Below are 72089 nucleotides of genomic sequence, written 5' to 3' on the forward strand. Positions count from 1 at the left end.
GATGTAGACATGACGTTGTTAGGTATTTGAAAAAAGAAAAATGTAATCATAAATGATTTAGAAGATCGAGGATTGACGTAACATAGGTGAAAACAATGGAAAATAGATAGTAAGGTGAGGGAAAAAATTGACTCAAGTTATTTGAGGAAATGTCTTATCTTTGACGTAACATAGGTGCAAATGAGTCTGATGTCTCGCAGGTCGAATACTACACAACCACCAACTTAAACTTAGGGTTTTCCTCAAACTCGGGTGTAGAACCTATCTCACAAAACCAATAATTTGAAATCCCCAATAGTATCAAGGGAACCAACAACAAATAAGTAATACAATAACAATGAGATAAAGAAAAGAAGATATAAGAAAACAAGTCTCAAAGAATGAGAGCAACAATTTTTTTGGCAAAATACGGAAAACAGGCCAAACATGAGGCATTACATATTCTCAAAAACTAAATGCAACAATATCTAAACAAAGATGGATTATGTAGGCCATGATGTTTTGGCTAGTAAAACTAATTTTGGCTGTAAATATTACACTTATACATTTGATTGGACATACAATTAATCAAAATCAAATTATTTCCATAAATTTATCCTTTATCTTTTTACTTTAGTTTTTACTTATGTATTATTAGTTTAGTAGTTCAAAAAAATATCCTCAATATTCTTTAAAAAAAGTAAAAGAACTCGTAAATTCACCCCTTAGATATAATCATTTGAAGCATACAAAAATCACAATTAATCACTATTCACTATTAGTCGAATACTATACTTTGATATATTCATTTTGTCATGATATAATCTTCCGATACACTTTTTCAAATGTGCTTGTAGCATATGATAAAATTAGTGGAGTACTCTTTTCACCCCTTATATGTTCTCATTCACCACCGTAAAAAGTCTCAAATGCCTCTAATGTTCGGAGATGCATCTCCAGATGTATATTTTTTACACACATTCCAACATAATTGTTGAGTCGTCCTTAATTTGTGAAAATTTGGATGTGTCCACATATGCATCTTCATACACATATTTTTTACACACATTTCAGCATAATTTATTGAGCAACACTTATTTTGCAAAAAATTTGGGTGTGTTCGAAGATACATATTCAGACTAATTTTTTAGGTAAATCTTAATTGTAGTATAGAGATTCAACTGAAACCGTTGCTAATTTAAACTCCATTGTTTTAGTTATTCCAACAAAGGATCTTTCTTGTTGATATAGTTGTTATAAGTTAGTTATTTTCCATAAATTTTTTATTCATTTTTCTTTACCTCGCAAGGAGATTTTAGCATTATATTCGATAGATAATATTTGTATTATTTTAGATTTTTAAAATTGTGAATGATATTAAACTATCTAATATTCAATTCAATAGATAATATTTGTATTATTTTAGATTTTTGAAATTGTGAATGATATTAAACTATCTAATATTCAATTAACTTAAAGAGTAGTTAATGAATAAATATAAATAATTATGTAGTTTATTTAAAATATTTTTTTTCAACAACTTGTTTAAAAATTAATAAATAAATAATAATTAAAAATCAAAATGATTGAACATAGTGTTAGTTACCTGAATATTTTATTTGTGTATTAAATATATTCGAAGATGTCTGGAGATGTATTTCCAGACAATTTTTTTTAACAAAATGGGATGACTCTCAGAATAACATACTCTAGTAATATGATTTATGTACGTCTAAAATGAAGGGTATTTTCAAAATTTTAAGAGTGTGGAATACATATGTAACAGTGGAAATAACAATCCTCTAAAATTAATTGATAAATTTAGATTATTATGATTTATCTTTCATTAAAAAAAGATACATGTTGTTTTAGTACTATCATTAGTAAAAGAAACAAATTAGCTCTAGACAAAAATATTAGAAAAAACAGAAACAACCCAAAAAATTGAAAATTTGAAAGAGTCAAGATCAAACATATAGTCTCATGATTTGATTAATTAGCTTTTGAAAGTAATTTATTTATGTTTCATTAGAAATGAAGGTAATGAAATTTAAATTTAGAACCTCATACTTAACACTCATACTCCTCACTATTAGATCAAATTTAGTGCCTTATTTACCAACATTATATTGGTTTGGGAGAAATTGAATTTGAATATCTTGAACAAGATTTCATATTCGAGTTTAATAGATAGAAAAAATATGATTGAGACGGGACTAAGTTATCAGTCAATTTTTTCAATAAAAATTAGTCACAAGTAAAATTGATGGATACTTCACACATGAGCATTAAAAACTGAAACGTTTTATAAGGGTGTATTAGCAGCAAAAAGGTCTCTAACACTATCCTCATGTCCTAATATTATACTCGCGTATTAGATAAATGAAACAAAAGGAATAGAGTTCTTCTAGCTTCACACAATATGTAAATATTGATCCCTGAGCTGCATAGTCATGTAGATCTTAGGAGGTGGTTAGTCAGAATATTTGTAACGAGCTGCTAAGCATATCCATTAGAGCAGGTTTTATGATGTGACCTACCTCCCGAGTCCTAGAATATGCCCACTAAGACGAGGTACTACATATTTACCTCCCTCTATTTCCCTGGACCGTGTCCCCTAAGGCGAGGTTTTATGAGATTATCTTCCTCCCTTTGCATGGGTCTTATACGTCTAATGATAATCTACATTCACGACTGGCCCTATGTGCTCCAATATTTACTATACTCATATAGTATATTTCCCTTTCGGGATCCCATTACCGGTACTCACCAAAGTCGAAGTGTTATTACACTTCTACCAATCATTATTTACTATGGAGTTCTCACTTGACTCCAAGGTTTTTCTCACTTGACTCCAGGGTTTTTCTCACTATGTGTTACAAGATGCTTCTTCAAAAGCAGATTGTACACAAATAAATAATAGATACTTAAAGAAAACTGAATATAAAATATGAGCTTTTCACAAAGAAAATTAGCTTGTGTAGTTCAGCAACAATAAAGCAAAACGCGAGCGAGAGTTCTTTAAGTCTCCAATGCATGCTTATATAGTGTAAGTATGTGATCGTTGGAGGGAAAAATGGGGAAAGCTCCTTGAGCGACTGTCCACTGTTGGATGAGAAAGGAATGATACCACGTACATTCTTTCGCCCACATAATCGGTGACATGTGTGATGAATAGTACAATCCTTGCCCACGAAATCAGGTAGTGGAAAGGTTGTTCGATTTGTACTATGTACTATTTGATCACGTTCCCATTTGATCTTATCTTCATATTCATTGGCTTCTGATAAAAGATGACTGAAGCATGAAGTGAAGAAATAGAGAGCTGGATTCAGAAACTTCAGAACCTTGAGTCAGAACCTTGACAACGTCAGTAGTCTGGCTTGAGTTCTTCAAAGTCTTCAGAATCTTCAGAAAGGAGTTTGCAGAATCTTCAGTAGTCCAGCTTCTGTAAGCTTCCCATGCTGAATCGCTAGCAACAGGGTTTGCAGAAGAATGACTAAAAGTCATTGCTTTCTCCAAACGTTTCTTGGATTCTGAATCAAATTCCATGATAATCTTACCAAGGTTATGAGAGGGCGGTGTTTGGATTTTGGGATATTTGATGGTTAAATTGATTCCGGACTCGTCAAAGTCAGGACCAAAAACGGACGAATGTGAGGGTAGAGTGATGGGGGATGATTATGATGATGTGACTTTCGGTTCAAAGTCGAACATTCCCTCAGGAGTTCCTTCGGAAACATATCCGTTAGAAATACTCCTTGCATGATATGTTCTAGGTGGTGTGACTAGTTGGTTGTGGAGCAGAAACAATTAATGGCGGTGAGGTGGGTGTATTTTATAACTGTGGAGGAGATGATGGAGGTGATATCAATGAATATTCTAAAGTCGGAACAAAAACTATAGGAGTTTCTGTGACAGGTGTCGCTATGGTTTCTGTAGTTTGTGGTATATTGATAATATGTGGTGGTGGTGGTAAAACAATAACAGGAGTTGAAATGGGTGTAGTTATTTCTAGTGTGAGTAATGAAAGTAGTTCAAACACAATAGGTTATGATGGTGGTGTTAGAGGTAAGATTCCAGATGGAACAAAAATAGAATCAGAAGAGTCAGTAGGAAACTTACCAGAAGCTCTTGAGGGTTGAACAACCCTAGACATATCTTTCAGGATCGTAGCCTTCTGGCGCTCACATAGAGGCACCTCATCTTCATCTTGAAAGATAGCAACCTTTTTCTTCTTCTGAGCTCTAGAGGATCCTTATCCTCTGAATTCCCTTTTCCTTTTACCGTGAACGTCTGGGTAAGTTTTTAGAAGATTGAAGGGATCCACCAATAGGTTGAGGCCATCCTTGAGACAGCTTTCCAGATACACCATGAGAACCCGTGGGGGATCCACTTTGGTGAATATGGGATAGTCATCTATAGGATTTCTGGTACCACAAATATCATCCTTGGATATAATGATATTTTGTCTTCTAATCTTTGAGACGAGACCCACACTCTTCAGTTCTTACCCCAAAATACTTTCCCAACATCCTTTACCAGCTCCTCTGTTAGCCCACTAACCAGAAGGTCATCCACCACTCCATTTTCCACCAGAATGTCTGAGATTAGCCTTCCATTTGGGATGAATTTACTTCTATCTTTCTTGGAGGATCCACCAGTTATGGATTCTCTTATGCAATCCCTAATGAATTTGAAGAGAAGCGATGGCAAACCCAACATAACTCCTTTCTCCAGAAGGAACATCATAATCTTCTGACGAGTATTGATGTAGTCAGAACTATTGGTACTTGGTATATGATTGATACACCCCAGAATAATCTTAAACCAAACTCTTAGATTGTTGGTTAAATCCTTTGCACTGGGACCTTTTTCATCAGCAAAGTTGGTACCCTCTTTGAAGATTATTAGAGATATGTCAACGTCCCTCTTAGCTGAGATAGTTGCACTATGAACTCTTTTCCCTTTGACATCATGCCCAATGAGGTCAACAATGGACTTTTCTGTGACGACAATCTTCCTATTCATAACATACAAAGTGATTGTTTCTCTTTCCACAGTGGCATGAACTCAGAATTGCTTGATAAGCAGATGATAGACTAGACCTGTGAGTCTCTCAAAGAACTTGTTACATCCTTGAACATTTAGGGTTTTTCTGAAGTCGAAACCATTTTCCTTCAAAATTTTGAAGTCCACGATTGTTTCACAGAGCATAGTGAGTTCATTTACTAGAGTGTGGAGAGTGGGTTTAGGAATTCCTTCTAGTACAGTGCCTTCAGGATGAAGTTGTTGTTTAGAAGACTTTGCAGATTGTTGAGCCATTAAAGATTGTTGTTCAGTCATTTGAGTGATGAGTATGAAGATAGAGATGAAGAACAATTGAGAGAGAGAGAGAGAGAGTTTTGAGGTTGAAGAACTTGAAAGTGTAGGATAAATGTGTGCGTAGTGTGAAAATGTGAGTGATGTGAGTTTAAATAGACAATTTTAGTAATGATGACGAAATGTGTGTGCAGACATGGGGGGAAGTGTAAGGGTTTAGACCTAATTCCAAGAATCGTTAAACCCAATGTGTCACACTTTAATCACACATGCTCAAAAAGTGGGACAACTGTCTCCACTAAGAATCACATGAAAGCAAACGACAAGACAACCATTAAATGCTTCAAATATTCAGAATCAGGAAGACAAATCAATAAGATTGCTTCTGATCAGAACCTTTTGTATTCTTGAAAAATTCCTTACTTCAAAAAGCTTCAAGTTTCAGATTCCGAAAGAAAACAATCTCAGAGTCTAATCTAGAGTTATGGAGACTTTACATTCTGAATAACATCTTTTCATTCTAGACAAGGTTTCATAAACTGATTTTCCAGAATGAATGTGAATCTGTCTTCAACAAGGGTTTTTGTAAAGATATCAATCCATTGATGGTATGTATCAACAAATTTTAAGTGAAAAATTCCCTTCTGAACATAGTCACGTAAAAAAATGATGTTTTATTTCAATATGCTTAGCCCTAGAATGCAAGATAGGATTCTTAGATAAACATATAGCAGAAGTATTATCACAGAGAATAGGGATGTTACTCTCAGATATATGATAATCTTTCAGTTGACTCTTCATCTAGAGTATCTGAATGCTGCATCCAGAAGCTGTAATGTATTCAGCTTCAGCTGTTGAAAGCGCAATTGTTGATTGTCTCTTGCTGGACCATGAGATTAAGTTTTCTACCAGAAATTGGAAACTTCCAGAAGTACTTTTTCGTTCAATTCTATCTCCAGCGTAGTCAGCGTCACAATAGCCTACTAAATTATACTCACTTGATTTTCTATAAAATAAACCAAGATTAGTAGTACCTTTCAGATACCTAAAGATTCTCTTAACAACAATTAAGTGAGTTTCCCTAGGATCTGATTGGAAGCGAGCACATAAGCATATAGTAAACAATATATCAGGTTTAGAAGCTGTTAGATATAGAAGAGAACCTATCATACCTATGAAAAGCTTCTGATTTACCTTATTGCTTACCTCTTCTTTTTCCAGAGTGCATGTAGGATGCATCAGAGTCTTTGCTAGCTTAGATTCTGATAAGTTGAATTTCTTCAGAAGTTCCTTTGTATATTTAATTTGATGAATAGACGTGCCTTCTGGTCTTTGATCAATTTGAATTCCCAGAAAGAACTTCAGTTCTCTCATCAGACTCATTTCAAATCCTTCGTACATAGACTTAGCAAAATCCTTGCACAAGGACGCATTAGCAGAACCAAAAATAATATCATCAACATATATTTGCACAACCAGAATGTCATTCTTGAAGGTTTTGCAAAAGAGAGTTGTGTTCACTTTTCCTCTGGTAAAATTATTTTCCAACAAAAAGTTGCTTAGTCTATCATACCAAGCTCTTAGAGCTTGCTTTAGACCATACAAAGATTTTTTCAATTTAAAAACAAAATCAGGATTTTGAGAACTTTCAAAACCAAGAGGTTGATGCATATAAACTTCTTCATAAATATAACCATTCAGGAATGCACTCTTAACATCAATTTGATAAAGTATGATGTTATGATTGACTGCAAAAGAAATTAAAAGACAAGTAGACTCTAACCTGGTAACTGGAGTAAAGGTTTTTGTATAGTCTATACCTTCTTGCTGACTATAACCTTGAGCTATCAGTCGAGCTTTGTTTCTGACAATGTCACCTTTCTCATTCAGCTTGTTTCTGAAAACTCATCTGGTTCCAATGACATGGAAGCATTTTGGTTTCTGAACAAGATCCCGAACATCGTTTATGGTGAATTAATTTAGTTCATCTTGCATGGCCAAAGTCCATTCATTATCCAGAAGAGCTTCATTAATGGAAATAGGTTCTATCAGAGACACCAAACCTATAAGGGTTTCTTTAGAGGGTCTAAATGAAGATCTAGTTTTGACTAGAGCATTCTTAACTCCCAAAGTCAGTTCTTCAGAATAAGAAGTTCTTGATCTACTCTTCTTATGATGAGTTGGATCGACAATTGCTTCTGGTTGAGTTGTTTCTTCAGATTCTTTATCCTTTCCTTCTGAGTCTTTTTCTTAAGAGACAATTTCTTTAGATTATGAAAGATTAATCTTCAGATCTGCAAATTTCTCAACTAGCTTTGACTTTTTAGGGTCAAGCTTATCATTGAATCTAACATGAATTGACTATTCAATAATTCGTGTTTCTGTATTAAAGATTATGTAGCCTTTAGAGCATTCAAAATATCCTAATAGTAAACACTTCTGTGCCTTAGAGTCAAACTTGCCAAGATTATCTTTAGTGTTTAACATAAAGCATTCACATCTAAAAGGATGAAAGTAAGAAATGTTGGACTTTCTGTTCTTCCATAATTTAGAAGGAGTCTTACCCAGAATAGGTCAGATAGAAATCCTGTTCTGAATATAACACGTTATGTTGACTGCTTCTGCCCAGAAATGCTTAGCCATATTAGTTTCTTGGATCATGGTGCAGGCCATTTCTTGTAAAGTGCTATTCTTCCTTTCTACGAATCCATTTTGGTGTGGAGTTCTAGAGTAGAAGAAATCATGGGAAATACCATTTGTATCAAAAAGATTTCCTAAGTGTTTATTTTCAAATTCTCCACCATGATCACTTCTGAATTTGACCATTTTGCAATTCATTTTTGTTTGCACTAGTGAGAAGAAGGTTGAGAATACAGAGTGAGACTAATCCTTGTGTTTCAAGAACTTTACCCATGTCCAATGACTGTAGTCATCAACAATGACTAATCCACACTTCTTTCCATTGATAGAAGTAGTTTTCACTGGTCCAAAAAAATCAATGTGTAGAAGTTCTAATGGGTCTAGAGGTAGAAACAACAGTTTTAGCATTGAAAGATGTTTTAGAAAACTTGCCTTTCTGACATGCTTCACAAAGAGCATCTGAAGAGAACTTCAGTTTGGGTAGACCTCTGACTAATTCAAGCTTATTTAGCTGAGAAATCCTTCTCACGCTAACATGACCTAAACGTATATGCCAGACCCATTGCTCTTCATTAACAGACATTAGACATTTTAAATTTTGATCTTCAAGATCAAAAAGTCTAATTTTATAAATGTTGTTTTTCCTCTTTCCATTAAAAAGGATTCTGCCATCTTTCTGACTAACAACCTTACAAGACTTTTGATTGAAGATGATATCATAACCATTGTCACTAAGTTGGCTAATGGATAATAGATTATGTATTCGACCATTAACTAAAAAACATTAGTAATAGAAGGAAGTCCACCGTTACCAATGGTTCCAGAGCCAATGATCTTTCCTTTCTGGTTTCCTCCAAAACCAACGAAGCCTTCAAGCTTAAGTTCCAAATCTTTGAACATAGACCTTCTTCCCGTCATGTGTCACGAGCATCCACTGTCCAGGTACCATGATTGGTGTTTCAACTGAGATGTTAAGGATGTCTGTAACATAAATGATTTTATCCTTAGGTACCCACTTTCTGGGTCCTCTTTTTTTAGTTTTCCCCGAGTTTCTTACAACTTTAGGTATTTTAGCAGAAAGATAATCATGAGAGATTTGTGCATGATACTCAAGTTTCAGAACATAGTTCTTATCCTTAGTATGCTACTGTGTTTGTGCAGTAATATCAGACTCAGTGCCAGCAGGCACGAAATGCACATAGAGAGGTTTTGGTTTAACCTTTTGACTTTCGTCAGGTTTTGTAGTTTATGTACAACTCAAACCTTTCCTACCATTTCTGCTAACTTTATAGATCAGGGAAGCCATTTTGCTTCTATCTATGCTTTTATCCAGAAAGTACTGGAATGCTCTGACATATCTGATGACGCATTCAGTACCAGAAGTTTCTTAAGTTATTTCCTCCTCTTGTTTTTAAATTTTTCTTTTCAAAGCAGAGTTATTACTTTCTAAAGAAAATAATTTTTCATTTAGAGAGGAAATATCATTCTCATGCTCTTCTTGAGTTTCAGAAGCAGTTACTTGGACTTGTTTAAGGTCCTTGTATTTTCTTTGAAGACTTTGGTACTTTTCCAGCATTTCAGAAAGACAACTTTCAATATTAGAACGAGATAGATTAGAGAATACCTTTTCAGAATCGGAGTCCGATTCTGATTCTGACAGAACCTTGTCTTCTGGTTCCTCGGAGCTTATGGAATCCTCAATAGTTGCCATCAGTGCAACATTATCTTTTTCCTCGTCAGAGTCTTCTTCTTCTTCAGATTCTGAGTCATCCCAGGTAGCCATCAACCCCTTCTTGACTTTGTAGAAGTTCTTATTGGGCCTTATGTCCTTCTTCAGCTTGTAACAGTCATTCTTGTAATGACTTGGCTCCTTGCATTCGAAACAGATAACTTCTTTTCCAGAAGTTTGCTTCTTTTGACCAGAAGAGGATTTGAAGAGACCAACAGTCCTTCTGACTCCTTTGAATTTCCCTTGACCACTTTGCCTGTGTTTCCAGAGTCTGTTGACTCTTCTTGAGATCAAAGATAGTTCATCATCATCTTCTGAGTCTTCATTAGATCTTCTAATTCTTCCTCAGCTTGATATTCTCTAGTCTTCTCAGGATTAGATTTTAGAGCTACATATTTACCTCTCCTCTGAGGTTCATCTTCTTCTAACTCAATCTCATGACTTCTTAAAGAAATAACGAGTTCTTCAAGACTAATGTTGTTAAGATCCTTAGCCAGCTTTAGAGCAGTTACCATAGGTATCCATTTTTTGGGAAGACATATGATAATTTTCTTGACATGATCAGCCGTAGAATACCCTTTATCCAGATCCTTAAGTCCCGCAACAAGCATCTGAAACCTTGAGAACATGGTTTCAACATTTTTATCATCTTCCATTTTGAAAGCCTCATATTTCTGGATTAAGGCCAAGACCTTTGTTTCCTTTACTTAAGAATTTCCCTCATGAATCATTCTCAGAGAGTCAAAAATGGATTTGGCAGAATCTCTGTTTGTTATCTTCTCATAATTCGCATAAGAGATAACATTGAGCAAAATGGTTTTGGCCTTATGATGATTTTTGAAGTCTTTCTTTTGTTGATCGGACATATCACTTCTTGCTAACATATTTCTTTCAGCATTTACTGGGTGAACATAGCCATCAACTACGAAATCCCATAGATCAACATCATAACCAAGAAAGAAGCTTTCTATTATGTCTTTCCACTAGTCAAAGTTTTTACCATCAAAAATAGGTGGTTTAGCACTGTAATGATCTCTATCATTATTAACGTTAGCAGCAACCATTGTTTCTCACACAACTGGATCAGTACTGAACACTGTGAGGTGTTGATAAAAACTTTTTATCACAATCAGAACCGGAGCTATGATGCCAATTGAAGGTGTGAAAAACACAAGAAAGGGGGGGGGGGGGGTGAATTGGGTTTTAAAAGAAAAAGCTTTTTCCAAAATAAAAACTCTACTAACAAGTTAAATAATGAAGAGATAAAAACATAATAATTTTATCCTGGTTTGCTTGAAACTCAAAGCTAATCTAGTCCACCCGCCAGGATGATTTTCCTTATACACAAGAACTTAATCCATTATAATCAACAGATTGCAATAAACATAAAGAATACCCTTCTTTGTCTTCTCAAGGATCCAACTAAACCTTAGTCTCCAAAAGGATTCACAAAGAAAAGCTTTCATTGTCTTCTCAAGGATAACCTCCTTAAGGAATCAAACAAATAGTTTAAATACAAGTTTATGTGTTACAAGATGCTTCTTCAAAAGCAGGTTTTACACAAATGAATAATAACTACTTAAAGAACACTGAATATAAAAGATAAGCTTTTCACAAAGAAAATTAGCTTGTGTAGTTCAGCAGCAATAAAGCAAAATGCGAGCGAGAGTTCTTCAAGTCTCCAATGCATGCTTATATAGTGTAAGAATGTGACCGTTGGAGGGCAAAATGGGGTAATCTCCTTGAGTGGGTGTCCTCTGTTGGATGAGAAAGGAATTATACCATGTACGCCCTTTCACCCACAAAATTAGTGACAAGTGTGATGAATAATACAGTCATTGCCCATGAAATTAGGTAATGGAAAGGCTGTCTGATTTGTACTATGTACTATTTGATCAAGTTCCATTTGATCTTATCTTCAGATTCATTGGTTTCTAATAAAAGATGATTGAAGCATGAAGTGAAGAAATAGAGATCTGGATTCAGAAACTTTAGAACCTTGACAGTGTCAGTAGTCTGGCTTGAGTTCTTTAGAGTCTTCAGAATCTTCAGAGTCTTCAGAAACCTCAGTCAGAACCTTGATAACTTTAATCGTCTATCTTGATATCTTTAGAATCTTCAGCTACTTAACACAACTTCAGAAGCTTGCCATTCTTCAGAAACTTGTTGGACAAAGTCACTTCCAGAAGCAAAACAATTCAGAGAATATTGCAACAACAACATAGTGTCTCCTCAGAAGCTTCTGATGTGTGGGATGAAACAGAAGCAGAAAGAACATTGCAATAACAATATTGACATCTTTCAGAACTTCTAATTGCAACCCATAAGCTAATTTGAAGCACAAAGTTCAGAAATTGATGATATTACACATCATATGATCAGAATCAAAACAGTTTGTTAAAGCTACACAATAACGAACCATTAGGGTGCCAAAATTGTTCTCACACAAATACAACATTGTTATCATCAAAACTCAAGGTATAGATGCGAAACCAAATCTTATTCTAACATGTGATCCATATGTCAAATGAAAGCAAAATAACCAAGCCAAGTCTTCACAAGGAAATCCCAAGTCAAAGGTATCAAATGAATTCCAAGGTCTCAGGTCATAAGTCCCAAAGAAAAGGTCAAGATCTCAATTCTAAGTCCATAACTCCACAAAGATGTCAAGGATAGTAACCACAAGTCCATTAATTAAGAGAGACAAGTCTCCTTTTTAGGTTTTCAGAGCAATGACATAAAGAATGGTCCAAATGGACCAAGAATCAAAATTACATAATCACAAGTAATATGGTATGAAATTCTAAACATAAAGCATAAAGTAAATGACATAAAATAAAGGTATAAAGTAAATGACATTAAAATAAAAGTTAATACAAGTGAAGAGTTAGTGAAGGATGTTAGTAAAGATGAAAAGATGTTTTTGGTCATTTTTTGGAGAACACTCAATTGTCCCCTCACAAGCATGAAAATATAAACTTATACATCCTTTATAAGAAGGGTTTTAACTTGGATAAAATCAATGAGTATGCCACTATCTCTCAAAAATGGAAAAGGACCAACATTTTCACATAATACCATGAGGAATATGAGACTTACAATCTCACTTATAAAAATGCCATTGCCTTTCGAATAAATTTAGCGTTATGTTAAGCAATCATAATTGGACTTATGTAGAAGTCACAACTATCTGAGGTCGGACAATAATAATGTTTATGTTAATACATGCTAAAGAAATGATATCTAAATCATCCTCCTAAAGTTATGCCACACAAGAAAAGAAAAAGAAAGGGGATGATCAAGCACAAAGGCTAGGAGGATGGTCCATTACTTCAATCCACATTTCACGACACTTATGAAAAACTTATGCATTAATCTAAAGTACCTCAAATGATTCATGATCACTTAGAAGGTGGATTTGAAATTATGAAAGTTCATCAAGCACCAATCCATACATCATGAACAAGATGGACACAAATCCCTCCAATTGATCAAAGGGAATGAAGAAGAAAGAGGACAATAGAGGTCACATCCAAATTGAATAACAAATTTGATCAAGTCATCATCAAAATCAATCATCAATTTGGGTGGATTAGGGTTTTCACCCCATCAACACCCAAGATCCATTGAGTTTGATGAGACTTGAAGTCAAAATCATCATGATCCAAGGCTAATAGAAATCCACAAGGTCAAATAAATTAAAAATGAAATGAAATGAAATAAAAATGCATTAAAGGTATTTTTAAATGATTTTTAAAATGGAAATAAAAATGAAAAATCCACAAAGTCCTTCAAAACACCAAATAAATGGCCAAGAAAATCATGGAAGGTTGGAAATAAAATGAGAAACATATAATAAAATTTTCAGAATTTAAAAATGCAGAAAAATATTTTTAAACCAATTAAAACAAAGGAGAAAAAAGAAAATTCATAAAAAAAATAGAAAATCAATAAAATAAAATGTGAAAAAATAAAAATCGTATGAAGAAAAATAAAAGAGAATTTTAGAAATTATTTTGGATAAAAAATGAAATTACTATGAATTTTTAAAGAAAAAGCAATTTAAAATAATAAAAGAAAAAGAATTAAAATCAGAAAAAATCAAGAGCGTTGGATCATGCCTCATTAATTAACGTGGCAGATCCAACACTCCAAATGATAAGAAACACGATGGAACACGCTGCAATCAGAACACATGATCCAATTTGAATTCAACAAATCAAAACATTTCAAAATGCCAACGTGTCTGGCCAAAACTCAGACCACCTAAGAAATACTTCGGTCCTCTTCTCCGATGAGCCCTCACCGGAGTTTTATCATTTGGTAACTTCAAGACACGATACCACCACCGTTGTGATCTTCTTCTCATCCCGAATTCAACCATATGCTTCAAATTCATTTATGTGAGTTGAGCAAAGGGAATTTCAAAGAAGTTTCAGAAACAAGCAAGCCATAAAATATTAAATTAAATGATGAACATGATCAATCAACACCAGATAAGTTAGGGGAAAGCATTAGGGAGTGAAGAACTACATTGTGGTAACTTATTTGAGTTCAAATGATGCTCAGAACTACCTTGTATAGATGGTGATCAAAAGTTGATGAAGCTCGATCTGGTTTGAGCACTTTAGAAGGCCTCAGAGCTTGGAAATTATTGTAAAACTTTTAGAGAATGTAGATGGAGCTAATAGAATTAAGAAAATAGATTGAAACAAGCTGAAACTCAAAACACGATAGTTGAATTTTCTGGAAAAACTTCAAGTTGCAGCAGGGGTTTCTTGGCTCTTCAAATCTTGCAAATGAATTCAAAAGCTTCCTATATTTATAGGCAATGTAATTGGATCCAAATATGTGTGGAATGATGTTGAATTCGTGCAAAACAAATTTAATCCATGTTTGTGAAAAATGTGAGTTGAAACTCCTCAAAACTCCGACCAATGATGTGTTTTAAGTATCAATTAACTTATGGAGGTTTGATTAAACATGTTTAGGACCAAAAAACTTGCTAATTTGGCTTGGAATTAAGTTTTTTTCATGATCACATTTTGGGTAATGGTGATTTCTCAATTTCAAGTCACCATTTTCAACCTAATGGGGCATCATACTCAAGAGACTTTTTGATTCCATTCTTTTTGCAATGTGTTAATATCATGGCTGTAAGACCCCAATTTTGACCATAAGATCCCTCATGCTATCTCATCATATGCATTGGCTTTGGGATCACACCTTGGCATCTTCCTCACCCATCATTCATTGGGTTTGCATTAAGAGAGATCACCAAGCACATTTTAATTGTATCATACTTTTCATTTCATTATTTACTAACCAAAATGCCAAAAATATGTCCATGTATAGTTTGTTGCTTTTGTAGGTAGTGTTTGTGCTCACCTATGATCCATCAAGTTCATATCTAGGGTTTGAGACCCTCAATGCAAGGAGATCAATCAAGAAATGGTTCAAATTGGTTCTAGATATCATATATGGATCCCCATGGTATTTACATATCATTTTGATCAAAAATTCATCAAGAGTTTGAAGCTTGTTTGCCTTGGAAACCCTAATTCATCTGGGTATCTTGTGTAACTTCCTCAACAAGTTTCTTCAACATGTGATCAAATATTTCAAGGGATACTTCATATTACATCATACTACACATATATGATCCTCCATGAGTCAGAAAAATCAAGAGAATGTCAAGCTATCAAGATGGTTCATGGTGGTTGACCAGAGAAAGTGAACTGGTCAAAATTGGAGTTCCTTAGACCCTATCTCCTACAATGTTTGTCATACTAAAATGATTCCAAGAGCAAAGTTAGTCAAAATGACATTCCAAACAACTTTCATGTTGAAGTCAAGAGATAGTTTTGCTTGTAAAGTCATATTTTATGATGAAAGATTATAGGTCATTTTGTTTGAACCCTAGTTAGGAGGTCAACTTCCCAAGATCATAACTTGCTCATTTTTTATGAGATGAAAGCCATTAAAATTCCATGGTTAAATTTAAGATGTCTGCTTAAACATTTATGTTTGGAGGAAGTTCAAATTCAACTTGAAAATGCATGTGCCAAGAGGAAACATTATAGGTCATTTTGGGCCATTACCATTGAACAAGTGATTTTCCTCAAATTCTAAAATATATAACTCCTTCATGCAAAGTACAAATTGGGTCAAATTTGTGACAAAATTGAATAGTATTGAAAGAACTACAACTTTGATGAAGGAAGTTTTTCCATTTGAAGTCCATAACAAAAGTTATTCAAGGTGGAAGAAGTGAACATATAACTTGGTACTTAGAAAATTTTGAAATATGTTTGATTTTCCAAACTTCCACCTCTAAATCCATCATGATCCAAGCTTCAAATGGAAAAGTGTTTAACATGAAAGTTGTTCCCCTTCATCTCATTTGGACCAAAATTCAAGGACTTGCGCATGGGTGCAATGTGTGGTACCATTTGGAAGAATTTAATGATCCAATTCAATTCAATATTGCATGGCTTAATGCAACACTTTCAGCATGACCTATGCACGATTTGGACCTTTGAAACTGATTATTTGGGCTTTGCACACGCCTATGCTAGATCATGAAGGAACTTGCTATTTTTGAACATTCAAATGGAAGTTGTAGCAGTAAATTCATGACCATCAAGCTATGGATAAGCTAGACGTCAATAAAACCAGAGTCGCCACCACGCTTTTATTGTTTCCAAGGGAAAAGGAAAAATTATGAACAAAACCCAAAGATAAGAAGTTTTCAAATCAAAACTAATAAAATGCCAGAGATTACAGGTAAGAGGGTTGGTTACACAAAGGGAAGGTGTTAGGCACCGTAAGTGTTCTAGGTACTCATAGGGAGCCCTTTTTGGTGTGCATATGTATTTTTGTACAAAAGATGTTTGCAATAAATAAAGTGGAGGGATTAGGAAATAATTCATTAATTATATATATGTTTTGTTTGACAAGACCTTCGGACTTGTGCCTACGTACCAACATAAAATGAGGGATCAAAACCTCGTAGTTCGTGGTAACAATTTCAAAATGAGTGCATTGCTTTTAACAAAGACACAAGAGGCCTAAAAATGGTTTGAATGAGTGTTATTTCTTTTTGGCTTTTGAAATTTTAAGTTAAGTATGATTAAGTTCATTTAGAAGTTTAATTAAGAGAGGAGTTTAAATATGAAATGGCATAAGGCCAAAGTTTCTAATTTTCGAAATGGTCTAAGTTTAGAAAACAAACACAAGCAAAGAAGATTTTTAAAAGGGAGGGAGAGATTTGAAACTAAAGAGATAGGGAGGAGATGGAGAGACTAATCCTAAGCCCAAAGTTAAAAGTTAAGAGTTGAAAAGATCTGACCAATGGGATGCAATCCAATAGACAAGAATGTCATATAGAAACCCAAATTTCCCTTGGACTTTAGAATCAAGCAATATCAACACACAAATAGCAAGATGAAGAGCAAGGCATCAAATAAAGATAGACACATCCAAGCTTATCAACTTCATGATCTTCTTTAAAATCTCCCATGCATCAGATGAACTCAAGGATAAGCAATAGGCACAGGTTCAAAGTAACAGCTTCAATCAGACCATGTAGTAGATGAACTCAAATAGGATCACAATACTTGCTTCAGATGAAGTTTAAATCACAAGCACTTGGTTTCATGATAGTTGGCATTGGCCAAGTCCTTTTGCATAGGGAATGTTGCCTAATTCTAAGTCCAAAGTCTCAAAGCAAATCAACAGTCCACACAAAATGTCTTTTAGGGTTTTTGTTGGTATTATGTACATTAAGGTTAAAAGACCACAAACAAAAACAAATATATACAATCACAAAATAATCACAAGATATGGCTCAAATGAGCAAAGTGAAAATGACATTAAAGTAAACAAGTTAAATGGTATGAATAATGGCAAATGAATAAAGGCTCAAAATTAAAGTGCATAAAATTAAATGACTTGAAATTAAATGTTAGTTGTTAATCGATTAGAAGTTAGTATTGCTTTTGCCTTTGTTTTGTTTAAGTCATTCTTTGGAGAACACTCAACTCACTATTCATAAGCATGAATCCTTGAACCAAGACATCTTCCAAAGGAAGGATGTTGCAACTGGTGCGAAAAACAACCGGCGAAAAAAGAAACAGAAGAGTCGCCACCATTCGTTATTTATCCCAAAGGAGGGAAAGGAAACGATCAAAGAAAACCTGAAGAAAATGAAAAGACAAGGTCTCGCAACCAAATCTAGGGTTCGGGAGTCGATTATGCGAAGGGAAGGTATTAGCACCCCTACGCATCCGTAGTACTCTACGGGATCCACTCTTGTTGTTCTAGTCTAAAGGGTGTGGGTATATCTAAGGTACTATATGCTAAAATAAGGTCGAAAGGAAATGACTCGCAAGGATGTCGCATCCACTGCCTACATGTCCCATATGAGTATGAGAATTAGAGTCTTCGTAGCTCGGCTACCTATGGGTGAAAGAGAAGTGTGCTCGCTAAGACATTGCGTCTTATGCCTACGTATCTCATCTAGAATGAGAATCAGAGAAAAACGTAGTTCAGCTAACTACGGGAACAAGGGTCTCGATTACAACTAGGGAAAGAGAAAGGGAAGGTCTCGATCGCAACGAGGGCGAGAGAAAAGAATCGCAGCAAGGGCGAAAGAAAACAAGGATTAGTTGTTAGTTGTTAGTCAAACTTGGCAAGACATCGTGTCTCGTGCCTACGTATCTCATATGAACATGAGAATCAGAGTTGCCGTAGTTCAGCTACCTAGGGGTTAAGGATTGCCATCTGAACATGGACTTACAAAAGAGGACACCAGCTGTGTCAAAGGAGAGTGGGCAATGTGTTCAACGTCCTAGCAGTAGGTGTCGCAGCTCGCTGAATCGAGTCTTAGGAAGTTACCTCTTTGCAATAGAACGGACTGACATGCCACAAGATCGGAGACGCACGGAAGGTCTAAAAGTGGGGAAGCTCTGCCCTAGAGTTGTCATCTAATATGGACCTATGTGTTAGGATTTATAGAGGGGAACATCTACCTAATGTTAGCATGCAAAGAATAAGGGAATTCTACCTATGTTATCATACAAAGGGTTCTACCTAGTGGGTGCTACCTAAACGGAACAAGAGTCGACGGATGGAGCAAGGAGAGGAGCCAAGGATAATGGTAGATGGCGATGCCTGGAGCAATCGACTTACAGGTAGATGGCGATGCCTGAAGAAATCGACTTACAAGAGAAATGGCGATGCATGGAGCAATCGACTTACAAAAGGATGGATGAAACTGTGTTGGTTATGTTACGTTTTGAAAATGATTACTCGACGTTGGATCGAGCTTTTGATCTTGTTTTGAAATGATTATCGAATGTTTGTTTTAATTCTTGTATTAACAGATGAAATAAGAATGAAAGAATAGATATTATACACTTTATGGGAGAGGGGTACACTTGTTATGAATGGGGATGGTTCATGGCAATTAAACAAGAAGAATATATGCCTCATACATCATACAAGTAGGCAACAGTTAATCAAACAATAAGTAAACAAGTGTATAATCAAATCAAAGAATCAAATAATGGAACATTAAACAATGCATCGGAGTATGAACATGTTAAACAATCAAGCAATAGTAAGCATGGATGAAAGAAACAAGTGTAACAAATAACAGATGAATCAGACAGATGAAAATATGCACACAAAGGCCATTGAGATAATTAAATCAAGAAATGAGGTAAAGATCAAATAAAATCAAGATAAAAGGCCTCTAACACATGGCATACGAGATGAACAAGGGAGGATCAAAAGATCTCTTCAATTGCCATAAGCAATCCCTAAGTCAAACATCGATCATAAAGAAGTCAACTGAAAATTCAAGTCAACTTGAAAAATATGAAATAAATAGCAAATTAATCAAGAAAATTATGAAAAATTAAGCTAAGTAAGGTAGGGTCAGGACATCATCATCCCCTAAAAAGATTTTAAAAATAATGAAAATTTGTGCATGAATTAAATGAAATAAAACAAAGGTCAAAACAAAAGTCAACCAACCAAACTAGGTAAAAATAAATCCAAAATAAATTGAAAATGGGAAATAAAATTCCAATAAAAGGTCAGGTTGACCATGAGACATTGGTCAACCTTCATTCTAAAAAATCAAAAGCTAAAAATAATTTTAAGCTATGGAAATAAAATTAAGAAAAAAAGTGTGTTGAAATGGACCATTTAGAATAAATAATTAAAATAAAATATTAATATTAAATAAATACGAAAATAAAAATTAAATAAAATTAAATAAGACATTAAGAAAAGTGAAAAATATTTTTGGGTAATTTTATGGACAAAGGAAATATTTTAAATAATTAAAATCAAAACAGAAAAATAGATGTGAATTAAACAAGAAAATAAAAATGGACATGTGTTATTGTTGATGGGCCAGGCGTGAGGGTGTGGAGAGCAAAGAGTGGAAAGCCCATGGTCCAAATACTAATAATCCAGCGTGACACATTTAATAACGTTTTAATTTAAAAATCATGTCAACATAACATCAATTGGGCAATGTCCACTTAAACATTACAAGACAAAAAACAATGGGCGGCTATGATTAGAACATGAGCGCACGATCTAGCGGTTCATAAGCGTGCCACATAATCATCTTCTTCACAAACCAAAAACCCTAGGCATGCATGCAGAAAACGTAAAAAACAATGGATTTTCTCAAACTTCCACTCAAGAATGCGAGCGCTATAGTGCACCAAATGCCACGAAATAAAAACCAAAATTCAAGTACAAAATGTGTAGATCATCATGGTGACTTGTTTTAGTAAAAATGATGGCTTAATCATGGAGAAAAGTTGACCACAAGATGTCAATATGGGCACGGCATAATGGAAAATCATAACACAAATCCATAACATCAAGAACACAAGCATAAGATTGACATTATAAACAAACATGAAACAACATGAGCACATGAACAGTAATGATAATAATGATGAGCATGGTAATGATGATGATGATGAACAATAATGATCATAGATATATCAACACATGGCCATGGAAGAGAAGCAATATGATTACCTAGTGGAGGTTAGGTCCACTGCCCTTTGGTTATGGAGAAAAATAGAAGAAGATGAGGCTGCCTTGATTGTGCTTCAAGAACCCTAACTCAAGAGCTTGTTGAGAGAGAATGGAAGCTGACTTGTGACTTTGACCTTGCTTGCCACGAAATTCTAATGCTCTCTTCTAGGTTTAGGGTTTGCAGCCTCTTAAATATGCGAATCAAATGTTTAAATGGGCTTTGAAACAAATGATGTCCATAAGCAAAGTGAGGTGTATTAGGGCATGTGAGATTGTTTCTTATTTGGAAAAGTTTAAATGAATGGACATATTGCTGCAAGGCCCAAAATGAGGTAGCAAAACGTGACTTGGTTTGTAGCATGGCTTGGCAAGCAAGAAATCCATTCCAAGGTGGTGACTTTATGGCCATGTAACTTGATGATCAAGCTACCAATTGGTGAGACAATGTAAACAGTAGAAAGGTCTCATGGAGTATGTCATTTTTCATGTTGATCACAAGTTGAAATGATGAATGGAAGGAGGTGAAAAATGGCGCTCAAGTTCAGGTCTCACCATGCAAAACTGATTGGGCCAGTTTGGCCTAAAATCTGCCTAGAAAATCAAGTCATGGTGCCCACTTTAGGTGAATGTATCTCTCAAACCATGGATCCAAATGAGATGATTCCAAAAGGATCTGAAAGAGGACATGGCAAGGTAAAATTGTTGTGAAGAAAACATTTTCAAATGAGCCTTGAAATGCAAGAAAACTGGCCAAGAAGTCTTGATAAACTTTGAAGATTTTGAGACTTAGAAATTTTTCTAAGTGTCCTAAAAATATGTCTCACTTTAACCAAGCATAACTTTCTCAATTTTAATCCAAATGGAGAAAACTTTATATTTCTAGAAATCTTGGAACAAGAGGAACAACTTTCATGTTGGAGAAATTTTCAAATGGAGCTTTTATCTTGACGGAAAATGGGCTTAAAGTGAGTGCAACAATCATGAAAACTTACCCTAAATGGAAAGTCAACCATTTCCAAATTAAGTAACTTTTCCAATTCCTGATTAAATGATGAATCCATGATCCAACCTTGATCAAATTTCACATGTAGGATCCCCTAGGCATGGATTTTGAGATTCCACTCTCAAAATGTCAGGGGTTGACTTTTCTGGCCCCATAGTTGACTTTTCCCAAACTGTCTGATTCTCGATTCCAATGATCAATTGAAGCACCTCTGGCTCAAATAAAAAACTGATTTTTTTGCATATAGACCCTTGTGGACATATGGAGGGACATAGAAAAGAGTTTCACCCAAAGAATCAGAAATAAACTGATTTTATACCAAACCCTAGTTTAGGGCAAAATTGATCAGGATATTTCTGAGATAATTGTGAATCTTCATAGGCCAAGATGCCTCTCTAATCATGAAATGGATGAGCCCATCTACTTCCAACCAGACATTGCCTGTTGCAGGTAACCATGAAACCCTAATTTCTGATCAAATCCAAATGAACACTTTGATAACTCTGAATCCTTCACTGATGAACTAAGGACCATAATAAGATACCTGAAGCCCCCTGAGACTCTTGAGACTTGTATACTTAGAAAATGAATTCGAATTCTCAAACTTGCTTTGTGTGGGCTCCTTCTGTTAAGGAGTGATTAATCAAAACCTGATTTCCATGTCACTAATGCAGTATGCAATGAGTATGACCTAGTATGATGCTAATAAAGTTTGAAACATAATCCCATGCTTCCATGAAAAATGAAGGGTAAATTTTGGGGTATTACAGCTGCCCCTATTCAATCAGCTGGAGACCCGAAAGGAAGATAACAACGACTTTCGCACTTTCAAGGTATCAAGGGATTGAATACAATAAAAGCCTGAAAATTTACACTGAAGTGAAAAATGAAGTAACAATGCTTGTCAGGATCGACAAAGAGGTCTTGATCTGAGCATCAACATAGAATCCGTCTGGTACGGTGAGAGTCGGTCTGAACACCGAAAAAAGAATGTTAACCTGGATACCAAAATAAATGGTAACACGGAAATAACCATGGCCTGAATGCCGCTCATCAATCTGAATACTGGGAGTGACTTCGATCTGAGCATCGGAAGGTATGAGATTATCAAACATCGGTCTGAACACCGGAAAACTGGCCTGAATGCCACTTCGATCTGGATACTGGAAAAACTGGCCTGAATGCCACTTCGGTCTGAATACCGGAAAACTGGCCTGAATGCCACAAGTTGCGTCGACCTGAACGTCGGGAACTTCTTCGATCTGAACATCGGAAAACTGGCCTGAATGCCATAAGTTGTGTCGACCTGAACGTCGGAAACTTCTTCGATCTGAACATCGGAAAACTGGCCTGAATGCCACGTCGGTCTGAATACCAGAAAATTGGCCTGGATGCCACAAGTTGCATCGACCTGAACGTCAGAAACTTCTTCGATCTGAACATCGGAAAACTGGCCTGAATGCCACTTCAGTCTGAATACCGGGAACTTTGCATGCCTGTCAGTATTGACAGAAATAGGGAAAATGATAATTGAGGCGGCACGTGGGCCAACGACCCCTGCTGGGAATAATAGAGGGATAAGTCATGAACAAACTTCAGTCTGAGCACTGGAAATAAACTTCTGGCTTATCACTTGGGATACCGAGAATGTTTTATGCTTTACATGCGTATGTTTGAATTTTTCAATGGCGTAATGCTCCATGAAAATGGAAATGCTACGCGATTTGGGAGGATGCAATGCGATATGATTCTACATGCAGGGTTAGAGAGAACGCCAAGCCGAGGCAAGGAATTCTGCTGGGGAAATGATCACAATCTTCTGGACCCTGGTAATGCTGTTGGAGATACATAACACAACAAATTCTGTGGGGAAATGACCGGCCACGCGGTGTTCTAGAAATAACAAAATACCGAGACTCTGACTGGGGAGAGAATGACGTTGAAAGCTTGCTGCTGAGGAAGGCGACAGTGGTTCTAGTAACCATAATCTGCGAGAGAGACGACTCAACCGGGGAAGCAAACACCGATACGGTACCGAGATTTTGCTTCAAAGAAAGAGACCATGAATCTAGCGTCGAGATCATCGATCTGGCATCGAACTCTGAGGAGTAGCCGCTTCTGCTGGGAAGATACAGTCTGGCACTGTCGACTCCACTGGGGAAATACAGTCTGGCACTGTCGACTCCACTGGGGAAATACAGTCTGGCACTGTCGACTCTACTGGGGAGTGTATAGTCTGAAACACATGCTTGGGGAAGTACCGTAGTGAGAGCCTGCTGGGGATTGAAGAATCCAACTTTGCAGGGATAAGACACCAAATACCAACTATTGAGGAAAAACATCCGCGATCATCTGCTGGGAACCTTAAGGAAATTCCCCGAGTGTACCTGTTCTGAATAGACGATCCAAAACACTTAAAATTTACAGCAATTTTAAATGTTTATTAAGCATGTATCTGTAAAGCTCTTATGTTTCATGATGCAATGTTTATCAAAAATTCGGACATCATTTTTGCAAACAAAACAGTAAAATGAAAATGAGCATAAATATATATTGAATAACATGATTTTGTTGATTGAATGGCCTCTGAATATGCATTTACATCAGGAAGCAATCCCTGGAAAGAGGTAATTGCACAAAAGATAAACAAAAATTAATCTAATGGCAATGTGAAATGGATTTCTATCGGGTTCTAATTCTGCTATGACTCGCTCGTCTTCAAGATCCTCCAGATGATCAGCTTTCTGAAAAAGGTGACTGGACTGTTTCCTGTCCCTCGAAAGTTTCCAGTTATCGACATGAGATGAGATTCAAAACTAGTCGGAACGCAATCATTCGCTTAATCCCTAACTTTTGCCTAGATTGCCCTTTCGGGTTTTCAATCCACCGGGATATCCATTTTTGCCTAAGTTGCCTTTTTTAGGTTTTCAACTTACCGGGTGTACAATCTTTTCATTTTTAATCCCTAACTTTTTCCCGAACCTTTTTCATTTTCTTGGTTCGCCGGGATGCCCATTTTTTTGCCTGGACTATTCTTTTTATTGTCCAGCGGGTCTATTTTATGCGAAGTATTTTTTAATTGCGTCTGAGTTCACAGGGGAAGTGAAGCCTTCACCATCCATAGTTGCAAGCATTAAGGCTCCACCATCAAAAATCTTGGTGACAATATATGGTCCATCATAGTTAGAAGTCCACTTGCCCCTGTGATCTGTCTGAGGAGGAAGGATCCTTTTCAACACCAAATCTCCGACTTGGAAGCATCGAGGATGCACTTTCTGATCAAAGGCTCTCTTCATCCGACTCTAATACAACTGCCCATGATAAATGGCTGCCATTCGCTTCTCTTCGATAAGACTCAACTCATTGAACCTTGTCTGAATCCATTCAGCTTCGTCTAACTTGACATCCAGCAGGACTCTTAGAGAAGGAATCTCCACTTCAACAGGTAGGACTGCTTCCATACCATACACAAGGGAGTAAGGGGTTTCCCCGGTCAATGTACGTACTGAAGTACGGTACCCATGCAAGGCGAATGGTAGCATCTCATGCCAATCTCTGTACATAACGACCATCTTCTGCACAATCTTCTTTATGTTCTTGTTTGCTGCCTCGACAACACCGTTCATCTTAGGACGATAAGGGGAAGAATTGTGATGCTGAATGTTGAAGTTCTTGCACAACTCCTTCATCATTTTGTTATTGAGATTAGTACCATTATCAGTAATGATTCTTTCGGGAATCCCATAACGACAAATGATTTCTTTCTTAATGAATCGGGCAACCACATGTCTGGTGACTTTCACAAATGACGCTGCTTCGACCCACTTGGTGAAATAGTCGATGTAAACAAGGATGAAGCGATGCCCATTGGAGGCAGTCAGCTCAATCTTTCCAATCATATCAATGCCCCACATAGCAAATGGCCACGACGAAGACATCACATTCAAAGGATTTGGCGGCACATGCACCTTATCAGCATAAATATGGAATTTATGACACTTCCGAGCATATCTGAAACAATCAGATTCCATGGTCATCCAGTAATAACCCGCTCTCAACAATTTCTTAGCCATTACATATCCGCCGACATGAGTACCGAAGGAGCCTTCATGAACTTCCTGCATTAACATGTTCGCTTCGTGTTTAACCACGCATCTGAGCAAAACCATGTCGAAGTTCCTCTTATACAACACGTCGTCTTTGTTCAAGAAGAAACTGCCTGCCAATCTTCTCAAAGTCTTTCTATCATTGTGGATGCCCCTGCAGGGTACTCTTGGTTCTTCAGAAAACACTTGATGTCGTGATACCAGGGCTTGTCATCAACTACCAGTTCAGTAGCAACTACATACGCGGCCCTCTCAAGGCGCATAACATCGATCCTGGGAACATAGTTCCACCGAGTCACTTTGATCATGGAGGACAAAGTAGCAAGAGCATCTGCCATCTGGTTCTCATCACGAGGAATATGATACAGCTTTACTGTTGTGAAGAAAGTCAACAGTCTTCTTGTGTAATCTCTGTAGGGGACCAGATTAGGCTGGTGAGTATTCCAATCAACATTCACTTGATTGATCACTAGAGCTGAGTCTCCGAAGATGTCCAAAGTCTTGATTCTCAAATCAATGGCTTGCTCAATACCCAAGATACAGGCTTCATACTCAGCTTCATTATTGGTGCACTCAAAAGTCAGACGAGCGGTGAAAGGCATGTGAGCACCTTTCGGATTGGTAATGACAACACCAATTCCACTTCCTTTGGCATTGACGGCCCCATCAAACAATAAAGTCCACTTTTCATCTGGATCAGGTCCCTCCTCAACAACTGGCTCTTCACAGTCTTTCATCTTGAGGAACATAATGTCTTCATTTGGAAAATCAAACTTCATCGGCTCATAATCATCAATCGGCTTCTGAGCAAGATAGTTTGACAGAATACTCCCTTTGATGGCTTTCTGGGATGTATACTGGATGTCGTACTCTGTCAGTACTGTCGTACCTCGAGAAAAATGGGAGACACGACTTAAGCGAAGCGCAATCGCACGCTCGCAATGATGGACTGAACAGAGTTGCCACCGAACTTTATTTATTCCTAAAAAGGAAAGGGGAATATCGATAAAACCCAAGACAAAACGATAATGATTATTGGTCGTCGCAACCAAATCAGGGTTCGGGAGTCGATTACGCAAGGGGAAGGTATTAGCACCCCTCACGTCCGTTGTATTCAACGGGAACCGTTTAGTTAGTTTCGTTTTGAATGTTAGCTTATGTTAGTCTTCTCAAGTTATTATGAGGGAAAAAAAAAGAAATAGTATCAAAAGAAAAGAGAAGATGTTTTTGGATTTTTGCAATAAAGGGGACTAAACCTAAGTTTTTTTTTTATTAATGGGCCTGACAAGATTTATAAATCCTGCTCCTACGTATCTCAATAGAGAAGTCAAGGCTTACGTAGTTCTGGGTAGAAAAATGTTTGTCTGTTGGTCGATTTTAGCGAAAGCTATATTGTATTAATCGACGAAAACATTGTTTTACCCGAAACAGATGAGGAGCGGACGTATACCACACATCGAATGGATTTACAAATCATCATTCGAAAAAACGTCACTTATCTTGACTCAATAATCGTGGCCGAAACATTGTTTTGGATCACCTTAAGACAATATATCTTTCGTTTATGAAAAAGGTTTTTCTAATTAATCGCACGACGACGAGAAAGAGTTTGATTGGTTGGATGTATTTTTGAGTAATGGCGAGAACTTAGATGAGCGAGATATCCATCTCAAATCCTAGTCTCAGGAGTGCACGGTATACACCATGTTCCATTTCCATCTTTATTAAAAGAGTGTTTAATAAAGATTAAGTGTTTTGAATTTTGATTGAAAAAGGGGTTTGAAGAAACCGCATTGACAATTTTAGACGATGGCGAGAGCTAAGATAGGCAAGGCATCCACCTTGAATCTTAATCTCAGGAGTGCACGGTATACACCATGTTCCATTTTCATCTTTATTGAAAAAGTGTTAAGGTAGGAATTAAGTATTTTTTTGAGTTTGAAAGAAGAATATTTATAAGAACGAGACATAAGCCCCAAAATCAATAATTCAGGGTTCCACCGGAATGCTAGATTTCAATGGTCCTCTTTCATTCGAATTATTTAAGAAAATTAATTAATGGACAACGAACACTTGATAAGAATCCATTGTTCAAAGAGTTACGCCAGAATGCTTGATCCTAACGGCCCTTATTTTGTCCAAGTTAATTAAAGTGTTTTAGGGACGAAAGAAAAGAATGAATAATTAACCCAAAACGCGTGGCTCGGAATCAATCATTCGAGAGTTCTCACCAGAATGCTAGATTCCAATGGGAGGAAATGAAATTAAATGTTGAAACTATGGAAAGTTAGTGAAATTTAAATAAAAAATTTAATGAATTTGAATGTGATTATTTACATGTGTAAAGGTATGAACATAGATACCAATAACCTAATTAAATTAACTAACACATGGAAATCAATTAACTGTACAAAATCCCATATCAAAAAAAAGTCAATAATTAAGAAAATCTAAAAAAACCAAAACATTTAAAATCTAAACAACTAATTAATGATAAAATTAAATTAATCAAATAAAAATATAAAAGTAAAATAAATAGTAAGAAGTTATAAATTTTTTAAATGAAACAGTAAGCATAAAAAATAAAAATAGGAAGATATGCTATTCCCAAGTATCGAATCCATCCCACTAAAGAAAGTGAAATTGCTTCCTCTCCACTCAGCCACTTGTGTTCATTTGTTACCTTAATAACAACTTGAATATATAAACAAGAATAGATTAAAATAAAAATTAAAATAAAAAACTAGAAAGAGATGGTCTGTTGGACAAATCAAAGCCCACAAAAATGGTGAGAGGGATCCCAAAGATCAACCCTAGCCGCCTGGCTGTTGGGTGGGAATAACAACACTTCAATCACCATTAATACCGGCAAACAAAAGTTAATAACAAATTGCAAGAAAAAACTAAATGACAGGTGGGCTTTAATTAGATTTTAAATGCTTGTTTAAAATAAATAAAAGAAAAGGAAATGAATGAATGCATAGCAAACCCAAAATACTCATTCGTCTTCCTCACGAAGACCAACTCCCACTCCCTCAATCTCACTCGTCTTCATTCAATCTCTCACACCAAACCAAACTCTCGCACTCTACTCTCACTCTAAATGCAAAAAAAACCATGGCTTTAAAGAAATTAACAAAAAGCACTCACCTTTGTCAGTTGTTCTTCACCTCTTCGCTTCGTCAATCGCCGATGGAAGGAGGAGACGAATTTTTCGGTGGAAGATTACTAGGTTTCGCTACAGTAGCCGTCCAAATTCTTAGGGTTTTTTCATGGTCGCCGCTCTATAACCTTTTTCTCTTCTCCCCCTCGCCGCTACCTAACCCCTCCTTTTATACTCACCATGTTAGGGTTTCAGATTCGGCTTATGGAGATCAAAAGGGTATCTCTTGGAAGTGATTTAAGATGCTCAGTTTGTTTGCCTCATTTTTGTACTTAATCTGAAAAAGGTAATACGATCCTATGCTTTCTTGCTTTGAATTCGTCTTGATTCTCTTTTGGGTTGCTTGAGGAATTTTTACCGCCGGTGAGAAAGGTTTCACCACTGTGAACCTGTTTAGGCGAAAATAGGACTTATTTCTTCTTTTTCTTTCTTCGAAATTCATACTGATTTTTGTGTTGTTGTTGTATTCTTTTTTATTTGATAGGTTCGGCAATGGAAGATTTGATGCGTTTGACGGTTTGAACTGTTATTGCAGGTTGTGTGTAGGAACTTATCAATTGATACGCCATTCTCACTAGTAGTAAACCCCTCTGTTGAACATATCACTTTATTATCCTTCAAAATTCTAATGTTACTGATAGTTCTTCTTCTTGGTGGTACAGACTTAACATTAACAGCAACCGGATTCGGCAAGCCTGAATCAGATAACGGTGAAGTATCAGAACCGTCTGAAGCTCCACTTCCATCCAGAGATACATTGGCTGGTTTGATTTTGGCTTTTAAACCTTTGTGAAATGCCCCAGTATACACATGGGCTTTTAGCCAATTGACTATTTCGTGTTGCACATCAGGGGCCATATAACCTTCCTGCAAATTGATATTTGCAGTCAATGTATCTGGCGAAATGCCAATCTCCAATGCTACATTGTGTATGATTTTGTAACAATTTGACATTGTTTGTTGTTGTTGTTTTGGCAGGACAACTGCAACTTCAATCAAGTCTATATTTGCACCATCTGTACGTGGCTCAGCAGTTCCTGATTTTAGGAGATTTGAGATTGTATCATGCTTATTGCATTTCTCAACAATGCCAAAACCTAAAAGTGCTGCATTTGAGCAGGATTCTTGTGCATCAATTGATACCGGCCATTGAGAAGAGGAATCAACATTAACGGGCTGACTTTCATCAAACCATTTATTTCGCTGTTAACTTGTTGAACTTCGAGCTGATGGACACTTTTTTGCAGGCATTTATTCAAGTTATGAACGGTACACTCTACACCCAAGTTAGTTCGCATTGCAGGAGGATGTGTCTAAGTCCACATATTAGATGACTTGGTCATCTACGTCAACTGCTTCAGCAGGGTTACTCACCCTAATTCGATTCCTTTTCCTTCAACGCTGAAAACCTTGTATCGTTGTGTGCTGAACTTTAAACTCTGTTTCTGTTGAATCTGTAGGTAAAGCTCTCCGAGATTAAAGCTGCTGGTTTTTACTGCATGCCATGGGAGCCAGAGGAGTAATTGTAGACAAGTGGTCTATCAGAGTTCTTTTGGCTTGTGCTGTTAGCCTGTATATGGTTGCTGTAGCTAGACAAAAACAGAATAGGCAGAAGATGTTGACTGCTCTGCTGCTGCAAAGGGGTTTTCCAGATTGTTGCGCATATCCTTCCTTACCATCTAAGATTCACTATATCTACCAAGTGAAGCATAGGCATTGGATAAAAGTGAATAATTTCCGCAATGGTGTGGCTCCAACACCACGAGATGACGCAAAGCTTCAGCTGCTAGATCTATATCGCCACATCTAGTCGAGGCAGCAAGAAGTGATCCCCATATAGCTGCATTAGCTTCAAATGGCATTTGCAAAACCAATTTTCCGCTTCTTGAAGATGGCCAACTCGCCCAAGCAAATCAATCATGCAGCCATAATGCTCAACCTTATATTCAATTCCATATCCAGACCTCATTGACGTGAAATAATCACGACCTAGTTCAACCAATCCAACATGGCTCCAAGCAGAAAGGATGGAAATAAAGGTGACTTCGTTTGGCTTGATTCGGACCTCTTTCTCCATGCAAGCAAATACATGAAGGGATTCCTCTCCTATACCATGTAAAGCCAACCCGGAAATCATTGTTGTCCATGTTATAACAGTATTACGTTTCATATTCTCAAACAATTGTAATGCTTTACTTATGTTGCCTGATTTGCATACATGTCTATAATTGAACTCCCAACGTAGATATCAAGGTTGCAGCCGAACTTGATAGCAAAAACATGGAGTTGTTTACCCTCACATATAGCTGAAAGTTGTGAGCAAGCTGAAAAACATATTGGAAAGCTATAACTTGTAAAATTGACTCCTTCATTCAACATCTCTTTGTATAGGCCTAAAGCTTCTAATTCCATGCCGTTTTGTTTGTAAGTTCTTATGATAGAACTCTATGAACTGTCATCTTTCCATTCAATGTCAACAAAAGCTTTAAATGCATCGTCGATATGTCTACACTCAGAGTACATGTGGACTAGTGCATTGCCAACCAAAGTATGATGACACAAACATGATTTCAATATAAGTGAATGAATTTGTCTACCTGCAAGTAAATCTGATTCATTCTCACAAGACTTCAAAACAGCAACCAAAATGGCACTTTCAATTTGCAATAAGGTTGTACGACGAAGCTCTAGTAATAGTTGCATAGAAAAGCTAGATCCGTGACCCGGCCGAGCTCGAGCCAAGATCATAGAGTTCCATGCTACAATATCTTTATCATCAATCCTTCTAAACAACTTTTCCACGTCCCCTAGTTCACCGGAACCGGCATAGAGAGTCAGCAACACACTTGCCACAAAACAATCATTCTGATGCCCGTTTTTTATCATTAGGCCATGCACTTGAACACCAGTGTTCAAGTCCTCTATTTCAACACAAGCTTTCAAAGTACTAGATAACAGATGTTGATCAAGTTTCACCCTTTTTCTACACATATTCTTGAAAATACGCAGAGCTTCCGTGTATTACACGCATCACCCACTTTAGCATAAGCAGCAAACATAACATTCCAAACAGAACCATTTTCTCCAAACAACAATACAAACTCATCAAACACTTTCCATGCAGAAGAAACATCATTCCCACAAGAAGATTACATTTTAATAACCGAACAAACAAACGATAAACACGAGTCCAAACCAGTAACAACACCGACACAATGAACCTGTCTTTCCAAAACAACGTCTTTCAAAGAAACAACGGCTTTCAAAACATAAGGCAAAGAGTAAGAATCAAGCGACAAGCCTAGTTTACGAACGAAGTTGAAGAAAAAAACGGAACGTGTAGGGTTGGTTGAAGAAAGTGCGAAGATTATGTTGTTGTAGACAAAGACGTTGAATGGACGGTTGTGATTGAAGGTGAAAATGGAGTAAGAGTAGTTTGGGAAACCGAGTGAAGCGTATTTGTGAATGAAACGGGAGAGGTTGATGCAATGGGAGAGAAGTTGTTGGAGTTGTTATGATGAGGGGAGAATGGTGGGAGAGGAGGAAAATGAGGATTGATGGAAAAAATTTCAGGACCAAAATCAGGGTATGACAGTTGCCCCTATTTAAACATCCTCCACCAGAGGAAGATGAAACAACACTTTTCATCGGATCGCGGTGGGGGATGGTTAAATACTATGGAGACCCAGATTTTGATCCTGAAAAATGCAAATGTTATGATATGATATGCATGGATGCATGATTCTTTATATCATTTTTGGATTTGTCTGTTAGGGACACGGTGAATCCTTAACAGGAGATGCTACTGGACAGACTAATCTGTGGGGAACTATGATGGCCCACAGGGAAATAGACGAACAATGTACAACCAACTCGCTGGGGATAACAATCTTGATGGAGAGTCAGACACACACTGGGGAGTAATCGAAGTGAAAGTTGACAAACGACACTTAGAACACCGGATATTTTGACAGTAAGTTCACACATGACTTACTACGACTTGAATATTTTGAGAAAATTTCCACAACAAGTTCATACATGACTTGACAATATTGGAACAATCAAAGAAAAAGATTCTTCAAAACAGGTTTAAACATGACCTGGTAATACTGGAATAAAGGCTTAAAAGCAACGGGTTCATACATGACCTGACAATGCTGGGGAATACCAAGAACGATTCTGACAGCAGGTTCAGACATGACCTACCAATGTTGGGGGATATCAAAAGGTTCCATAAATAGATTCAAACATGACCTGACAATACTGGAAAACATACAAAGAAAGTTCCATCAACAGGCTCATACATGACCTAACAACATTGGGAAATTCAAAGCATTTCATCAATAGGCTCAAACATGACCTAAGAATATTAGAAAACCAAAGAATTTTTAATCAACAGGTTCATATGTGACCTCAACATTTGGATATTCAAAGAAAGTTTCACTCACAGGTTCAGACATGACCTGACGATTCTGGAGAAAGTCAAAGAATTTAATAACAGGTTCGGACGTGACCTGATAAACTAGAAAACACAAAGAAAACTTCAACCATAGGTTCATACATGACCTAAAAATACTGACAAACATACATATCAATTTTCATCAATAGGTTCATACCTGACCTGACACTTTAGAATACTTCTGACAATTCTGGAGATTTCTCACAAGAAATTCATCCAATCAAAGATCTTGGAGATTCTTAATAGGGAAATTATGCAAAACAAAGATAAGCAGGAGTCTTCTTATAAGTAGATCATCCGTGCAAAAGGCTATGATAATTCTTTACAAAGAAATCAAACAAAACCAACATTATTGGAGTTTTCTAATCATGAAAAACCTCCAAGCTTCTGGGAATTCCTCAAGATGATGAGTCATATATGACTTTCACGGAACCATCAGGAAAGACAGGGTAATTAAACTCTTTGTACGTGCCAAACAACGGTTGGACTTTTAACCGTAAGTAATGGATTACAACCAACCTTTAACGGATAGGTGCCAACAACAATTGGACTTTGACTGTAACCAATGGATTACAACCAGCTTTTAACAGATTGGTGCCAACAACAATTGGACTTTGACTGCAAGCAATGGATTATAACCAGCTTTTAACAAACAGGTGCCAGCAACAGTTGGACTTGAAATGATGTTGGCGACAACCAAACTTTAGATATCAATTACAAATGTATTTACAAACAGACTGACAATGATGCCAACGACGATTTGCACTTCTGAAACGATACTAGTGACAACTGGTCTTTGGGTCAAGGGATAACAATCAACACCATGACCGAAGGCATCACACACATGGGTACAGGGTACACTTTGAACCATACGTGATTTGATTTTTGTTTTATGCATGATATATGAATGATCATGATATGCAATGCTGACAATAGGCAGACTGGGAGTTTGCAGGGACTGTTTACAGAGATTCTGATTCCTTAACACCAATAACTCAAACCCGTACAATTAACAGGCGTATCCAGAGGAGAATCTATCATGATTGATAGTTATAAATAACCAGAGGTCCATCCTTTCAGAGGATTGATAAGTTGTGTTCCATGGAGATTTTTGTTGGTGATCCAGGAATATTCATGCAATCTTGAGACTTTCGGGAAAACAAATGATTTTCTCTTGATTTTCACATATATCAAAGTAAATTTTGTTCCTTTCACTAAATTTCAAATTCTTTTTCAAGTTTCAAAATTTCATTATTAACAAATAAATGACACTTTGCATAACAAAGAAAAACGTAAAAGAACACAACTAACAATGATTAACAGGCAAAACTTGTATTTTATTCAAGAATGGTAGCACACAAATGGCGTAGCTCCATAGAATGTTACAATTTTTGGAAAATGGCAATAAGGAAAGGTTTACGTTGAATTCAGTGACCACTAACATCCCTAATAGATATGATTCCCCAAAACCTTGCTTCTAAGGGGAGTAACTGGATTGATCTTCCGCCTCAGATTCTTCGGTGTCAATCAGTAACAACTGATGCAGTTTATGCCTTGTGCCCCTAACTTTTGCCTGGATCGCCCTTTCGGGTTTTCAATCCACCGGGACGCTCCTTTTTTCCTAAGTCGCCTTTTCAGGTTTTCAACTTAGCGAGCTACCATTTTTTTTATCCCTAACTTTTGCCTGGACCGCCCTTTCGGGTTTTCAGTCCACCGGGATACCCTTTTTTTTGCCTAAATCGCCTTTTCAGGTTTTCGACTTAGCGGGTTTTTATTAGGCATAGTATTTTTTAACTGCATCAGAGTTCACGGGGTGTGAGAGCTCTTCATCATCCATAGTTGTGAGAATCAAAGCACCTCCGGAGAAAGCTTTCTTCACAACATATGGGCCTTCATAATTGGGAGTCCACTTCCCACGTGAGTCCTTGTGTATTGGCAAGATCTTCTTAAGCACGAGGTCTCCTTCTCTGAATTCCCGAACATGTACTTTCTTGTCAAAAGCCCTTTTGAGCCGTTTCTGGTATAACTGTCCATGGCACAAAGAAGTCATTCGCTTTTCATCTATGAGGTTTAACTGATCAAATCTATTTTGAATCCATTCAGCCTCTTCTAGCTTGGTTTCCATCAGGATTCTAATTGAAGGTATCTCCACTTCGACTGGGAGAACTGCTTCCATTCCATATACCAAAGAGAATGGGGTTGCCCCTGTTGAAGTGCGGACGGAAGTCCGATATCCATGCAGTGCAAAGGGTAGCATTTCGTGCCAATCCTTAAAGATTTTCACCATTTTCTACAGGATCTTCTTGATGTTTTTATTAGCGGCTTCAACAGTGCCATTCATCTTTGGACGATACGGTGAAGAGTTATGGTGCTCAACCTTGAAGCTTTCACATAGTTCCTTCATTGTCTTATTGTTCAGATTCATCCCATTATCTGTGATGATCCGGCTTGGAACTCCATAACGGCAAATGATCTCTTTCTTGAGGAACCGTGCAACCACTTGTTTTGTCACATTAGCGTAAGAGGCGACTTCTACCTATTTGGTAAAGTAATCAATGGCAACCAGGATGAAGTGGTGACCATTGGAAGCTTTAGGCTCGATGGCGCCAATCATGTCGATGCCCCACATTGAGAAAGGCCAAGGTGACGTCAAAACATTTAGTAGAGTCGGAGGCACGTGTACCTTGTCGACATAGATTTGGCATTTATGAAATTTTCTAGCATAATTGAAGTAGTCGGATTCCATGGTCAACCAGTAATAACTAGCTCTCAAAATCTTCTTGGCCATGGCATGCCCATTGGCATGAGTTCCAAAGGATCCTTCATGAACCTTCTTGATTAACAGGTCCGCTTCACGTCCGTCCACGCATCTGAGCAGAACCATGTCGTGGTTTCTCTTGTATAACACACCATTGCTTAAGAAGAATTTGGATGTTAACTTCCTCAATGTTTTCTTGTCAAGGGTTGTTGCATCTGTTGGATATTCTTGATTTTGCAAAAAGCATTTGATGTCGTGAAACCAAGGTTTACCATCGGCTTCCTCTTCAACCGACTGGCAGTAGGCAGGCTCAACTTTCCTCTCGATCTGAATGAGAGGTGCTTCATTATGGAATCTAACTTGGTACATTGAAGCCAACATAGCCAAAGCATCAACAATTTGATTCTCAGTTCTCGGGATATGACAGAAAGTGATTTCGTCAAAGTATTTTATTAGTTCTATGACATAGGCACGATATGGGATCAACTTGGCATCACGGGTTTCCCATTCGCCTTTGACTTGGTATATCACCAAGGCTGAGTCTCCACATACTTCAAGAATTTTGATTCGGAGGTCAATTGCTACTTTAATGCCTAGGATGCACGCCTCATATTCTGTTATATTGTTTGTGCAATCAAAACACAACCTTGCTGTGAAAGGAGTGTATCCACCATTCGGATTCAATAGAACAACTCCTACACCATGCCCCATGTAATTGGAGGAACCATCGAACATGAGCTTCCACCGAGATCCGGGTTCAAGTCCTTCATCGAGTCCTGGGATTTCACAATCTTTTACTACCATGATGTCTTCATTCGGGAAGTCAAACTTCAACGCCTGGTAGTCTTCAACAGGCTGGTTTGCCAGGTAATCAGACAACATGCTTCCTTTGATGGCTTTCTAAGAAACATATTGGATGTCATACTCAGATAGTAACATCTGCCAACGGGCGAGTCTTCCAGTCAAAACAGGCTTTTCAAAGATATACTTTATTGGATCCATTTTTGAGATCAACAAAGTAGTGTGGCAAATCATGTATTGTCTTAGACGACGAGCGGCCCATGCTAAAGCACAACAAGTTTTCTCCAAGAGTGAGTATCGGGTTTCACAATCGGTAAATCTCTTACTTAGATAGTAAATGGCATGCTCCTTTCGGCCGGTTTCGTCATGTTGTCCCAGCACACATCCCATTGACTTTTCAAGCACTGTTAAGTACATAAAGAATGGTTTCCCCTGAACAGGTGGAATTAGAATAGGGGGCTCTTGCAGGTATTGTCCGATCTTCTCAAAAGCCATTTGGCAGTCAGAGTTCCATTCAACTGCTTGATCTTTTCTAAGCAACTTGAATATAGGTTCACACGTAGCAGTCATATGAGATATAAACCTAGAGATGTAGTTCAAACGTCCCAGGAATCCTCTAACTTCCTTCTCTGTACGTGGAACAAGCATTTCTTATATTGCCCTAACCTTGTCTGGATCTACCTCAATTCCTCGTTGACTAACAATGAAACCAAGCAACTTTCCAGACCGGACACCGAAGGTGCATTTAGCAGGATTCAACCGTAGTCGAAATTTCTGAAGACGCTTAAATAGCTTTTGCAAGTGATCTATATGATCCTCTTCACTTTGGGATTTTGCAATCATATCATCTATATAAACCTCAATTTCCTTATGCATCATATCATGGAAAAGAGTGACCATTGCTCTTTGGTAAGTTGCCCCAACATTTTTGAGACCGAATGGCATGACCTTGTAGCAAAATGTTCCCCAAGGGGTGATGCATGTGGTCTTTTCCATGTCTTCTGGATCCATCTTAATTTGATTATAACCCGAGAATCCGTCCATAAAGGAGAAGACCGTGAACTTAGCAGTGTTATCTACCAGAGTGTCAATATGTGGCAGGGGGAAATCGTCCTTTGGACTAGCTTTGTTTAAATCCCTATAATCAACACACATCCTGACCTTGCCATCCTTTTTGGGTACTGGTACAATATTAGCTGCCCATTGGGGGTACTTCGCAACTGATAGAAAACCGGCATCAAATTGACGTTTCACCTCGTCACAAATCTTTAGAGCCATGTCGGGTCTTGCTCTTCGGAGCTTCTGCTTTACTGGCGGGTGATCTGGATGTAGTGGTAGCTTGTGGACAACAATATCAGTATCTAAACCTGGCATATCCTGATACGACCAAGCAAATACGTCTACATATTCTTGTAGCAATTTGATCAATCTTTCTTTGATGCTTTCCCCAAGTGTAGTCCCAACTTTGACCTCTTTCTTGTCTTCCTCAGTGCCAAGGTTGATTGTTTCCACTGGTTCTTGATGCGGCTGAAGGGCCTTTGAGTCGTGCTCGAGCAGCCTTTCCAATTCTTCAGGGAAATCACAATCTTCCTCACTATCCTCTTCCGCTTGGTAGATGGGGAGTTCAAAGTTATAGGAAGTAGTGGGGTCATCGAAATCAACTGGTTTATTGATTATTCTGCATGTTTTTTAATGATGGTTTTTTAGAAAAATGGAAATAAAATGCAAAAGAAATAAAAATATTTTTTTAGTTTTTGAAAGGATTGTCATTTTAAGGAAAGAAAAACAAATGAATGAACGATAAGAATTTGAACAAAATGCTCTTTATTTGTCATAATGATTTTGAAATTTAAAGGGGCCCTACAAATGATCCATTAACCTTGGGCAAAGCTAAGGATTTTCAAAAAACAAAGGAAAACACAATTACTTTGACATAGGAAAAACTTCTGGAATCTCAACTGCTTCCCAATTTGTCAAGGATGCTTCACACCGGTATATCAGATTTGATGCTTCTCCATCTTCAGTGTCATCTTCAACTGCACCAACCTGATCTCTATGGATAAATCCTGTGCTCAGGAAAACTTCTTGTATGCTCCGCGCGCGGTCCTTTGTAGGGACCAGGGCTCCTCCATTGGCAAAAGGCTTGTACCCCAAACCAAAATGATCATTTTTCTCGCTGACGTTGATGACTTGCCCCCAACCTGCAGGACCTCCACTTTCAACAGCTGACCTTGCACTATTCAAAGAGGCAAACGACAAACTGGTTTTCTCAATAGGATCCTTCACCTCAGCAAGTGTGGCATTGGATATTTCAAGTGCTTGGAAAGAGGTCTCTAAGGCATCCTCATCAGCCTCGATATAACGGAAAGAGGAGAGTTGATTGATGATAAAATCTTCTTCACCCGAGACAATGACGAGCATTTCATCGACAACAAACTTCATTTTTTGATGCAAAGTAGAAGTTACTGCCCCAATAGCATGTATCCATGGACGTCCCAAAAGGCATCTGTAAGCGGGGTTTATGTCCATGACTTGGAAATTGATGGGGAATACATGTGGTCCGATCTGGATTGGTAGCTCTACCTCCCCAACTACCGTCCTTCGAGAACCATCAAACGCTTTTACCACAAGTGCACTAGGTTTCAATTCCGAACCTTGGTAAGACAATTTAGCAAGTGCCCTCTTTGGTAGAACATTGAGGGACGATCCAGTGTCAACTAAAACTCTAGCCAGAGCATCTTCTTGGCACTTTATGGATACATGTAAGGCGCGGTTGTGATTCTTCCCTTCTTCGGGTAGCTCTTCAATACTGAAACTTAGAGTGTCGCAGGCTGTGATATTGGCGACCACCCCATCGAATTGGCCAACAGTTATATCTTGGGTAACATGAGCTTGAGCAAGCACTTTCAGTAGAGCCTCCCTATGAGCTTCAGAATTTAGAAGCAAAGACAAGATAGATATTTTTGACGGTGTCTGATGTAACTGATCAACTATCTTGTAGTTGCTTTTCTTTATTATTCTTAGAAATTCACTTGCTTCATCTGCTTGCACTGACGGCTGTGTCCCTCCATACTCCGGGGTAGGATTTACAGTTGCAGCTTCCCTTGTTAGTTCTTGAGGGTTTATATTAATATTGGGAGTATAAATCCGACCGCTGCGGGTCATTCTGCTCGTCCCTGCGATGTTAGTGATATCGGTGTCAACATTCTCCAAGCCTTTCTCACTTTCAACAACTTTGGGTTTTCCATCTACCACTCCATCTACCACAGTTATATCATATTTCCAGGGTACCGCCTTGGTGCTTTCAAAAGGAAAGGGGGTAGGCATACAAACTACCACGGGTGATGGATGAACAACATTTTTTCTGTGATAAGTTATCTCAACCGGTTCTGGTAGATTGAAAACGGGTTCAATGACTGAAACTTCCTCGTTTGTTGTTGGACCACAAACTTGCAAAACACCTTAATCCATCAAGTTTTGAATATCACTTCGTACCACTTTACATCCCCTCGGATGAACGAAACATTCTTCACATTTATCGTGGCGTGTATTAATCAGACTAGCCCCCACCAATCTTGCATGAAGTGCTATCAACGAAGTTTTAACATTTTCAACATTTTTGATTATACAAACATCAGAAACATCCTCGATGGCATTAACATCACCATGCACCGGCAGAGGGTTACTTTTTACGTTGGGTCCGATATCTCGGAATGAAAGAATCTTCTTCTCAACCAGCTCACGCACAATATGCTTCAAAGCATAACATCCTTCTAGATCATGCCCAGGGGCACCCTCATGGAAAGGACAATGGGCATCTGGATTGTACCATGGAGGTAAGGGATTTGGTGGAGGACCCAAAGGTCTGGGAGTCACCAACCCTTTTCGTAGTAACGATGGGTACAATTCAATGTACGTCATAGGGATTGAAGCAAACAGAAGTCTACCTCTTTGTACCCTATTTTGATTTGGAGGATTTTGTGGACGAGGAGCCTGTGCCCTTGGCTGTTGATAAGCAGGTGGCGCGGGTGCTTGCTGGTATACTGGTGTTTGTTGAATAGGTTGATAGACAGGAGCTTGTGACTGGTTGAAATTTGGTGTGACTGCTGCCACATACGGTTGTTGAACATACTGCACTGGATAAGTTGGTTGCTGCTGAGCAAATTGATGTTGCTTCTTCCATGAAAGACTCCTCCTTTGACTGGTCGACACTGCATTTGTTTCACCTTCTTTCTGTCTTTGAAAGCTTCCGGGAAACTTTTTGGCATTATTACCAGATGTTTCAGAGGTGGTTCTCATTTTTCCATTCTTCAATCCAAGCTCGACCTTTATGCCCACGGCAACCAAGTCAGAGAAGCTTGTAGATACACTACTCACCATCCTTTCATAGAACATAGGTTTTACCGTATCCATGAACCAATCTGCTAACTCCTTCTCAGCAAGGGGTGGTTCGACTTGCGAGGCCACTTCCCTCTATCGTTGTGCATATTCCTTAAAAGACTCGTTATCTTTCTGGGACATGCTGAGCAATTTCCTCCTATCTGGGGCCATATCCATGTTATACTTATAATGTTGGATGAAAGCGTTAGATAAGTCTTGGAAACAACGAATTCTACTTTGACCAAGGCTTAAGTACCACTTAGAGGGAGCACCCCTTAAGCTGTCTTGGAAGCAATGTATCATAAGTTTATCGTCCTCTACGTGCGCAACCATTTTTCGATAGTACATAATAAGGTGACTTTTAGGACATGAGTGGCCCTCATACCTATCGAAATCTGGGGTCTTGAATTTTGCAGGAATCACAAGACCTGACACTAAGCACATCTCCTTAGCAGTAGCACCAAAAACTTGGTTACCTTCCATAGCCCTTAACCTTTTCTCAAGAATCTGGAAATTCTCTTTCATCCCTCTTATGTCTTCCTGCCTTTCATCCTCTTCGTCCAAAAAGTCCGGAGTATATTGTTGATCCTCAAAATAAGGTTGCACGTGTGCACAGACAAGGGGTGGTGCGAACGTGTGGACCACTGGATGAGTTTCATTGATAGTTGGTAAAGGAGCCGTCTGCTGAGTGGATTGTGCAAAACCGGGGGGGCCTTCAACTGGAGGTGTGAAACCAGGAGGTAAACCATAGCTGGCCAAGTGGTTGGTACTGTCCTTGCAGGTTGGGGTTCAATCGTAGGACCGATGATTTCTTAAACGACCGTCGTTTGGGTGTCCAACTTGGCCCTAATGACCTGTAGTATCTCCATGACTTGACCCATGTTTCCTCGTAGGTCTTCAAGTTCTGATCTTACTCTCTCCAATTCTTGTTCTTGATCTGCCATTCTTTGACGAGCGCTGGCTCTGGTGTTGTAGTGGTGTTGAGGACTCAGTGTGTAACAACTGAATAGAGAAAACGGAATGAGTTTTTATTTATTTATATGGAGAATGCATGAATGAATGTATGAATGCATTTTATGTTTATTTATTTTTAGGGATTCTTATAAACGTTGCAGTTGTTGAGCACGCACTTTGAAAGTAATGTGAACAGAAACAGAAAACAATAGTCAGAAGCTGATGCAAAAATTCAATACCCATTCATTCAATGAAGCCAAAGAGTACGAAGTATACAGTCAAAGTGGGTACAAAACATTAAGCCAAATACAAAAATTGGAAATAACACAAAGCAAACAACTTAAAGAGTCCTCTTAGCAACTCGCTCTTTGTGGGCCTTCAATTCTTCTTTGAATCTTCGCATCATCCTTTCGCAAAGCAAAACAAGGTCACGAGCCGAAGGATGAGTGTTATTTTCATCCATGTCCTCTAGAGCATTTTCTAATTTCCATGGTAAGTCTATGGCCACACCATTACAAAACTCTATGAGGTTAGCCAACTTTGTACGGTATGCATCAACACTTGGCTGCAGAAGGTCGATGGTGCATTCATACTCATCCAATATCTCATTCAAATGCTTCCTATGATTTAGCCAACCCATGCTTTGGCTCTTCAGAGACTCATATTGTTCCTTCCAATAACTAGCCAGCTCCTTGTTGGTATTCAACTCATCACACTTCTCTTCCCAGGCTTTAAGACATATTTGAGAGGCTCTATGGGCTTGTTCCTTAAGACGTCTTTCACGCGCCACTTCAGCTTCGGAGCTTCGAAGTTGCCCCTTCAGTTCTTGTATTTGGGCTTCAAGCTCCTCCCTTACCTCCTTCTTTTGCTTAGTGGCTAGGTCCCACCAACGCTTCCACTCTTGTCCATCTCTTTTAGCCTTAGCTAACTCATCACGGAGTGAACCTAATCCACTATCAGCCTGATCTAGGCACTCCAAGACTCTTTCCTTGAGATCTTGCTCAATTCTGTTCTTCTTACAACTCTCCTCCAAAAGTTCCTTCCTTTGGTTACTCTTCCTTTTGAGAATCATATTTTTCCCAGTTTCTTTGTAGAGTTCAGATTGCAGATCATCTTTCTCCTTTCCAAGTTTAGCTACCATGGCTCGAAGTTCTTCCACCTCTTCAAGAGAAACAGGGACTGGTTCTGGTGAAGTAGACCTTAGAGGAATCTCTATAGAAAAAGGGAGCTTCACAACTTTGATCCTCTCCGAGACCCATTGTTGATAAGGAACCCTTGATGCATCATTCTTCTTTACTAATTCTGTTCCTTTGGTATGCACCTTTTCCCAGGAGCGAATGATCTTACGGAGGAGAAAAGGATCATTGGTTCCCATATCATTCAAAACTATCTCTTCTAACTCTTTATCATCGGGCTTCCCACGCATAGGGTATCCAAACTGTCGCAAAGCTAACATGGGGTTGTAGCTGATGCAACCTTTAGATCCTATTAGTGGTACATTTGGGAAACTACCACAACTGATAATGATTTCTTCAACATTCAGCTTGTGTCGGTACCAAATGATATCCTTACTAGACAAAGACACCAGAGTTCTTGCCCACTCCTCATTGGACATTTCACTGATGTGAGCATTAGGCTTGAACACATATGAGATAAGCCAATTATAGAGCAATGGAAGGCAACATATTAACATTCCATTCTTCTTTTGATGTCGAGTATGCAAAGTATGAAAAGTGTCAGCTAGTAGTGGAGGAACCAAACTTTGTTTATCCTTCCAAATGGCCCAAAAGATACTTATGGCAGCTGAATCTATAAAACCTTCATGGGTTGGGAACAATACTAGCCCATATATGAGAAAAGCTAGTATATTTGCCAATGCATCCTAATGATGTATCACAAACAACCTTTCTGCTTCTTCTTCTAGGTAAGCCCTCCAAAGACCAAGGAGATTCTCCCTCTTCTTCCAATTAGCCAATGCATCAGATATGGGGATGTAGAGGGCAAGGGCTAGCATCTCTACCTCAGGTACCTGACCAATCCTATTATACGGTGTCCTTCCTTTCATAGAAAATCCCAAGAGCCGGTCGAATTCCTCCAAGGTTGGAGTCAACTGAAAGTCTTGGAATAAGAAACTTCGAAGCAGAGGATCATAGAACTGAGCTAAAGCGGTGATGGCTGGTGTTTGAACATCTACTGAGAGAAGATCCAAAATACGGCCAAAATTTCCTTGCAAAGTAACCCTGAAGCATGCGGGAAGTTCATTCAAAAGTCTTGATATGTTGGCAATATCTGGCATTTTGGCTTTGAATGGTAATGTTTTCCTTCTTTCTGAACCCATTACAAGCTTTTTGTGCTAGCAACTGCGTATTCAAAAATTCCCTGAAAACAAAATTTTGTACGAGTGTCATGATGTTATGCAAATGATCATGAATGCATGGTATTTGGTTTTGGGATATCATAAGGTAACTCAAAACACCCTATTTGGTAGGCTTCTTAATAGATAGTTCTAAGTTGGTTACCCATAAACCCACTCACAGAATAGTTTCTACGTTTTTGATAAGGTTCCCAGAGTCATGGACCATAATCGTATCAACATCATGCAACAGGCTAGCCGCTTTATGACAAGAGTGACGAAAGGTCTCTTCTGAGCGGGGTTTTCATGTTGGGTGCAACAAGGAGAGGCCCTTGGAGTCCAACATTACACAACCACCAAAGCAGAAACTGGTTCTAAGAGGGGCTTCTAGAGTCATGGACCCTTCATGAATCAACTTCATGCAACATGCTAGCTGTCTTATAACGAGATCTACAAACAGGTCTACTCTAGGGGAGTCTTCATGCTAGGCACGCAAGTAGTGGCCCTTGGGGACTAACACTACACAACTTCCAATTCTAAACTTATGTGTTCTCTCTTCTTTTTTCAAAGCTCGGGTGTAGAGCTTTATTCATGATATCAAAATCCCAACACCCACACATAGATATATATATACAGATATAAAAATGCGATAAAACAGAGATAAAGAAAGCATATAACAAAGGAAAAAAGAAACAAATAAAGCTAACACACATAAAAAAACCTAACTAAACTAGGGTTGACTCACATAGGGATGTTCCTATCCCCAGCAGAGTCGCCATCTGTCGTACCTCGAGACAAATGGGAGACACGACTTAAGCGAAGCGCAACCGCACGCTCGCAATGATGGACTGAACAGAGTCGCCACCGAACTTTATTTATTCCTAAAAAGGAAAGGGGAAATATCGATAAAACCCAAGACAAAACGACAATGATTATTGGTCGTCGCAACCAAATCAGGGTTCGGGAGTCGATTACGCAAGGGGAAGGTATTAGCACCCCTCACGTCCGTTGTATTCAACGGGAACCATTTAGTTAGTTTCGTTTTGAATGTTAGCTTATGTTAGTCTTCTCAAGTTATTATGAGGGAAAAAAAGAAATAGTATCAAAAGAAAAGAGAAGATGTTTTTGGATTTTTGCAATAAAGGGGACTAAACCTAAGTTTTTTTTATTAATGGGCCTGACAAGATTTACAAATCCTGCTCCTACGTATCTCAATAGAGAAGTCAAGACTTACGTAGTTCTGGGTAGAAAAATGTTTGTTTGTTGGTCAATTTTAGCGAAAGCTATATTGTATTAATCGACGAAAACATTGTTTTACCCAAAACAGATGAGGAGCGGACGTATACCACACATCGAATGGATTTACAAATCATCATTCGGAAAAACGTCACTTATCTCGACTCAACAGTCATGGCCGAAACATTGTTTTGCATCATCTTAAGACAATATATCTTTCGTTTATGAAAAAAGTTTTTCTAATTAATCGCACGGCGGCGAGAAAGAGTTTGATTGATTGGATGTATTTTTGAGTAATGGCGAGAACTTGGATGAGCGAGATATTCATCTCGAATCCTAGTCTCAGGAGTGCACGGTATACACCATGCTCCATTTCCATCTTTATTAAAAGAGTGTTTAATAAAGATTAAGTGTTTTGAATTTTGATTGAGAAAGGGGTTTGAAGAAACCGCATTGACAATTTTAGACGATGGCGAGAGCTAAGATAGGCAAGGCATCCACCTTGAATCTTAATCTCAGGAGTGCATGATATACACCATGTTCCATTTCCATCTTTATTGAAAAAGTGTTAAGGTAGGAATTAAGTATTTTTTTGAGTTTGAAAGACGAATATTTATAAGAACGAGACATAAGCCCCGAGATCAATAATTCAGGGTTCCACCGGAATGCTAGATTCCAATGGTCCTCTTTCATTCGAATTATTTAAGAAAATTAATTAATGGACAACGAACACTTGATAAGAATCCATTGTTCAAAGAGTTACGCCAGAATGCTTGATCCTAACGGCCCTTATTTTGTCCAAGTTAATTAAAGTGTTTTAGGGACGAAAGAAAAGAATGAATGGTTAACCAAAAACGCGTGGCTCAGAATCAATCATTCGAGAGTTCCCACCAGAATGCTAGATTCCAATGGGAGGAAATGAAATTAAATGTTGAAACTATGGAAAGTTAGTGAAATTTAAATCGAAAATTTAGTGAATTTGAATGTGATTATTTACATGTGTAATGGTATGAACATAGATACCAATAACCTAATTAAATTAACCAACACATGGAAATCAATTAACCGTACAAAATCCCATATAAAAAAAAGTCAATAATTAAGAAAATCTAAAAAAAACTAAACATTTAAAATCTAAACAACTAATTAACGATTAAATTAAATTAATCAAATAAAAATATAAAAGTAAAATAAATAGTAAGAATTTATAAAAAATTTAAATGAAACAGTAAGCATAAAAAATAAAAATATGAAGATATGCTATTCCCAAGTATCGAATCCATCCCACTAAAGAAAGTGAAGTTGCTTCCTCTCCACTCAACCACTTGTTTTCATTTGTTACCTTAATAACAACTTGCATATATAAACAAGAATAGATTAAAATAAAAATTAAAATAAAAAACTAGAATGAGATGGTCTGTTGGACTAATCAAAGCCCACAAAAATGGTGAGAGGGATCCCAAAGATCAACCCTAGCCGCCTGACTGTTGGGTGGGAATAACAACACTTCAATCACCATTAATACCAGCAAACAAAAGTTAATAACAAATTGCAAGAAAAAACTAAACGACAGGTGGGCTTTAATTAGATTTTAAATTCTTGTTTAAAATAAATAAAAGAAAAGGAAATGAATGAATGCATAGCAAACCCAGAATACTCATTCGTCTTCCTCACGAAGACCAACTAAACCAAACTCTCGCACTCTACTCTCATTCTAAATGCAAAAAAAAAAACCATGGCTTTAAAGAAATTAACAAAAAGCACTCACCTTTGTCACTTGTTCTTCACCTCTTCGCTTCGTCAATCACCGGTGGAAGGAGGAGACAAATTTTTCGGTGGAAGATTACTAGGTTTCGCTACAGTAGCCGTCCATTTTCTTAGGGTTTTTTCATGGTCGCCGCTCTCTAACCTTTTTCTCTTCTCCCCCTCGCCGCTACCTAACCCCTCCTTTTATACTCACCATGTTAGGGTTTCAGATTCGGCTTATGGAGATCAAAAGGGTATCTCTTGGAAGTGCTTTAAGGTGCTCAGTTTGTTTGCCTCATTTTGGTACTTAATCTGAAAAAGGTAATACGATCCTATGCTTTCTTGCTTTGAATTCGTCTTGATTCTCTTTTTGGTTGCTTGAGGAATTTTTACCGCCGGTGAGAAAGGTTTCACCACTGTGAACCTGTTTAGGCGAAAATAGGACTTATTTCTTCTTTTTCTTTCTTCGAAATTCATACTGATTTTTGTGTTGTTGTTGTATTCTTTTTTATTTGATAGGTTCGGCAATGGAATATTTGATGCGTTTGACGGTTTGAACTGTTATTGCAGGTTGTGTGTAGGAACTTATCAATTGATACGCCATTCTCACTAGTAGTAAACCCCTCTGATGAACATATCACTTTATTATCCTTCAAAATTCTAATGTTACTGATAGTTTTTCTTCTTGGTGGTACAGACTTAACATTAACAACAATCGGATTCGGCAAGCCTGAATCAGATAACGGTGAAGTATCAGAACCGTCTGAAGCTCCACTTCCATCCAGAGATACATTGGCTGGTTTGATTTTGGCTTTTAAACCTTTGTGAAATGCCCCAGTATACACATGGGCTTTTAGCCAATTGACTATTTCGTGTTGCACATCAGGGGCCATATAACCTTCCTGCAAATTGATATTTGCAGTCAATGTATCTGGCGAAATGCCAATCTCCAATGCTACATTGTGTATGATTTTGTAACAATTTGACATTGTTTGTTGTTGTTTTGGCAGGACAACTGCAACTTCAATCAAGTCTATATTTGCACCATCTGTACGTGGCTCAGCAGTTCCTGATTTTAGGAGATTTGAGATTGTATCATGCTTATTGCATTTCTCAACAATGCCAAAACCTAAAAGTGCTGCATTTGAGCAGGATTCTTGTGCATCAATTGATACCGGCCATTGAGAAGAGGAATCAACATTAACGGGCTGACTTTCATCAAACCATTTATTTCGCTGTTAACTTGTTGAACTTCGAGCTGATGGACACTTTTTTGCAGGCATTTATTCAAGTTATGAACGGTACACTCTACACCCAAGTTAGTTCGCATTGCAGGAGGATGTGTCTAAGTCCACATATTAGATGACTTGGTCATCTACGTCAACTGCTTCAGCAGGGTTACTCACCCTAATTCGATTCCTTTTCCTTCAACGCTGAAAACCTTGTATCGTTGTGTGCTGAACTTTAAACTCTGTTTCTGTTGAATCTGTAGGTAAAGCTCTCCGAGATTAAAGCTGCTGGTTTTTACTGCATGCCATGGGAGCCAGAGGAGTAATTGTAGACAAGTGGTCTTTCAGAGTTCTTTTGGCTTGTGCTGTTGGAAGTGCTGTTAGCCTGTATATGGTTGCTGTAGCCAGACAAAGGGGTTTTCCAGATTGTTGCGCATATCCTTCCTTACCATCCAAGATTCACTCCATCTACCAAGTGAAGCATAGGCATTGGATAAAAGTGAATAATTTCCGCAATGGTGTGGCTCCAACACCACGAGATGACGCAAAGCTTCAGCTGCTAGATCTATATCGCCACATCTAGTCGAGGCAGCAAGAAGTGATCCCTATATAGCTGCATTAGCTTCAAATGGCATCTGCAAAACCAATTTTCCGCTTCTTGAAGACGGCTAACTCGCCCAAGCAAATCAATCATGCAGCCATAATGCTCAACCTTATGTTCAATTCCATATCCAGACCTCATTGACGTGAAATAATCACGACCTAGTTCAACCAATCCAACATGGTCCAAGCAGAAAGGATGGCAATAAAGGTGACTTCGTTTGGCTTGATTCGGACCTCTTTCTCCATGCAAGCAAATACATGAAGGGCTTCCTCTCCTATACCATGTAAAGCCAACCCGGAAATCATTGTTGTCCATGTTATAACAGTATTACGTTTCATATTCTCAAACCATTGTAATGCTTTACTTATGTTGCCTGATTTGCATACATGTCTATAATTGAACTCCCAACGTAGATATCAAGGTTGCAGCCGAACTTGATAGCAAAAACATGGAGTTGTTTACCCTCACATATAGCTGAAAGTTGTGAGCAAGCTGAAAAACATATTGGAAAGCTATAACTTGTAAAATTGACTCCTTCGTTCAACATCTCTTTGTATAGGCCTAAAGCTTCTAATTCCATGCCGTTTTGTTTGTAAGTTCTTATGATAGAACTCTATGAACTGTCATATTTCCATTCAATGTCAACAAAAGCTTTAAATGCATTGTCGATATGTCTACACTCAGAGTACATGTGGACTAGTGCATTGCCAACCAAAGTATGATGACACAAACATGATTTCAATATAAGTGAATGAATTTGTCTACCTGCAAGTAAATCTGATTCATTCTCACAAGACTTCAAAACAGCAACCAAAGTGGCACTTTCAATTTGCAATAAGGTTATACGACGAAGCTCTAGTAATAGTTGCATAGAATGGCTAGATCCGTGACCCGGCCGAGCTCAAGCCAAGATCATAAAGTTTCATGCTACAATATCTTTATCATCAATCCTTCTAAACAACTTTTCCACGTCCCCTAGTTCACCAGAACTGACATAGAGAGTCAGCAACATACTTGCCACAAAACAATCATTCTGATGCCCATTTTTTTATCATTAGGCCATGCACTTGAACACCAGTGTTCAAGTCCTCTATTTCAACACAAGCTTTAAAAGTACTAGATAACACATGTTGATCAAGTTTCACCCTTTGTCTACACATATTCTTGAAAATATGCACAGCTTCCGTGTATTACACACATCACCCACTTTAGCATAAGCAGCAAACATAGCATTCCAAACAGAACCATTTTCTCCAAACAACAATATAAACTCATCAAACACTTTCCGTGCATAAGAAACATCATTCCCACAAGAAGAATACATTTGAATAACCGAACAAACAAACGATAAATACGAGTCCAAACCAGTAACAACACCGGCACAATGAACCTGTCTTTCCAAAACAACGTCTTTCAAAGAAACAACGACTTTCAAAACATAAGGCAAAGAGTAAGAATCAAGCGACAAGCCTAGTTTACGAACGAAGTTGAAGAACAAAACGAAACGTGTAGGGTTGGTTGAAGAAAGTGCGAAGATTATGTTGTTGTAGACAAAGACGTTAAATGGACGGTTGTGATTGAAGGTGAAAATGGAGTAAGAGTAGTTTGGGAAACTGAGTGAAGCGTATTTATGAATGAAACGGGAGAGGTTGATGCAATGGGAGAGAAGTTGTTGGAGTTGTTGTGATGAGGGGAGAATGGTGGGAGAGGAGGAAAATGAGGATTGATGGAAAAAAATTCAGGACCAAAATCAGGGTATGACAAGTACCATTTGCCAATGAGCAACCCTTTCGGTGAGAGCTGGCTTCTCAAATATATACTTGACTGGATCAATTTTAGAGATCAGTAAGGTTGTGTGAGTCAGCATGTATTGTCTCAATCGCTTAGCAGCCCATGCAAGTGCACAACATGTCTTTTCAAGCATTGAGTATCTCGACTCGCAATTTGTGAATTTTTTACTCAGGTAGTAGATGGCATGCTCTTTCCCACCTGTCTCATCGTGTTGACCGAGAATACAACCCATGGAATTATCAAGTACTGTCAAATACATAATCAGCGGTCTCCCTGGGACTGGAGGCATAAGGATTGAAGGATTCTGCAAACACTCTTTTATTTTTTCAAAAGCCCTTTGGCAATCATCATTCCACCTGATAGCCTGATCTTTTCTTAACAATTTGAATATTGGCTCACACGTGGCTGTTAGGTGAGAGATGAACCTTACAATGTAATTCAACCTCCCTAAGAAACCACGAACTTGTTTTTCTGTTCTTGGCTCAAGCATTTCTTATATTGCTTTCACTTTGGTCAGATCCACCTCAATCCCTTTTTCACTAACAATAAAACCCAGCAGTTTTCCAGATCTCACCCCGAAAGTACACTTGTTCGGATTAAGCCTCAGCTTGAATTTCCTCAAACGCTCAAACAGTTCTGCAAATTCACCAAATGTTCTTCTTCCGTCTGAGATTTGGAAATCATATCATCAACATAAACCTCAATTTCATGATGAATCATATCATGGAAAAGAGTCACCATAGCTCGTTGATATGTTGCCCCAGCATTTTTAAGACCAAACGGCATCACCTTGACGTCGATGTGAGGTAATGGGAAATCGTCTTTAGGACTAGCTCTGTTCAGATCCCGGTAGTCAACACACATCGGTACCTTTCCATCCTTCTTAGGTACTGGAACAATATTTGCAACCCATGGCGGATAATTTGTAACCGCTAGAAACCATGCATCCAACTGTTTTTGCACTTCTTCCTTTATCTTGACAGCCATTTCTGGTCTCGTTCTTCTGAGCTTCTGCTTGACCGGAGGACAATCCTCTTTGAGAGGCAAACGATGTACCACAATGTCTGTGTCAAGCCCTGTCATATCCTAATAAGACCAAGCGAAGATGTCAACATACTCTTGCAGCAATTCAATCAGCCCCTTCTTCATATTATCTTCCAAAGCAACCCCTATCTTGATTTCTCTCTTGACGTCCTCGGTGCCAAGATTAATCACTTCAATAGACTCTTGATGTGGTTGAATGACCCTTTCCTCCCGTTTTAATAATCTAGCAAGTTCTTCAGGGAGTTCATAGTCTTCATCACCCTCTTCTTCAGCTTGAAAGATTGGATTTTCAAAGTCGAAGCGAGCCATAGCAAAACTGTTATCAATAGGATCCGGCGATGTGCATCTGCATGAGTGATGGTATGTGCTTATGAGTGTGAACAAGGAGCGAAAACTAAACAAAACATTTCCAAAATATATATTTTTTTGATTTTTGAAAGCTGAAAAAATAGAAAAACACTGAACATAATATTTAAATGCAAAAAGACGTCCTTTATTTATGATAAAAAATGCAGGTATCCACATAGATGAGCCCTACAATGAGTCATTACACCCTGGGCGGAACGTAAGACTTGGATATGCATGAATAAACAAAGAAAATTACTCTTCAAGAAGAGTGACTTGGATAATCTCTTCAGAAGACCAATTGCGGAGAACTTCACCCGGAACTCTTGGATGCACCCAGTTATCAATGTCACAATCACTATCCCCATCCTCTTCGTTGATTGCAGAGACCTGGCCATACTGAATGATGCCAGCACTAGAGACATTGGGAATTACAAAATCAGCAGGAACAACATTTGTAGATTCATCAACGAAAATGGCATCTTTAGACAAGAGGGGATTAGCATCTGCATTCTCAACAACCCCTTCAACAGACCTTTGGGCAGATAGGTCTTCAGCTTGAAGGACACCATCGTCAAGCAAGGCCTGGATACCCTGCTGCAGCTTCATACAACCCCTGCTCTGTGCAGCACAACCCAAACAACCACTTTCGCAACCAGGGAAAACATCTGCCTTCAGCAAGCATTCTTTGATTTCTAACAGCGGAGTCTTCAGTTTCAACACATCTTTGACTAACTTGACTTCTCCTTCCAGCATATTAACATTTGCCCTACCATGCTGCGGCATGGGATTGTTTGACAACATTGGGAGCCGGCGCAAAGTTAATGGCCTTTGAATCAATGAGGTCCTGAACTACGTGCTTAAAAGCTTTGCAGTTCTCAATAGTATGGCCAGGTGCCCCAAAGTGGAACTCACACCTAGCATTGGCGTCATAACCCACTGGAAGCCTGCCAACGGGAGAAGCCAAAGTGCGTAACTGCACAAGTTGCAATTGTTGAAGGTTGGCAAGCAATTGGGCATACGACATCGAAAGAGTGTCAAAATGCCTATCCATCATCCTTTGTCTCTGTTGATAAGCAGGTCTTTTACCCTGTTGTTATTGGTATTGGTTTTGTTGACGCTGAGGTTATTGTTGTTGTGCTGGTGCTGCAGCCGGAATGGTCACAGCTGCAACATAAGGTTGCTGATGGTAATTCTGAAAACTGCTCCTTTGGTTACCTCTGCTCTGATAAGAAGACACAACATTTGCATCCCCTTCTCTCCTCTTCTGTCCTCCTAAGAACGGCTTCTTTGACCCCGAAGGTGATCCAACCCCATTTTGGATCTTACACGTCTTCAAGTAGTTCTCCACCCTCTCACCGGTAGAAACCACATCAGCAAAATTCAAGGCGTTGCAACCCACTAGACGCTCCAAATAAGATCCAGGAAGTGTGTTCATAAACATGTTGGCCATCTTTTTTTCCAGCATCGGAGGCTGAACACGGGTAGCCATCTCTCTCCAGCGTTGAGCATACTCCTTGAAGCACTCGTTGCTCTTGAGAGACAGATTCTGAAGTTGAGTCTTGTCACGTGCCATATCCGCATTGTACTGATATTGCTTCACAAAAGCCTCAGCCAAGTCTCTCCAGCAGCGAATATGGGCTTTGTCCAGCCTCATATACCCCTCCAAGGATGCCCCAGCTAGGCTGTCCTGGAATAAGTACATGAGCAGCTTCTCATCATCAGAATACGTAACCATCTTGTGGAAGTAAGCTTGCACATGAGTCTTCGGGCAAGAGTTGCCATTGTATTTATCGAAAACTGGGACTCTGAACTTTGGTGGAACTCTCACACATGGGACCAGCCCGAAGTCAACAACGTCCACACCAAGAGCATTCCGCCCTTCCACGGCTTTCAACCTCTCTTCCAGTCTCCGAAACATAGGGTCCATACCATGGCCCATACCAAAGTCTTCCTAAAGCAGGGGGAACTGATCCTCCTGATCATCATGAATGGGTTGTTGATCAAGGTTGCCATGTGGGATTGGGATATGCCCCGGTCCATTGAGTCCATTAGCCTCTCCAGCTGGAGGATCAGCCACAACCTCCGGTTGAGTAGTAGGGGGATCCCTCTGTACCAACAATCTATGCTTCTACTATCCCTGAGCCACTCTTTGGACCACTTCCATGAACTGATTCATGCGAATCCTCATCTCAGCGAGCTCTGCTTGTAGACCTTCCATTGCTCTTTGTTGATTTCTTCGGGTACCGTATCGGTGAATGCCTGAGTCAGCTATCCTGCTAGTAGAACACCAAACAAACTGAGAACACTGCGGCGGTACCTGTTATACAAGACATGCTAATGAATATGCAAATGCAATGATATGTTTATCAATTCCAAAGGGTATTACAGTCTCACATCAGATAAAAAATCCATTTTAAGAGTACCAGAAAACCCTGACTAGAATCAAGAAGGAGATATAAACCCCTAGAAATAGATAAACATGTCTTAAATGATATGAATGCAAAATGATGTGATGCAATGCAGTGACATGGGAATCAGGATTGCTGCATCTGCTTGAACAACTGTCAGGTCACACTGTCCGAAGAGAAAACCATTGAGGAATATATAAGAGATCAAAGTTCTGCTCCAACAAGAATACCAAAAAACCGGGTTGGTTGAAGGTTAAGGTTTCCTGAATTTAGCCCGCCCCTCACTGGTAGGTTCTAAGAACAGAAGTTCGTCAGCTTCTAGCCCTTCAGTCGAGAATAATACGTTTACCACTGAAGGTTTGGCATTATTACGAGACAAAATACCTCCACTGACTCCCCTCATTAGGACATCCTAAAAGCAAGTTCCCAGCCTCGAGGTCCTCGGATTGAGCAGCGAGAGTGTGCCTACCAGAGCTAACATAACCGCGTCTCAGAGGAGAGGCCTCGACTGAGTCCTCGGGAAATGGTCACCAGAGTCGATGATTTCTAAAGGAACATCATGTCGTTACGGAACACCCGTAGGACAGAATATATCCAAAAGAAACCTCGTCCGGGTATGGGTCTTCATGAACGACTTAACGTAGCAACATGCTGTCGCAACTGGTGCGAAAAAACAACCGGCGAAAAAAAGAAAGAAATGACAGAAGAGTCGCCACAGTTCGTTATTTATCCCAAAGGAGGGAAAGGAAACGATCGAAGAAAACCTGAAGAGAAGGAAAGGAAAAGACAAGGTCTCGCAACCAAATCTTGGGTTCGGAGTCGATTATGCGAAGGGAAGGTATTAGCACCCCTACGCATCCGTAGTACTCTACGGGATCCACTCTCGTTGTTCTTGTCTAAAGGGTGTGGGTTTATCTCATGTACTATTTACTAAAAGAGGGGTCAAAAGAAAATGACTCGCACGGATGTCGCATCCACTGCATACGTATCTCATCTGAATATGAGAATCAGAGTCTTCGTAGCTCGGCTGACCTATTTGTTGGTTTTGTGTTTTTTTAGGTGAACGACATTATTACGCAATCTACCGGATGTTCTACCTTTGGAGACTTACTCGCTTGTAGTAGAAGGAGTTAACGTGTACTTAGGAGAAGAAAAATCAATGAGTTTGTTTGAGTTTTAGGAATGCTCGTGCAAAAAAGGAAGTCCAAGACGAAGGAACCGTGCTACCTTAATTGACATGCAAACTAGAGACTATACGAAGCCTAGCAATCCTATGAGGAGACGATCGCACCATACAAAACAAACATGCATAAAGTAAACACGCCAACAAGGGGGCTCAAACATACGTGGGTAGGGCTTTAGTCAAAAGGGGTCATATCAACCTCGACAAACAAGCCATGGAAGGATAATCAAACAGGCTCTTAATCACTGGGTATATCACTTGTGTCTTGTGATCTGAGTTAAGAGGACAGTTGTGTCTTGTGATCTGAGTTACATTATCTATGTACTCAGCATTACATATTCTTCCGGAAGCTCTCCTGTTGAGGGAAAGGGTTCTGGTACAACTGATCCATGTTCCTCTACTTCCTCATGTACACCAACTTTGGTGTTTGTGGTGGTGGAGTCAATGACAGAGATGAAGAGCATACCTATAATGGGATGTTTTGTCCAGTGTAATGTTTATTTGTTTTAGCTAAAATTTGCCAAAGGGGGAGATTGTTAATACCTTAGGATTGGCATTAATTTTGTAAAACAAATAATGTAATCATCTCTGTTGTTTTAATATGTTGGGTTGAAGAAGTTCAACATCTGGACCAACATGTCATGCACGATGTCACAACATCATGTCTGTGACATCGCACATGTGTAGAAAACTGAATTAATTAATTCAGTATATATTCTGGGATTAGTAAGGATATTTGGTGAATATCCTAACTCCCATGTGGAGGTCTTAAAGACTAAATCAGAACATATATAGGCTCAAAATAAGGAGATATATATGGAGAGATTCTAGGATTGAAGACCTTGTTTGTAGCAGAAATTTTCTGCTGTATTTGTAACAGCAAAGAACAAGTTTGCTGCGATTTCTGAAGGCCCAAATCCAATTGGGTGATTAGGTTATAAATAGCACATTGTAACCTAGTTTTTGTAAGCCTCTTAGAATGAAATTTTAGGGGTGTGTCTGAGGTAAACCTCCCAACCTGTGGGAAGGTTACCATGTGTTTCTCAGTGGTAAAAGCTGAGAGTATTTGTAACTCAAAGCCTGTAGGCAAGAGTGATTTTGTTCTTGAATGAAGCTGTGAAGCAAGTTCAAGGTGTGTTAACATTACATTGTATTTGTAGTGATAGGAATGAAAACTGGAGGTTTCTATCTAGGAGTTCCTAGGTATAGATTGCATTGGGTAGGGATTAAGTGAAGGATTGTAAACGGGGGAGTTTAACTCTGAATTAATACTGCTGATAGTGGATCTTCTTCCTGGCTTGGTATGCCCCCAGACGTAGGTCGTGTTGGACTGAACTGGGTTAACATATTCCTGTGTTTGTTTTCCTTCTGTATGTTATAATCCTTCTGCCATAACACAGCTGGTATGCCAGTCTGCTTGTCAAGATGATAACAGACCTGGTACATAGCCTTCTGGTTGAATGTCAATCAGAATGTCTTGACATTCATCATTGACAGCATATACTGAATAATAGGCAAGTTGGCTTTTATGCTTCAGTTTAGTATATATGTAAGTCTGGTTTTCAAGTGGAAAACAGACCTGGCCAAATGATCATTGTGAAACTGTCAAACTGGATGTCTAGACAGTTGTTCATGTATGCTGATACTGAATTAGAGACTGGTTGGTCTTTTACAGTACAACAAATTTAGCACAGTCTGGTTTGTTTAGGAACATAACAGAATCAACATGCTGTATATGTTCTGACTGTCAAACTGAATGTTGTGACATTCATTCCTGACAGCATGTGCTAAAGTGTAGGATGATTAGTTTTTCTGTTACAGCATTTTTCTCAGGCTATTCCTTAGGAATCCAACAGCTGAGCTAAAATCCAGGAAACCAACTACTACCCTACAATTAATGAACCTAACAAATGGCCTATTTGTTAGCAATCTAATCAGTGGTAATTAGATTAATGTATTCAACCTTATTTCAGGAAATACAAGTAAAAGGCAAACATACAGGAATAATGTAACAGATGATGTCCAAACCAAGATTAAGACATCGTGCTGATAACTGTGTAGGAAAACAACAGAAGTGAGTGCTATGATGGATCTGTGCTGAGTTTGTATACCAGATGCACAGGACTAGAGGTTCCTTCCCTCTAGGGTGACATAGAAGGAGATGTCGTGACATCTGTGAAAGAGTGCATCAGTACAGGGTTTTTAATGTGTTAACTGTCTTGCTGTATTAGTTACAATGTTGGATCAGATGTCATGACTTGGAGTAGAACATCTGAATTCTGACTACACCAGAATTTCAAATGGTATCAGAGCAGACATCCTGTTCTGCTTCTGGATGAGATCCATGGGTGATACTTTCTGGTATCTTGCAAGAAGTTATGTTGGAACCTGTGGAAGGTTCTGTAATTTCCCTGAATGGTCCCTTGAAGTAGGTGGATGGACTGTTCATGACAGGAATGATGTGTACCTGTATCTGGAGGTTGGCAATTGGCCTTAGGGTGGGACAGCTGTGCCAGTATTGAATCACAATCAAACTTGGTATGGTCTTGGAGGCTGATCTGGTGAAGTGTGCGTTCATAGGTTGAGTTGTATTATGATTTCCGTTGCATAATACCTGGCAAAACTCAAACTCTGATGTAGTTTCCCCTCATGTGGATGAAAGACTACTGTATTCAAGATTTCATCATAATTTATTAAAGATGTCAAAGATACTCGGGTCTCCTCAAGTCCACTCATCATGACGCTCTCACTTCAGGATGGTAAGAATAAACTGATCACTGATTCTTTTACTCCTTTGGGTAATGTATAGGAAGACCTTGAAGAATTTCAAGGAAAGTTTGTTCCAAGGAGGTGGAACTAATGTTCTATGTGATGTTAGAACATGTCGTTCAACAAGTATGCAGCTACTGGTTGAAGAGCAGATGTTTTTAGGTATCAAACAAAGGGAGACCTTGTTTGGAACCTACTCCTGACCTGGAAGAGGAGACATTTGTGTGTTCTCAGGTTACAAGGGTAGAGTCAACTGTGTGTATGCTCAAGAAGGTCACATGTAGAGGTCTGGTCTCTAGAAGTGGAGCTGTGTGACATTGCGCAATTCCTGCTGCTTGTCCTACTCCTGTAGATTGATCAGGGCTGGATAGTTGTTCTCCGGAGTACTATGGTGTGTTGGAAGACAAGTCCTCCGGATGTTAGAAGTCAACAATGGGGTAACCTGACTATTACTTCATTTAAGAGGATTGGGACCATGAATCTTGTTATTCAAGCACCACGATCAGAAGTGGAAGTTCTTTCAAGGAGTGAGAATATGAAGATTCATAGGTTGGTTGATGTAGTATGCTCTGGCAATGCATGTCTGCCTTTGACTGGTGTTCCTTTAGTACTTATGATCAGCTAAAGTCCGATTGGTGTGATTGGAGTATGCTTAGGTATAACTCATAGAGTTAGTTGCCACTGGTAGGGATGGAGTATGTCATGTTGAGACATGTTTGTACAATGCATGGATATTGGTGTGAAGTTTCCATGATTGTTAATTTGAGGGGGAGTTTTGGTTAACCTCCTCACATTTGGTCAGCCTAGGGTCTGGTTGGCTGTTGACCTGTGTCACATGGGTTCTGGTGGCTGTGTGACACATTTGCAAGGAAGGATTCATCTCTCTCATTCCTAAGGGTGAATCTAATCTGGAAAGAGTCTCAAGACTATTGTGGTGCTTGCAAGCAGAAGATGTTGACACTAGAAGAGTATTGTTAAAGTATTCTTATGGTGGAAGTATCTGAAAGGAAAATTGGGAAATGATTTAAGATCAATGTCTACTTGTGCCAAGTACAAGTATTTAATTGATTATCCTTGGATCTCAAGACAACTGATGTTCTTAAAGATGTTGGAACATCTCTTCTTCAAGACCCTGTGCAGAAACACAGGAAGGATAGTACATTGGTTTATGATCTATCTCTTTGGTGGCAGCAAAAGCATATGATCTCTGAAAAGGTTTCCTGGAAAGAAACATGTTCAGCCTTGGTGTGTACAAGAAGAAGAAGACATCATAGTTTTGATGGTGGTTACTTGAATCAGTTCATCTCTGATCTAAGTAAGGAAGTGCATTGGCTAATGCACACTATGAAGTTAAGAACAAGTGGCAACTTTCTTAACATCATGGAAACAGTCTTGCTTTAGGAAGTAGAATCCTTGGTATAGCTGAAGGGTTAGTTGCTAACTGGTCCTTCTGAAGACTCATGCACCAGAGTGTCTGATGTCTTTGGAGAAGAAGCAGGGATTCATCAAGGTGTGAACTTGGATGACTTAACTGCAAACCTGCAGGATGGAGGTTGTTTACTCAAACTTGGTTCCACAATCAAGTCTATGAGAACATTGAACTCTTGTTCTGTGAAGGGAGGAAGTTCTTTCAAGTGACAGAAGAAGGAGCTGAATTCAACAACTAGATGTCAAAACACAATGTTGTGACATTTGGTTCAACATCAGATTCTTAGTTGGTGAAGTGACACATCAACTTGAGATAGAAGGGTCTACAGGGTTGTAGATTGGATACTTCAAAAAGGTCGTTCTCGTTGCAGTTCTTTGGAGTTGCTAGATAGAAAGGATGTTACATGTTCATGTCTTAGAAAATCTAAGTTTTGTATAACATGTAGCTTGAAGTTCAAGTCTCACTTTGAAGGTCAGAATATCTTTGGGAGAGGTCTGATAAACGTGGAGAGGTCAAAGAATGGCATTTGACTTTTTCATATGAGAATTCATGAAGGAGGTAATCAACCAGTGACATTTGGTCTATCTCAGAAGTGAGTTCGAAGAATCAAGATAATCCACATATGGCAGCTGATTATTCTTGAGGAAAGTCTGAGACAAATTACTTTTGAGCAGAAAAGTAGTAAGTTGAAGACAAAAGGAGATGTCTCTCTATTCATCTCTTGGAGCTTGTGATAGAAGTTCTAAGCTATCTATGGAAGATTATCTCTTGTAATGGGATGAGAATGTGTGTGTCCCAATTTGTGTCTGGCTCTTTTGGACTAAGCTGGTGACTCAGTGTATCTGAAAATTATCAGATGGTGGGCCTTGTTATGTTGTGAGGATGTCCTAACTAATGTTAGAACATTTTGTGAAGTGGTTTTCTGTTCTAGTTAGAAGAGAGATTGACACAAAGTGTGGATGTGTTCAACCAAGAGGGATGAACAGAGGGTGTGCTCTTGAAGACATGAAGATACGTCTTATGTTTTCCATTCATCAAGTAGTCTGGGTTCTCTTTGAATCAGGAAGTATGTGAAGGTCCAACTTTGGGATGTTGGATATGCCCATGTGTGATCTCCAAGGTTCAAGAGGAGAGTGGGTTGTTCATAATAGGGGGAGTTCTGTCTTTGTGCTGCAAGTAATCATCAAGCTTGTGGTCATTGTGGTCTCAGATAACTGAGTATGGCGCCTTGTTAGGATGATGTGGTGTAAGTCAAGGCTGAGTGAGCAGAAGAATGTCTGACCGAATGTCATGACATTGCCCTGGACATTGCAGGTAGTTCCTTCTGAATCTTAAAGTCATTAGGAATTATGGATGTGGGGTGTCTAATTCTGATAAATTAGAAGAAGCCTGATGGTCACAGTTGTGTGGTACAGGGGGAGTAGCCATCTACTGGTGTTTGTGATTTTGGCTTTAGTAGTGCCAGATGTCAAGTCTCTACTGGAGGTATGAAAGTGGTCTTAGGAAATGTTGAATACTGGCAGAATGCAGGGAAAAGCCGCGTGGAATGTTAAGACATCGCGTGCAACGTGTCTGACTGCATATATGGAATAGTCTCCATGCACTGGAACTGCTGTTTTGGAAAAGAAACAGTCAAGAGCTATAAAAGGTATTCAAAGATAGTTTGAGATTTTGTTGGTGATTCTCTGACTGTTTCTCAGCAAAAATTAATGAATCTTGACCAAGCATTTATTCCTACCGTTAATTCCTAAGCACGGGCTGGACTATTTAAAGGATGTAATAGCCCTCTTCTTCTCACAAGAGAAACACTCCATTCCCTCAGAATCATGGGGTATGTTAAGGTTTGGGCAAGCTGCGCCTATATCTGGTTTTGTGAGGGGTGCCTTTACAAATGTTTAACTAAAAAGGGGGAGAGAAATAATGTCCTGGGGTTGAGAATGTACCAGAAGCAAGCTAACTGTGGTAGCAAACAGAAGTTGGTGTCAGGCACAAAATCTACCAACTGGGTATATCACTTGTGTCTTGTGATCTGAGTTAAGAGGACAGTTGTGTCTTGTGATCTGAGTTACATTATCTATGTACTCAGCATTACATATTCTTCCGGAAGCTCTCCTGTTGAGGGAAAGGGTTCTGGTACAACTGATCCATGTTCCTCTACTTCCTCATGTACACCAACTTTGGTGTTTGTGGTGGTGGAGTCAATGACAGAGATGAAGAGCATACCTATAATGGGATGTTTTGTCCAGTGTAATGTTTATTTGTTTTAGCTAAAATTTGCCAAAGGGGGAGATTGTTAATACCTTAGGATTGGCATTAATTTTGTAAAACAAATAATGTAATCATCTCTGTTGTTTTAATATGTTGGGTTGAAGAAGTTCAACATCTGGACCAACATGTCATGCACGATGTCACAACATCATGTCTGTGACATCGCACATGTGTAGAAAACTGAATTAATTAATTCAGTATATATTCTGGGATTAGTAAGGATATTTGGTGAATATCCTAACTCCCATGTGGAGGTCTTAAAGACTCAATCAGAACATATATAGGCTCAAAATAAGGAGATATATATGGAGAGATTCTAGGATTGAAGACCTTGTTTGTAGCAGAAATTTTCTGCTGTATTTGTAACAGCAAAGAACAAGTTTGCTGCGATTTCTGAAGGCCCAAATCCAGTTGGGTGATTAGGTTATAAATAGCACATTGTAACCTAGTTTTTGTAAGCCTCTTAGAATGAAAATTTAGGGGTGTGTGTGAGGTAAACCTCCCAACCTGTGGGAAGGTTACCATGTGTTTCTCAGTGGTAAAAGCTGAGAGTATTTGTAACTCAAAGCCTGTAGGCAAGAGTGATTTTGTTCTTGAATGAAGCTGTGAAGCAAGTTCAAGGTGTGTTAACATTACATTGTATTTGTAGTGATAGGAATGAAAACTGGAGGTTTCTATCTAGGAGTTCCTAGGTATAGATTGCATTGGGTAGGGATTAAGTGAAGGGTTGTAAACGGGGGAGTTTAACTCTGAATTAATACTGCTGATAGTGGATCTTCTTCCTGGCTTGGTATGCCCCCACACGTAGGTCGTGTTGGACTGAACTGGGTTAACATATTCCTGTGTTTGTTTTCCTTCTGTATGTTATAATCCTTCTGCCATAACACAGCTGGTATGCCAGTCTGCTTGTCAAGATGATAACAGACCTGGTACATAGCCTTCTGGTTGAATGTCAATCAGAATGTCTTGACATTCATCATTGACAGCATATACTGAATAATAGGCAAGTTGGCTTTTATGCTTCAGTTCAGTATATATGTAAGTCTGGTTTTCAAGTGGAAAACAGACCTGGCCAAAGGATAATTGTGAAACTGTCAAACTGGATGTCTAGACAGTTGTTCATGTATGCTGATACTGAATTAGAGACTTGTTGGTCTTTTACAGTACATCAAATTTAGCACTGTCTGGTTTGTTTAGGAACATAACAGAATCAACATGCTGTATATGTTCTGACTGTCAAACTGAATGTTGTGACATTCATTCCTGACAGCATGTGCTAAAGTGTAGGATGATTAGTTTTTCTGTTACAGCATTTTTCTCAGGCTATTCCTTAGGAATCCAACAGCTGAGCTAAAATCCAGGAAACCAACTACTACCCTACAATTAATGAACCTAACAAATGGCCTATTTGTTAGCAATCTAATCAGTGGTAATTAGATTAATGTATTCAACCTTATTTCAGGAAATACAAGTAAAAGGCAAACATACAGGAATAATGTAACAGATGATGTCCAAACCAAGATTAAGACATCGTGCTGATAACTGTGTAGGAAAACAACAGAAGTGAGTGCTATGATGGATCTGTGCTGAGTTTGTATACCAGATGCACAGGACTAGAGGTTCCTTCCCTCTAGGGTGACATAGAAGGAGATGTCGTGACATCTGTGAAAGAGTGCATCAGTACAGGGTTTTTAATGTGTTAACTGTCTTGCTGTATTAGTTACAATGTTGGATCAGATGTCATGACTTGGAGTAGAACATCTGAATTCTGACTACGCCAGAGTTTCAAGTTGCACCAAACAATAGAATCATAACAACAACAACGTCAGGTAAACAGTGCACAGATGCAATAGAAAACATGTCACAACAAAACACCAAACAGATTAGAGAGTAAAAAAAAAAACTACTTTCATGATCGCTACTGCTTCGCTTAGCGAAGACTTAGCGAGGCTTCGCTACAGGTTCGCTTAGCGAGGTGCTAGCGAATGCCTGCGGGTTCTGGATTCTTCCTTGATAATAGTCCGATTTCAGAGACCCCAAATCCTATGGTACCCATTTCAGAAATTAAGTGATCAAACATTCAAGACATTGCTCTACACATTCATGCATGTCTAAACCCACATGTGAAACCTAACGATACCCACTCTTCCAAATTCACCCATAATGCCTCACATATTCAGAAATTTCAAATTGAAAGCATAGAGTAATGGAAATAGGGCAAACCTGATTGGAGAGATTGAATGAAATTGAATTGCCCGGTTGGGTTTGCAGAGCAATGTTAGGGTTTTTATGAGATGGAATTAGTAGAGGTGATTTTGTGCAAATGAGTTCTTCAAAGTGTTTTCAGCTTTCACCACTTCCAGCTCTGTTCTTAGGGTTTTTGTTATACCGGAATTTTAGAATTTATAACTTGATTTTCGTGGCTTTGTGGGCTCAAATGAGAGAGGTCCAAGTCCAAGATTTTTCTGTTATATTTTTAAAACGCGTGGGCTTCGCCTAGCAAAGAATTTGCTCGCCTAGCGAGCATGACAGTTCAGGAAATTCCTTCTGAGCGCAGGTGACTCTGGTGGCTTTCTTAGGACTCGCTGGGCGAACCATTATGCTCGCCTAGCGAGCATGACAACTCAGGAACAGACTTTTGCTCCTTCAAGATTAGCGTTTTGAATGATGAATAAACCCCATTTGAAAATGTTGGAAGTAACTCAAGTCATTCCCTTGTGTTGACTGATCATCCAGATAGAACCCACAAAGTGTCTTGGATGATATTCAAGCTTCTTGGAGCTAATTCTGATTGACATGATGAAATGCAATATGAAATGTTAAATGACCTAAAAATGAATTCATGAATGAGGGGGGCAAATTTGAGGTGCTACAGCTGCCCCTATTCAATCAACTGGAGACCCGAAAAGAAGATAGCAGCGGCTTTCGCACTTTCAAGGTATCAAGTGATTAAATACGATAAAAGCCCGAAAATTTACACTGAAATGAAAAAATGAAGTAACAATGCCTGTCAAAATCGGCCAAGAGGTGGTCTTGAAAAAGAATCCGTCTGGTATGGTGAGAGTCGGTCTGAACACCGAAACAAGGAATGTTAGCCTGAATACCAAAATAAATGATAACACAGAAATAAACATGGCCTGAATGCCGCTCATCAATCTGAATACTGGAAATGACTTTGATCTGAGCATCAGACAATACTTGATTATCAAACATCGGTCTGAACACCGGGAAACTGGGCTGAATGCCATTTTGATATGAATACCGAAACTTGGCCTGAATGCCACAAGTTGCACTGACCTGAATGTCGGAAACTTCTTCGATCTGAACATCGGAAAACTGGCCTGAATGCCCCTTCGGTCTGAAAACCGGAAACTTGGCCTGAATGCCACAAGTTGCGTCGACCTGAATGTCGGAAATTTCTTCGATCTGAACATCGGAAAACTGGCCTGAATGCCCCTTCGGTCTGAATACCGGAAACTTGGCCTGAATGCCACAAGTTGCGTCGACCTGAATGTTGGAAACTTCTTCGATCTGAACATCAGAAAACTGGCCTGAATGCCCCTTCGGTCTGAATATCGGAAACTTGGCCTGAATGCCACAAGTTGCATCGACCTGAATGTCGGAAACTTCTTCGATCTGAACATCAGAAAACTGGCCTGAATGCCCCTTCGGTCTGAATATCGGAAACTTGTCCTGAATGCCACAAGTTGCGTCGACCTGAATGCCACTTCGGTCTGAATACCGGAAACTTTCATGCCTGTCAGCATCGGCAGAAATAGGGAAAATGATAATTGAGGCGGCGCGTGGGCCAACGACCCCTGCTGGGAATAATAAAGATAAGTCATGAATAATCTCCAGTCTGAGTACTGGAAACAACTTATGGCTTATCACTTGGGATACCGAGAATGCCTTATGCTTTACATGCGTATGTTTGAATTTTTCAATGGCGTAATGCTCCATGAAAATGGAAATGCTACGCATTTTGGGAGGATGCAATGCAATATGATTCTACATGCAGGGATGCGAAATGCTTGATTAGAGAGAACGCCAAGCTAAGGCAAGGAATTCTGCTGGGGAAATGATCACCATCTTCTAGACCCTGGCAAGGCTATTGGAGATGCACAGCACAAAGAACTCTGTGGGGAAATGACTCGCCACACGGTGTTCTAGCAATAACAAAATACTGAGACTCTGACTGGAAAGAGAATGGCACTGAAAGCTTGCTGCTGATGAAAACGACAATGGTTATGGTAACCATAATCTGCAAGAGAGACGAATCAGCAGGGGAAGCAAACACCGATACGGTACTGAGATTCTGCTTCAAGGAAAGGGACCATGGATCTAGCGTCGAGATCAACGGTCTGGCATCGAACTCTAAGGAATAGCCGCTTCTGTTGGGAAGATACAGTCTGGCACTGTCAACTCCGCTGGGGATATACAGTCTGACACTGTCAACTCCGTTGGGGATATACAGTAGTGAGAACCGGCTGGGGATCTTAAGGAAATGCCCTGAGTGTACCTGTTCTGAATAGACGATCCAAAGCACTTAAAATTTACAGCAATTTAAAATGTTTATTAAGCATGTACTTGTAAAGCTCTTATACTTCATGATGCAATGTTTATCAAAAATTCGGACGTCATTTTTGCAAACAAAACAGTAAAATGAAAATGAACACAGAGATATACTGAATAACATGATTTTATTGACTGCATGGCCTCTGAATAGGCATTTGCATCAGGAAGCAATCCCTGGAAAGAGGTAATTGCACAAAAGATAAAAACAGAAATTAATCTAATGGCAATGTGAAATGGATTTCTATCGGGTTCCAATTCTGCTATGACTCGTCGTCTTCAAGATTCTCCAAATGATCAGCATTCTGAAAAAAGGTGACTGGACTGTTTCCTATCCTTCGAAAGTTTCCAGTTTTTCGACACGAGATGAGATTCAGAACTACTCAGAACGCAGTCATTCGCTTAATCCCTAACTTTTGCCTGGATCGCCCTTTCGGGTTTTCAATCCACCGGGATACCCATTTTTGCCTAAGTTGCCCTTTCAGGTTTTCAACTTACCGGGTGTACAATCTTTTCATTTTTAATCCCTAATTTTTGCCCGAACCTTTTCATTTTCTTGCTTCGTCGGGATGCCCATTTTTTGCCTGGACTATTCTTTTTATTGTCCAGCGGGTCTATTTTATGCGAAGTATTTTTTTAACAGTGTCTGAGTTCACAGGGGAAGTGAAATCTTCACCATCCATAGTTGCAAGCATTAAGGCCCCACCATCGAAAATCTTGGTGATAATGTATGGTCCATCATAGTTAGGAGTCCACTTGCCCCTGTGATCTGTTTGAGGAGGAAGGATCCTTTTCAACACTAAATCTCCAACCTGGAAACATCGAGGACGCACTCTCCGATCAAAGGCTCTCTTCATCCGACTCTGATACAACTGCCCATGACAAATGGCTGCCATTCGCTTCTCTTCGATAAGACTCAACTCATTGAACCTTTTCCGAATCCATTCAGCTTCGTCTAACTTGACATCCAGCAGGACTCTTAGAGAAGGAATCTCCACTTCAACAGGTAGGACTGCTTCTATACCATACACAAGGGAGTTAGGGGTTGCCCCGGTCGATGTACGTACTGAAGTACGGTACCCATGCAAGGCGAAGGGTAGCATCTCATGCCAATCTCTGTACGTGACGACCATCTTCTGCACAATCTTCTTTATGTTCTTATTTGCTTCCTCAACAGCGCCGTTCATCTTAGGGCGATAAGGGGAAGAATGGTGATGCTGAATGTTGAAGTTCTGGCATAACTCCTTCATCATTTTGTTATTGAGATTAGAACCATTATCAGTAATGATTCTTTCGGGAATCCCATAACGACAAATGATTTCTTTCTTAATGAATCGGGCAACCACATGTTTAGTGACATTCGCGAATGACGCTGCTTCGACCCACTTGGTGAAATAGTCGATGGCAACAAGGATGAAGCGATGCCCATTAGAGGCGGTCGGCTCAATCTTTCCAATCATATCAATGCCCCACATAGCAAAAGGCCACAACGAAGACATCACATTCAAAGGATTTGGCGGCACATGTACCTTATCAGCATAAATCTGGCATTTATGGCACTTCCGAGCATATTTGAAACAATCAGATTCCATGGTCATCCAGTAATAACCTGCTCTTAACAATTTCTTAGCCATTGCATGTCCGCCGGCATGAGTACCGAAGGAGCCTTCATGAACTTCCTGCATTAACATGTCTGCTTCGTGTCTATCCACGCATCTGAGCAAAACCATGTCGAAGTTCCTCTTATACAGCACATCGCCTTTGTTCAAGAAGAAACTGCCTGCCAATCTTCTCAAACTCTTTCTGTCATTGTTGGACGCCCCTGCAGGGTACTCTTGATTCTTCAGAAAGCACTTGATGTCGTGATACCAGGGCTTGTCGTCAACTACCAGTTCAGCAGCAAACACATACGCGACCCTGTCGAGGCGCATAACATCAATCCTGGGAGCGTGGTTCCACCGAATCACGTTGATCATGGAGGATAGAGTGGCAAGAGCATCTGCCATCTAATTCTGATCACGAGGTATATGATACAACTTTACTGTTGTGAAGAAAGTCAACAGTCTTCTCGTGTAATCTCTGTAGGGGACCAGAGTAGGCTGGAGGGTGTTCCAATCACCATTTACTTGATTGATCACTAGAGCTGAATCTCCGAAGATGTCCAGAGTCTTGATTCTCAAATCAATGGCTTGCTCGATACCCAAGATACAAGCTTCATACTCAGCCTCATTATTGGTGCACTCGAAAGTCAGACGAGCGGTGAAAGGCATGTGGGCACCTTCCGGAGTAGTAATGACAGCACCAATTCCACTTCCTCTAGCATTGAAAGCCCCATCAAACAAAAAAGTCCACTTTTCGTCTGGATCAGGTCCCTCCTCAACAACTGGCTCTTCGCAGTCTTTCATCTTGAGGAACATGATGTCTTCATCTGGAAAATCAAACTTCATCGGTGTAGCACCTCAAATTTGCCCTCCTCATTCATGCATTCATTTTAGGTCATTTAACATTTCATATTGCATTTCATCATGTCAATCAGAATTAGCTCCAAGAGTTTATCTTCCAAGAAGCTTGGATATCATCCAAGTCAATTGGTTTCATTGTCAGAGGTTTTCTTCAAAAGATCAAGCTTAACAGGCTCAGTACAGTTCAAAATTCAACTGTGAAATCGAAGGTCAACTTTGGTCTACTGAAGGTCAAATGGCTAGGGAATAACTTGGTTTACTTCCAACATGTTCAAATGAGGCCTATTCATCATTCGACATATTACTCTTGAAGGAACAAAGGTCCAGCGCACATGTTACAAATTTGGAAAGATGACATGAACTGTCATGCTCGCTAGGCGAGCAGAATGGTTCACCTAGCGAGCCACCAGAGTCTGAACTGTCATGCTCGCTAGGCGAAGCCCACGCGTTTTAATAAATATAACAGAAAAATCTTGGACTTGGACCTCTCTCATTTGAGCCCACAAAGCCACGAAAATCAGGCTATAAATTCCAAACTTCATTGAAACAAAACCCTAGAGAAGAGAAGAGCTAACAGAATTCAGAGTAGCCTCCAGACACTGAAGAGAAAAATTCACTCGGACTCTGAGACTTTTCACTCTGACTCACACACTTCTCACACAAACCCTAAGATTGCTTTGGAAACCCAATCGGGCAATTCAAATTTCATTCGATCTCTCCAATCAGGTTTTCCCTATTTCCATTACTTTATGTTTTCAATTTGAAATTTCTAAATGTATGAGGCATCATGGGTGAATTTGGAAGAGTGGGTATCGTTAGGTTTCACATGTGGGTTTAGATGTGCATGAATGTGTAGAATAATGCCTTGAATGTTTAATCATTTCGTTGCTGAGATGGATACCATAGGGTTTGGGGTTTCTGAAATCGCACTGTTATCAATGGAGAATCCAGAACCCACAGGAATTCGCTAGCACCTCGCTAAGCGAACATGTAGCGAAGCTTCGCTAAGCGAAGCAGTAGCGATCGTGACAGTAGCTGTTTTTTCTATTTGCTCTAATATGTTTTGTGTTTTATTGTGACATGTTTTCTATTGCATCCGTGCACTGTTTACATGATACTGTTATTGTTATGTTTCTTTTGTGCAACTCTTGATTGTACCCCATCTTGTTATTCTAACTTGTTTGCTGATTTTTTGTGAGGGCTCACACGACTCTTGAAGAGATATCTTGCTTGGTATTCCACTTTCTTTGTGGGATACCATTTGGAGATTTATTCCGATTACTTTGCTGACTTGCTGTCTTTGATGGTGCTAGCTTGAGAGATCACCGGGTTTCTTGCTTCTTTAGTTGTTATTACTTCGGATTTTTATCCGTGTGGTAGATATCTTGATCCCTTTATCTTTCCCGCATTTTACCTCTTTCTTAGCTGGAAGACCTCGATAGGAGGCGATGTTTTTTTGTGTGTTTACTTTTGTGCCCAAAGACCTCCAAGAAGAGGCACCAGTGCTAAAGATCTCCATGAAGAGGCAATTGACGGATAAAAGGGATTAGTAGTCAATCCCCCATTATTCAGTGTGTCGTTCTTTATGCTCACACTACGTGTTGATGCTTCAGAACAAAAGCCTAAGATCTTTTGTCCGGTCAGTCAGTGGAGAGGATTCCACCTTTCTGAATCCCCACTTTTTGTCATGAGCTCACCCTGTCCAGGGTTAAGAGCTATTTGTTGGTGTAAGCCCTAGAGGCCAATACTTTTGGTACTTGTATCGAATTATTTATTAATAATAAAAAGGCATTTTCTTTATTATGGTTGATTAATAAAGTCCCTGGAATAGATAGTCCGTTTAATGTATTAAGTGTGACTTAATCATGAGAACACATTAAACATAAGGACACTATTCTTAAAGTATCCGTAGTCGAGCTTTAATGTGAAGTGGGATAACATTAAAGCATTAAGACTATTATGTTTGTAGACTGATGGTCACATCTCATGGATCATGGATAAAGAGTTATCAAGTCTTAAACATAGGTATGAATATTAGGAGTAATATTTATACCGGATTGACCCGCTATGAGAATACTATATAGAAAGTTATGCAAAGTGTCATAAGTTATTCTCATGGTGATAATAGTGTATACCACTCTTCGACCTGAAACCACTATGGATCCTAGATGTAGAGTCGAGTGCTTTATTGCTGATCCAACGTTGTCCGTAACTGGATAACCATAAAGACAGTTGATGGGTACTCCACGAAGCATGCTGAGGGACATGAGTGTCCTAGATGAA

The 72089-nt window shown here is 38.9% G+C and overlaps 2 long non-coding RNA genes and 1 pseudogene across 2 annotated transcripts; 2 read left to right on the forward strand and 1 right to left on the reverse strand.

Annotated features, from left to right (window-relative positions):
• The first annotated feature begins 29480 nt into the window (after positions 1–29480).
• LOC127118244 (uncharacterized) lies at positions 29481–30367 on the forward strand. Its single transcript, XR_007802141.1, has 3 exons — positions 29481–29547; positions 29675–29904; positions 29991–30367. It is a non-coding gene; the product is annotated as an uncharacterized LOC127118244 (long non-coding RNA).
• Positions 30368–30577: 210 nt separating this feature from the next.
• LOC127122028 (putative pentatricopeptide repeat-containing protein At3g15130) lies at positions 30578–50403 on the reverse strand (annotated as a pseudogene).
• On the forward strand, positions 47744–49086 carry LOC127118243 (uncharacterized). The gene is made up of 4 exons (XR_007802140.1): positions 47744–48020; positions 48219–48269; positions 48397–48626; positions 48710–49086. It is a non-coding gene; the product is annotated as an uncharacterized LOC127118243 (long non-coding RNA).
• Positions 50404–72089: the final 21686 nt, after the last annotated feature.

The sequence above is a fragment of the Lathyrus oleraceus genome, chromosome 2 (genome assembly GCF_024323335.1).
Source record: "Lathyrus oleraceus cultivar Zhongwan6 chromosome 2, CAAS_Psat_ZW6_1.0, whole genome shotgun sequence".
Lineage (NCBI taxonomy): Eukaryota > Viridiplantae > Streptophyta > Magnoliopsida > Fabales > Fabaceae > Lathyrus > Lathyrus oleraceus.